The sequence below is a fragment of the Gossypium arboreum genome, chromosome 4, assembly GCF_025698485.1.
Source record: "Gossypium arboreum isolate Shixiya-1 chromosome 4, ASM2569848v2, whole genome shotgun sequence".
Lineage (NCBI taxonomy): Eukaryota > Viridiplantae > Streptophyta > Magnoliopsida > Malvales > Malvaceae > Gossypium > Gossypium arboreum.
This window is the reverse complement of record NC_069073.1, coordinates 111,526,811-111,598,899: the sequence shown is the minus strand read 5'-3', so window position 1 is coordinate 111,598,899 and position 72,089 is coordinate 111,526,811. Positions and strand designations below refer to the sequence as shown.

Here is a 72,089-nt window from a genome sequence, read left to right as displayed (position 1 = left end):
TTTTTGGTATTTTGCATGTATAGCAAAACTGTGACAAGCAAATATTAGCTCATTGATTGTCTAAAGCTCAAACTGAAGATAAGTGGCATTGTAAAAAATGTTTACATTGTGAGAAAAACAACTTTCTTCAGTAGATAATCTAAATGTGTCTGTAATCTCATAAAAGAATCAAAGTGAGTATTTGATTCAAATACTAAGAAGGATTATTATGTCGTCTATAATTCCAATTAGGGAGATGGCTAGTCTTGGCTATCGAAACAGTTGACTCCATGAGTACAAACATAGAAGTATTCATTGGTAGAATGATACTTTGGACTGGACCTAAGATTAATTAATCTCGAATCCATTTATGAATTAATTCACTTGTGACATTCATGGTGTGATTTACCTAAATCTTAAGTTAGTCACTGACTATGCCTATGCAACTCATGTATTTTGATATAAGTGGAGGCTTATGCTCTAAAAATGATTGAGCCCATAGCTAGTATGTTGGGTACTTGACTTGTGTATGGCATAGCTTTACTAGCAACTATGGAATTCATAGCTCAATTAAAGAGTTAATGATATCCTCTCATTGGCATTGTGTGGATTGATAAATATGGAACGTGGCCACGAGTTGCTTGTTCTCGAACGAGTAATTTATCACAGTTATTTCTTGACAATGATCATATTAATCATTAAGAAGACACAATGGTGGTAATGAGATAAAATAGGATTGTATTGAATGGGCGGATTTAACTCAAAGGAATCAAAGATATCATATGAGGGTAACACACACATGATGAGGTAATTGGACAAAATAGTTGGATGAATTGCTTTCTTAAAGAGTATACAATAAGGAGTTTTAAATTATGATACTTTTTGTAGACTAACTCCAGATTAAGTAATTGTGAATTATCGAAACGATGCTTTTGGACATAATTGCAATCACTAGAGTCTAATTATATATGTCCAATTGGTCCTTCCGCTAGCTCAACAAAAGCTCGATCGAACTGCATTTGAATCAGAAGAAAATCTACAACTTTGGGAATAATTTAATTGAGTCAATTTATTCGATGTGGAATTAAATTAGGTGGTTGTGAGAATTGTTCAACTAGAGAATTTGATTAAATAATTTTCTTGAAAAATTAATTTAGAAAATCTAAGTGATTTTTAGAAAAATTAATTTTGCTCGAGTAAAATTAAATTAATCAAATCAATTAAAATTAATATGATATTTTTGGAAGTTAATTTTCAAGTCAGACAATTAGCAGAATGGGTAATTGAACTTGAAAATTGGACTTGAGATCGTAAATTAGGCCAGGAGCCCAAAACCGAGGCCAATACCCAAAAGTTGGTCGAATAGGGCTCGGTATATGAAATCAGGCCAATAGTCCAACCAGTGGCTAGATCGGACTGGTCGGGTTGTCATTGACCTAGACTGAATCGATAGCAACCGAACTGGCTTAGGGTACCGTAACGGTGTCGCACCTGCATCACCGGATCGGGTGGTGCTGGTGGCTGCGACGACAGCATCCCAGTGGCCAATGGCTGTTGGTCATCGATGATTGAGCAGTGGAAGAGTTACACTTCTATTAGGACTCTACCAGAGAATTTGATTTCAGATTAATTATTCCAAAAATAATATTATTTTAATAGTTTAATATTTAATTTAATTTAATACTTATCTTAATAGTATTTTATTAATTTAATATTAAATTTATTATCTTGATATTAAATTAAATTTAATATTAAAGTAATTAAATTTAATTATAGTTAAACTTTCTAAACTCTCCTTATATAAAGAGAGCTTTGGATCATTATTTACACACACTTGAATTCAAGAGAAAGTTGTAGGGAGAAAATTCTCTAAAGAGATTATTCTAGAAAATTTCTAGAGATATTTTTCTGACTTACAAGCTGACCCAAAAGCTTAGAGAAATTATAAAATTACCCCACTGGTAATTTTGTGAAAAAATTTCTTATTCAAAATGAGCCCACACTTGGCAAACGTGAGCTTGAAGATAGCGGAGAAGATTCCTCAGTCGAAGCGCTCATCCTGGAATAATTGAAAAAGTATAATTTTGATTAAATGTTTATTACTTTAAATATCACAACCAAGATCTTGTTTTGGAAAAAATTTTAAAACTCTAATTTTTCCTTAAATTTATTCCAGATAGTATTCCAGTTCCCCGATCCGAGATGACGTATTTATCATGCTGGGGGTAGACATGCCTGCTCAACCTAGACAGAAAGAAATCTTAGTCGTCTACTTTCTCCCTCGGTTTTCTTGCAAATGCAATTGGAAGGATACTCCGATTACCATCTTGTGCCACAACCAACAACAGTCGATAGGTATATCTACTATGCATAAAGGTATCGTCTATTTGCACCAAATGGCTTGTAGTACTGGAATGCTTAAGAGCATTGCTTGAAGGTCCAAAATAGACGACGAAAGACTCAACAACCATGGAGCAAATGATCGTTGTGGTATGTGGGCTCTGTTTCAAGATCTTCTTATTCATCTTCACCCTATTTACTGTCTTCCAGTTCAGTTATAACAGGCTCTAGTTAAAAAAATAATGCAACTTCTGAATCGCAAGCACTGGGCTCCCAAGGTGGATCCACATCGAATTCATTGCCATCTTTATTCTCGAACTCACCAACATCTGCCATGTTGGAGGTCCCCTCGCCGGTGGACATTGTAGGGAGTACATCATCCCTTCTTGTGTACGTGTCGGAACATCCAAAATCACATGTCGATTGCCAACCACTAGAAATTGTTGCCATTCCCCAATAAGTATTCGCTGCTTTGAACATAGACCCACCGAGGTTCATGTCCCATCCACTAACTGAATGTTGTGTAAGGGTCATGTATTTTGTTCTACTACCAAACCCGATACTTCTGTGTTTTGCCTCCTACGATTGAAATTTAAAGCCAAGATGAATGAGTGTCTTCCCATTAATGATTCCGAGATATCATAATGGGAACTTTCTAACAAAATGGTTAGACTATCGACATTTTCAACTGTTCTCGCCTCCCAAATAGGAAGAGATGTTAAAGTTACAAGTCCTTCATCTGGCCATGAAAATTCTATATATAACTTAGGAAACAGTGATCCACTATTGATGTGCGTCTGCACCATTGCCTCCAAGCCCTAAGCACCTTTGATATCGAATGCATCATATCTCACGGGATTGACCGGAGCACAAAATTGATACTTAATAGATGATACTTTCATTGTTGTAGATCCAATAATTTTTCGCCTAATTCTTTTCCGAAATTCTGGCAACTTTATATTCTGGTTAAAAGTTAGTCGCACTGTGTTCTCCGATAAAAAACCCACGCCATTCTCTGTGTCTTGGACCTCACTGTTGTAATAAATAATAGCACTAATTCGTCCACTCATTTTTTACCAAATTATCTATTAAGAGAAGTTTGAAACAAAAACATTATGCAAAAAATATAATGTAACACCCCCTACCCGTATGTATATCTACTATGCATAAAGGTATCGTCTATTTGCACCAAATGGCTTGTAGTACTAGAATGCTTAAGAGCATTGCTTGAAGGTCCAAAATAGACGACGAAAGACTCAACAACCACGGAGCAAGTGATCGTTGTGGTATGTGGGCTCTGTTTCAAGATCTTCTTCTTCATCTTCACCCCATTTACTATCTTCCAGTTCAGTTATAACAGGCTCTAGTTAAAAAAATAATGCAACTTCTGAATCACAAGCACTGGGCTCCCAGGGTGGATCCACATCGAATTCATTGCCACCTTTATTCTCGAACTCACCAACATCTGCCATGTTGGATGTCCCCTCGTCGGTGGACATTGTAGGGAGTACATCATCCCTTCTTGTGTACGTGTCGGAACATCCAAAATCACATGTCGATTGCCAACCACTAGAAGTTGTTGCCATTCCCCAATAAGTATTCGCTGCTTTAAACATAGACCCACCGAGGTTCATGTCCCATCCACTAACTGAATGTTGTGTAAGGGTCATGTATTTTGTTCTACTACCAAACCCGATACTTCTGTGTTTTGCCTCCTACGATTGAAATTTAAAGCCAAGATGAATGAGTGTCTTCCTATTAATGATTCCGAGATATCATAATGGGAACTTTCTAACAAAATGGTTAGACTATCAACATTTTCAACTGTTCTCGCCTCCCAAATAGAAAGAGATGTTAAAGTCACAAGTCCTTCATCTGGCCATGAAAATTCTACATATAACTTAAGAAACAGTGATCCACTATTGATGTGCGTCTGCACCATCGCCTCCAAGCCCTGAGCACCTTTGATATCGAATGCATCATATCTTACGGGATTGACCGGAGCACAAAATTGATACTTAATAGATGATACTTTCATTGTTGTAGATCCAACAATTTTTCGCCTAATTCTTTTCCGAAATTCTGGCAACTTTATATTCTGGTTAAAAGTTAGTCGCACTGTGTTCTCCGATAAAAAAACCACGCCATTCTCTGTGTCTTGGACCTCACTGTTGTAATAAAAAATAGCACTAATTCGTCCACTCATTTTTTACCAAATTATCTATTAAGAGAAGTTTGAAACAAAAACATTATGCAAAAAATATAATGTAACACCCCCTACCCGTATCCATTGCCGGAATAGGGTACGAGGCATTACCGAGAGTTCTTGAACATTTTCAGATAATTACGAGTCATTTATTATTCATATTTTAAAATAATCATAACATCTCTCTATTGGGCCCTCAAGCCCCAAACATACATTAGAAACCAACCGAATTAAATCAGATTCTAAAAAATTTCGCAAAATCTTAAATTTTATTTTCATCTAAGTACTTACTATTTCAATGCTCCTTATAATTAAACATGTTACTGTTTGATCAATAGTTTGGCACTTGTCTAGCGTCAAACAACATCATTGTTAGTATACTTGCACACATTTCATCTAAATTCAACATTGATATACTTATTTTCTCTACATATCGCACTTGAGTTTAATAATAGTCTCAACTTACATAATTTCCTTGTATCAACATATCAAAGATAATCATATATGTACATGTCATGAAACATATCATGCTCTTACCGCTTTCTTCATAAGCATATATCATTCATTTCATTATATCAATATTTCATGCTCCATGATTTCCATATATTTTATGTATATTTATTAGGTAATAGTTTATATCAAACTTGACATAAATTATATTCCATGTACTTATACTTATTTCGTTTATTTATCTTCATAATTATTTCATACAACTATTTTGTACATATATTTCCATATGACCAGTTCTTGTAAACATTTCATACAACCATTTCATATAACCATTCATCATCGATAAGTATTACCGAATATCAATTGTTCAATAGATATCATAGCATCTCCCATCCACGGTCTTATTTATCTTTGACATGATGCCATAGTGTCTTTCAACTATGGTCTTACTCATTCATTTTCTGTCATGTTGCCATGGTATCTTTCAACCATGGTCTTATTCTTTTCATGTCATGTTGCCATGGTATCTTTCAACCATGGTCTTATTCATTTCATATCAGGTTGCCATGGTATCTTTCAACCATGGTCTTACACATTTCATATCAGAGAGCACACTCCCTTGAACCTCATCCTTACAGGTGGGATTACTGTCGGGCTAAATCCTCAGAATATAAACTCATAGAGTATTGTCGGGATTACCACCCGGCTAAATCCCGCAATGACAATTACTCTAATGAGCTTGGATCTCAATTACAGTCGAGCTAAATTCAGACCTAATTCGGATTACCCGTCCGGCTAAATTCATTTTACACGTATTCTTCTTGGAGGGCTATATCGAATAGGATCACTGTCCGGTTAGATCTTTTTACCGTCAATTCCTTTTCGAGATCCATCGAATTTTCCTTTCATTTAATCGAGCTTTATTTTCAATTTATATCGAGTATTAGCAATATTTCATCAATTATCATGAATTGAACATTCAAATCATATTTTCATCACATAACCACATATTTCAAGTATTTAAAATACAATTCAAGTTACACAAACTTACCTCATTGCTTGTTTGTGTTTATAATTTCATTAATCCGATATCTTTTATTTTCCACGATCAAGTCTCATTTTTGAGTCGTCCAGATCTTTATAAATAAATTTGATCATCATTTTCATTCATTTCATATTCTAATGCATTTAATTAATACTCTAGGAAAAATTACCATTTTGCCCTAAACTTTTAATTAATGACGATTTCATCCTTAGGGTTAGGAAAATAAAATTCTTGAAATTTAATCCTTATTTCTAGATATTATTCTCATACATATTGATAACAATCCATGAATTCTATAAATTATCACAATTTTCCATAATTTCAACACTTTTCAATTTAATCCCTAAAACATGTTTTCCCCGATCTTGAACTAAATTAATAATTTCATTTAATTTTGTAATTTAAATAATAAAATAATCCATTTCATGCAATTTGGTCATTTCGACATTTTACAAAATTACCCATAAAATTTTACTTTTATTCAATTTAGTCCCCGAGCCTAAAACATGCAAATTAGCCATGCTAGATGAATATTCATACATATTTTCCTCCTCCTCTCCATTTCACATCCTTAGTGTATATAACATACTTGTAAGTAACATTATCTATAATTTTTATTATTTACTTTTATGAATATTCAAGTCGTCTATCTGTGTCATAGTCACTAAATTATTTATAACTCGAGCTACGGAACTCCAAATTAAAATCCGTTAATTTTATCTGAAACTAGACTCATATATCTTCTTACCATAAAATTTTCAGAATATTTTAGTTTATCCATTAGGTATAGTTTATTCTTTAAATTCACCCCTATTCTGCTGTCTCGACAGTTCAGACCCTTCTTCACTAAAAATTAATTATCTCATAGAACAGAACTCGAATAATATTCCTATTGATTTCTCATGAAAATAGACTCATTATACTGTTCTCGCCTCCCAAATAGAAAGAGATGTTAAAGTCACAAGTCCTTCATCCGCCATGAAAATTCTACATATAACTTAAGAAACAAGATCCACTATTGATGTGCGTCGCACCATCGCCTCCAAGCCACGAGCACCTTTGATATCGAATGCATCATATCTTACGGGATTGACCGGAGCACAAAATTGATACTTAATAGATGATACTTTCATTGTTGTAGATCCAACAATTTTTCGCCTAATTCTTTTCCAAATTCGCAACTTTATATTCGGTTAAAAGTTAGTCGACCTGTGTTCTCCGATAAAAAACCACGCCATTCTCTCGTGTCTTGGACCTCACTGTTGTAATAAAAATAGCACTAATTAGTCCACTCATTTTTACCAAATTATCTATTAAGAGAAGTTTGAAACAAAAACATTATGCAAAAATATAATGTAACACCCCTACCCGTATCCATTGCCTAATAGGTACGAGGCATTCTACGGAGTTCTTGAACATTTTCAGATAATTACGAGTCATTTATTATTCATATTTTAAAATAATCATAACATCTCTCTATTGGGCCCTCGAAGCCCCAAACATACATTAGAAACCAACCGGAATTAAATCAGGATTCTAAAAAAAATTTCGCAAAATCTTAAATTTTATTTTCATCTAAGTACTTACTATTTCAATGCTCCTTATAATTAAACATGTTACCGTTTGATCAATAGTTTGGCACTTGTCTAAGCGTCAAACAACATCATTGTTAGTATACTTGCACACATTTCATCTAAATTCAACATTGATATACTTATTTTCTCTACATATCGCACTTGAGTTTAATAATAGTCTCAACTTACATAATTTCCTTGTATCAACATATCAAAGATAATCATATATGTACATGTCATGAAACATATCATGCTCTTACCGCTTTCTTCATAAGCATATATCATTCATTTCATTATATCAATATTTCATGCTCCATGATTTCCATATATTTTATGTATATTTATTCCGGTAATAGTTTATATCAAACTTGACATAAATTATATTCCATGTACTTATACTTATTTCGTTTATTTATCTTCATAATTATTTCATACAACTATTTTGTACATATATTTCCATATGACCGCTTCTTGTAAACATTTCATACAACCATTTCATATAACCATTCGTCATCGATAAGTATTACCGAATATCAATTGTTCAATAGATATCATAGCATCTCCCATCCACGGTCTTATTTATCTTTGACATGATGCCATAGTGTCTTTCAACTATGGTCTTACTCATTCATTTTCGTCATGTTGCCATGGTATCTTTCAACCATGGTCTTATTCTTTTCATGTCATGTTGCCATGGTATCTTTCAACCATGGTCTTATTCATTTCATATCGGTTGCCATGGTATCTTTCAACCATGGTCTTACACATTTCATATCGAGAGCACACTCCACGAACCTCATCCTTACAGTGGGATTACTGTCGGGCTAAATCCTCAGAATATAAACTCATAGAGTATTGTCGGGATTACCGGTCAGGCTAAATCCTGCAATGACAATTACTCTAATGAGCTTGGATCTGAATTACCAGTCAGAGCTAAATTCGAGACCTAATTCGGATTACCCGTCCGGCTAAATTCATTTTACACGTTCTTCTTGGAGGGCTATATCGAATAGGATCACTGTCCGGTTAGATCTTTTTACCGTCAATTCCTTTTCAGAGATCCATCGAATTTTCCTTTCATTTAATCGAGCTTTATTTTCAATTTATATCGAGTATTAGCAATATTTCATCAATTATCATGAATTGAACATTCAAATCATATTTTCATCACATAACCACATATTTCAAGTATTTAAAATACAATTCAAGTTACACAAACTTACCTCATTGCTTGTTTGTGTTTATAATTTCATTAATCCGATATCTTTTATTTTCCACGATCAAGTCTCATTTTTGAGTCGTCCAGATCTTTATAAATAAATTTGATCATCATTTTCATTCATTTCATATTCTAATGCATTTAATTAATACTCTAGGAAAAATTACCATTTTGCCCCTAAACTTTTAATTAATGACGATTTCATCCTTAGGGTTAGGAAAATAAAATTCTTGAAATTTAATCCTTATTTCTAGATATTATTCTCATACATATTGATAACAATCCATGAATTCTATAAATTATCACAATTTTCCATAATTTCAACACTTTTCAATTTAATCCCTAAAACATGTTTTCCCGATCTTGAACTAAATTAATAATTTCATTTAATTTTGTAATTTAAATAATAAAATAATCCATTTCATGCAATTTGGTCATTTCGACATTTTTACAAAATTACCCATAAAATTTTACTTTTATTCAATTTAGTCCCCGAGCCTAAAACATGCAAATTAGCCATGCTAGATGAATATTCATACATATTTTCCTCCTCCTCTCCATTTCACATCCTTAGTGTATATAACATACTTGTAAGTAACATTATCTATAATTTTATTATTTACTTTTATGAATATTCAAGTGTCTATCGTGTCATAGTCACTAAATTATTTATAACTCGAGCTACGGAACTCCAAATTAAAATCCGTTAATTTTATCTGAAACTAGACTCATATATCTTCTTACCATAAAATTTTCAGAATATTTTAGTTTATCCATTAGGTATAGTTTATTCTTTAAATTCACCCCTATTCTGCTGTCTGACAGTTCCGACCCTTCTTCACTAAAAATTAATTATCTCATAGAACAGAACTCGAATAATATTCCTATTGATTTCTCATGAAAATAGACTCATTATGAATTCTAAAAATATAACTTTAATCCTCTAATTATTTTTCTTAAATTTTTGGTGATTTTTCAAAGTGAGAACAGGGGAACTCGAATTCATTCTGACTTTGTCTCACAAAATTCATTATATCTTATATTTTACAATTCAATTGCTTACACCGTTCTTCTATAAGAAACTAGACTCAATAAGCTTTAAGTCAATTTTTTATTCACCCTCTAATTCAATTTCTAAAATTTTTAGTGATTTTTCAAACTTAGACTACTACTGCTGTCTAAAATAGTCTTAGTGCAAAATGTTGATTTTCTACTTTTAATTTCAATTTAATCCTAACTAAATTCACTTACTTTTCTATCCTAATTCATAATTTATTTCTACTCAATTTTAACTAAACTCATACTTAACTATTAAATTTTCAGCATATTTTCCTAATTTCGAAATTTCATCAATTTAGTCCCTACAACATAAAACTTATGAATTACTTTACAATTCAATCCTTATTTCATTTCTAACTTGAATTCCTATCAATCTAACCCCTAATTCATCTTTTTATTCAACATGAACAATATTTAAAAATCTAATAACTTTCAAAATATTCACTTAATTTCATCAAAACCTTATCCCAAAGCTTCCAAAACATCAAAATTAAGTAAAAAGGGCTAAATTGACTTACCTATTTAATTTTCAAACCTTGAAATCCCAATTTTTCCCTTTTTCCTTCTTTCTTTTTTTTCCTTCCTTCTTTCTTTCCCCTGCTCTCTGTTTCGTTTCATCCTTTCCTTCTTTTCTATTCTTTTTTTATTCTATATATATATATATATATATAATAACTTAATAATAGCTATAATAAAATATCTATTTAATATCCAATATCTATTTTATATTTGTATACACATATATTATTACATTTGTCTTTCTTTAATCTATTTATTATATAAATATCTTTTACTTAATAATAATATATAATTTAATAATATACTTATATAATAAGTAAATATACATGTATTTTACAAATGTATGTATATTAGTATCACACATGTCACTATACATACCATACATTTGTCAACTTTTTATTTATTTATCATATAACATTAATATTTACTTAAATAATAAGCAAATAAATATATGTATTACAAATGTACGTATTATATTTATTATATTTGTATTTTATTTTTGCCATACACTTGGCACTCTTTTTGGTTTATTTGCTTATTTAGTCCTTTTAATTTTCTTTATTCTATAATTAAACTTTCACACTTCATTCAATTTAATCCTTTCATCTAATTATCCTTTATTTAAGCTAATTTGCTTCATTAAACTTTAATTAATCACTCTCTTAACTTCGTAAATATTTTAATAAATATTTACAAATCTATTTTTAGAAACGGAGACCAAAATACACTTTTTTTATAACTGTAAAAATTTGGGTCATTACATATAATACTTTAAATAAATATTAACAAGAAAAAACAATTCTTATGCTTACTTCTTCTTTTTTACAAATAGTATCGTCGCTCTAACTTATACCTTCCCTACGAACTTCTAATCTTCTAATCTTATTATCTTTTTTAAATTCTATTGCTCCGACTTATGCCACCAGAGGCTGAAATATGGGTAATTTATAGCCCAAGAGATAACATCCCACTCGTTTCTGTAAAAATGTCTCGGATAGTGGGGATTGAAATTTGTAAAGAAAAAACGCTTCTAGCAAGACGCACGATCAACAGCAGTACAGAAAAGGGTGTCTAGCTAGAGGCACTTCTAGCACTTTTATTGACAGTGCATGCTATTTGGAGCGTTTTTTAGAAATGTTTCAAATATCCCAAGATTTTCAAAATATTTTCTCAGAACCTATCTCGTCAGTTTTTTTTTTAGAATCCATGAACATGCTAAACCCTAACAATAAAACCAAAAACTCTAAAACAAACCCAAAACCATAATTAGCATACACCCAAAACCTTAATAATAAAATTATTTTTCCTAAAACCCTAAAACACTAATTAATAAACAATAAAAATTAAATAAAACACTAAAACCTTAATTTAGTAAACCTTAAATACTAATTAAAAGAATAAAACCCTAATTTAATAAACTTTAATTAAACAATTAAAACACTAAAAAATACAAGGAGAAATGCGCTAATCTAGACGTATTTTTCCTCGTCGCGCTGAGTTGGATGCGTTTTTTTCCAACGCGCTGTGCTGGATGCATTTTACTAGTAAAGGGAAAAAGCACTGAACTAGAAACGTTTTATTGATTTTACCATGAAAACAACACCAGCGGTACGTGTTTTGGTAAAATTAGCCCATTCCCATCAATTTTGTAAAAAAATATCCATTTCTATTATTATTTTTAAAAATTGACCTTTTCTGTTATTAAACCCGAATAGTAGATATAGGTATCTAAATAGATGATATAATAAGCTATTGATTGAGAAATGGAAAAAGTAGAATCATAAAAGCACAAAGAGGAGAATCCAGGAAGAAGCAGACGAGTCAAAACTTTGGTATTCTGCCGTCGAATATTTCAATAAATTAGTGGAAGAAAACAAATTGCCACCAACTCCACTTCCTTACTTTTTATATGTATGTTTCAATATTCTTTCTCTTCATCTACTTTAGTCATCGCCTAACCGATCAGTATCTTCGGAATCTTCTTCACCACCGGTTATGACGTCCCTCGCTTGTGGCTCCACCCTCTCCCTCCTCCTCCGTGCTGCCAATCCCAACAACGCTGCTCGCTCTCTTCATCTCTCCTCAAACTTGCTTCCCGGTTTCAGCCACAAATTACTGACTGCTTCTTCGTCATCGTCGTCGTCAAAAACAGTGGGAGTTAGAGTCACACGTGCCGCTGCTCAAGTGGCGGAGGCTGTGCTGGTGGATAAAGAAGACAAAAGTCGGGTGTTGAGAGTTGGGGTTATATGTGGAGGCCCATCAGCTGAACGTGGGATTTCCTTAAACTCTGCTCGCTCAGTACTTGATCACATACAGGTCGGGTCACCTCACTTCAATACTGTATACGCTATACTTACAAACATACATACACAACATACGTGTACAATACATTAGTGCTTATTATCGTTTTATTCACTCCAGGGAGAGGACTTGCATGTGAGCTGCTACTACATTGACTCTCATCTCAATGCCTTTGCAATATCCTCTGCTCAGGTTTGTACTTTCTAATAATGATCATAAATGCATATAAACTTTGACCTCTTGTCTAAGCAAAACATTTGATCAAATACCAAACTTTATTCTCACTCTCTTCAGGTATACTCCAATACTCCTTCAGATTTTGACTTTAAGCTCGAAAGGTGAGCAAGTTCATGTCTCTTCTTCCCTAGTTGTGCACTAATGTTGAAATTGTCTTGAAAGGTTGTTGAATTTCTCCATGTTTTGCAGTCTTGCCCAAGGTTTCCAGTCTCTGTCTGAATTTGCCGAGCATCTAGCTGACTCCGTGGACATAGTTTTCCCTGTAATACATGGTCAGTTTGGTGAAGATGGTGGCATTCAGGTGCATTACTATGGTTCTTCATTATACAAATATTTGCATTACTTCTTCGGATGTTTTATGTAGTATACTTATTTTTTACGTTATGGACTATACAGGAGCTGTTGGAAAACTACAACGTTCCATTTGTCGGGACTGGATCCAAGGAGTGTCAACAAGCATTTAACAAGGTGAGGAAACTTTATTTCTCATATCACCATGATTAATCAGTTATGTATTTCTTATGTAAATCTAGAACTGGAGCCTGTTTTGTACTTCTTGTAACATTCGCATTTGTTAGCTAGTCATCTGCAATTTAGATAACCTATAATAAGTCCTAGACAAGTTATTGTATTGTCGCCATAGCTGAATGTGGTAAAAAGAACATGCAGGCGTTCTTTATGATCGTTAATAACGTGTCCTGTGTTTATATATTAACAAAGATTATTTCATTCTGAAGAACTCTTACGGATTAGTGTTAATTGGCTGTAATGGTAATTCTCATTTTCTTTAATTTTATTGCAGTACAATGCCTCCGTGGGCCTTAGCAAATACGGATTTGTAACAGTACCTAGTTTCTTAGTGCAGGTATCTTTCTTAAGTTTTCTTGATCATTTTTTATTGAGATCAATTATTTATTATATGTCACTATTCAGTCTCTCATGTTTATAGTACCTGCTGAACACACATGCAAATATTCAAATGTTTGACTTTTATCCTGGATGATAGAATCTTTATTGGCTTACATTTGGTTCCTGCTATAGTGATTTCCTGTTATTTTGACTTCAATCTTATTGTTCCTCAAGATGATTTTGGGAGGTTAAGTGCTAAAGTGCGTCCATATTCAAGTTTGACCATGCACAAATGCATGTGTGGGTTCTCTCCTAGACTATTTATTTTGTTCTAGGTCTAGACATATTCTGATTTTCAGTCTGCTGTGCTTTGTATTGAGTTGATTTTAGTCGTGTATGATTCATATTGTACTTGTAAACTCCAAAGAGAAAAAGCACCGAAGTGCTTCACCTGGTTCGCTTTTACTTACATGCTAAGATAATTCCTTGAACCCTGGATCGTAAACCTCTATAGTTGCCATCTTTTTCTTAGGTGGAAAATATTGATCGAGGGTATACCATGTATTTTAGTGTTGGAAATTCTAAAAGCAATCTCTTTACTTGTTTTAGAACTGATGCATATCTGTTGAATAATAGAACTTATAGGCACTTTGGAATTTATCTTTTTATACAGTGTGCTATTGAAATATTGATGGTATTTTAGGGAAGTGAAGTGAATCAAGATGAATTATCTGAATGGTTTGCAAGCAACCATTTGGACGTTAACTCCGGGAAAGTTGTGGTAAGTCATACTTTATACTCTACAAAGTTTGATACATATATCCATAATGAGTTAAATTTGACAGACCTTATGTATTGGAATCATAACAAATTTTTCTAGGTAAAACCAACAAGAGCAGGTTCAAGCATTGGCGTCACAGTTGCATATGGTGTTAGTGATTCACTTACAAAGGCTAATGAAATTATTTCACAGGTATATCAAGTTTTCATACACAATATTAATCCACTGTTATTATCTCAAATCTTGGACTGTGCTGGAGGAGAAACTGGCTATAATTTCTGACTAAGAAATGTTGTTTTGAAGCAGCCATCAGTGTAACTAACGAATTCTGTCTTTTTTTTTCTTGGAAAGGAAATCGATGATGGAGTCCTCGTTGAATTATTTCTCGAAGGAGGGAGTGAATTCACAGCCATTGTTCTTGATGTGGGCCAAGGTTTTGATTGCCAACCTGTTGTGCTACTGCCAACTGAGGTAACATATTAAACCTATATAAGATGGATTATATCCTACAGATATAAGTTTTCTATCAGCAATTTTATGTCTTTTTATCCACATTTTAGGAAAAAAATATTTCCCTTGAAATTTGATATGAGTAATTTTATCACTTTAGAGGCTGACATGGATGACATGGTATTTAACACATGGAATCTGTGGCTCAGGTGGAGCTTCAATTTCAAGGTAGTGGTGATGTAAGGGAGAAAGATGCAATTTTCAATTATAGAAGGAAGTATCTTCCCACACAACAGGTCTTTAATGCGTCCCTTTATGGTTTTGAGTTTCTCATTTGATGATTAAATAATATAATTGTCTTCCTAATTCGCAAATATTTCTGTAATTCAAGGTTGCATATCACACCCCTCCTCGTTTTCCTATTGAAGTAATCAAAAATATCCGAGAAGGTGCATCTTTGTTATTTCAAAGGCTTGGTTTGCGTGATTTTGCTAGAATTGATGGCTGGTTTTTGCCTTCTTCCACAAAATCATTATCGTCTTCTGAAGATAAATTTGGAATCACAGAATTTGGTACGGTTCTATTTACTGACATCAACATGGTAAGATCAAATCTCTGGTTTTTTATTTTACTGTCTGGTTTGGTGTTTCCTTATATCTCATAGCACGTTTTCCTTATTATCGGTCAGATTAGTGGGATGGAACAGACAAGTTTCTTGTTTCAGCAAGCTTCAAAGGTACTTCTGAACTGATATAGAAGTTTAACTATAGCTTGTAACTGGCATGGAAAAAAATCTACTTATGACTCCTTTATATGATTATGGAATGACTTATGGTATTTTAAGTATGGAAGCTTTTGTCCTTTCTCTCTAGTTTTACTGAATCAGACAGCACCTAAACCCCCAAACATGCAATTTTTTTTCCAGGTTGGATTTTCTCATTCGAACATTCTGCGAAGCATTATCAGTCGAGCTTGCTTGAGGTTTCCTGAGCTGGCAACATATAGTAGTAAATCAAGTCAGTTTCAGAAAAATTTAAACTCCTCTAAGCTTAATGGAACATCCAAAGGGCGTGAAGGCTTTCGTAAAGTCTTTGTACTTTTTGGAGGAGACACTTCAGAGCGGCAAGTATCCCTTATGAGTGGAACCAATGTTTGGCTCAATTTGCAAGGATTTGATGATGTAAGCTATTATTATTGCTTTGTATATAATACTTATATTTCAGATAGGTAATAGATTTGTTCACAACTTCACATCATCTCTGGCTATAAAATATTGGATCTAACACAAGAAATTAGCATTAGTAGATGGAGGTTATGGTAACTCTGAACATAAATTACCAATCTTTTCTCATATATTTGTGAATTGTTCTTGTATTTTTTGGCTTCTACTGATTCAGCTTAGAGATTATACTCTGTGATTTATAAGAAAAGAAGCAAAACCCTTTAATTTATAGCATGATCAAGTGTTTGATAGGTATGGTACCTTCTAAGATATGAGATATTGGTGTCTACAGCTTGATGTAACTCCCTGTTTGCTTGCTCGCTCGATTGACCATTCATCTAATACAGATTCAGATAAAAAGGACGCCGGTTTGAACTCCATTGAAGTTTGGTCATTACCGTAAGTATAGCTTTTATATATCTAGCCACATATCTTTTTTCTTTAAAAGCATAGTTTTCTAGGATAACTTTTCCTTCTTATGGTCTTTCCATTTTCCTTTTCTTATTACCCATTGGTCTATCATGGAAGCAGCTAATCTTGGAATTCCATATCTTGTTAATCTAATTTGACAAGTGAAATTATGTTTCTTTTTTTTTTTTTTTTATTACATGCAGGTACTCTCTTGTGTTGAGACATACAACAGAGGAAGTCCTTGATGCATGCATGGAGGCAATTGAGCCAGCTCGAGCTGCCTTGACGTCTCACTTAAGAAACCAAGTGATGAATGAACTCGCTGAAGGTTTGACGAAACATGGTTGGTTTACTGGATTTGATATAGCTGATGAGCTACCTGTGAGATATTCACTGAAGGAGTGGATCAAGTTTGCCAAGGAAGTCGAAGCAACAGTTTTTATTGCAGGTTCAGTTTCTTGGCTATTAACTTAGTAATGGTGAATGGCTCATTATGTATTCCATTTCTTGTTGAAATGATAGCCTAATAATTGTGTATTCGGCAAAATTCTTAAATTACACCGATATATTTTCATTTTTTTTTTCGATGACCAACTTAATAGTAATTGCAGTGCATGGAGGCATAGGTGAAGATGGCACACTTCAGTTTTTGATGGACACTGAAGGAATTCTGTATACAGGTTCATCCTCATTGCTTCTTTATATATCAAGATTTATCTGTTCTTTTTATGGTTAATCAATTTTAATCTTTCTGGTTCTCTTTTCCCGTGAAGGTCCTGGTGCAATGGCTTCAAAAACTTGCATGGATAAAGTTGCAACATCTCTGGCTCTTGAACATGTATGTTAGCAAATAGATATATGATACTTGAAATTCAAACAGATTTTCTTTGCCTCCTTTTGTTTGAGTAGATTGTTGTTTACTAAGCAACCAACTCTATGGAAATCAACAGCTAAAAGACAAGGGAGTTCTTACCATAAACAAAGTTGTGAAGAAAAAGGAAGATTTGTTGAAAATGCCCGTTCGTCAGACTTGGAATGACCTAATCTCTAAGCTTCAGTGTGAAACGTTATGCATTAAGCCAGCAAGGGATGGATGCTCTACTGGTGTTGCAAGATTGTGGTAGGTTTTTATCTTCCTTGTTCAATGCTGAGCACTGACTTACCTTTGCCATTTGACTTTGATATTTTCATAATTTTATATATCTGCTAGAGCTTTCAGCTATGTTATTCAATACAATGTTCTGTGTGGCCTTATTCACTATTATGGTTATGATTCTAATCATCTCCTACATGCAGCTGTGCCGAGGACCTTGCAGTGTATGCAAAAGCCTTGGATGATTGCCTTCTACGAATTCCACCTAATAGTTTTTCAAAGGTATAAAAAGGACTTTCTTAATTGATTAGCATATGCAGTAAGTGATAACTCTTCAAGCAACATGTTAATTTGAGTAAAACATTTTTTTCACTTGCATATTGCATGTCAAAATATTATATATTATTATTTTTATTTATTATAAACACTTGACTTCTTTTCAAAAAAATGTGTAGGCACATGGAATGATTGAGATGCCAAACCCTCCTCCAGAGCTCTTGATCTTTGAACCTTTTGTGGAAACGGATGAAATTGTTCTTTCATCTAAAACTGTTTCTGACAAAACACAACGCCTTCTGTGGAAAGAACACAGTCGATGGGTAGAAGTAACAGTTGGTGTTATTGGAAAACGGGGATCAATGCACTCATTGAGTCCTAGCATAACTGTCAAGGAAACTGGTGATATTCTGTCACTTGAGGAGAAATTCCAAGGTTTGTCCATTTTCATTAGTATGCCTCTTTTCCTTTAATTTAAACTGATTCCATCCTGATTGTAACATGGAACAGCTAATTAATGTTGTCTATGGCGTGCATTATCTGCAATAATGATATGCTTTTGCTTAACAGGTGGAACCGGCATCAATCTGACTCCTCCCCCGGTGTCAATTATTAGGTTTGTCAAGATTCTTTACTCTTATGGAAAATTTTGCTTTGCTTCTATAACTGTTGTAGCATTGTCTGCAACACTCTTCCTTCACATTGCTATTTATATTGCCACCCATAGATTAGCAAATATGGTTCTATGGATTCCTCTTAGTACTTTGGAAGCTGATAGGCACTTATGAGGTTAAGTGCCTGTTAAGTGGCAACTAAACCTGCCTTGCAGACAGTACAATACGATATCCATCTCACTTCATTATTGATATATTAGTTCCCAGTTCCCACTTACAGTAATGCTTAATTGCATATCTGATACTATTATAAGGCAAAGGCATGCACTTTCTTTTTTTTTTCATGGATTGATCTTTCAATTTAGTTAGTTTTCTTCTTCGATCAGCAATGAGGCACTGGGGCGATGTAAACAACGTATTGAGCTAATAGCCAACACCCTGCAACTGGAAGGATTTTCAAGAATTGATACATTTGTTAATGTTGATAGCGGAGAGGTAAGTTCCGTCTATGATGTTATATTGTGCACCTTACTAGCTTTCTTTTAAAACTAATTCAAGCCTGCCGATGCTATGCCGGTCTCTTTGAAGTCCCTTCTTTTTTTTCTTTTTTTTTTTCTCTCTCGATGTCTTAGAATCAAGCATCTTCCTGGTTATGAAATTTGCAGGTGTTGATCATAGAGGTCAATACGGTGCCTGGAATGACTCCTTCCACTGTGTTGATACATCAGGTAAAAGTAAAACCATCCTGCATATAATTCCCAATATGTTGGGAACAAGAGAATTGGTACATATAGCTTCAATATAAATATATATAAATATAACATATCTATGTTGTGGTGGCACTATATAATTTTTCAGGCACTGGCAGAGCAGCCTCCTGTATATCCTCACCGGTTCTTCCGTACACTACTTGATTTGGCCACAGAGAGAGTAGTGTGAAAGTGGTGTTTAACTACGCTTGGTAGATGAATCTTCCTAGTGCTACCGAAGAATGAGGAGTGAAATGCAATTGTGAAAAGTTGAATGGCCAAGTTATTTATGTAGCAGCGAGTAGATGAGGCTCAAATGAAAACTCAAATACAATAATGATTTTCTTTTCTTTTCTTTTCTCATTTGCCTATGTTTTGTTTTCTCTTTTTTTTTAATATCAATTTTTTATTCGATTGGTTCGGTTTTAATTAAATAATTTATTAAAATTTTATAAAAATTTAAAAATAAAGAAAATTGATTATATTAATTTTTTTTATTTTGATTCAATTTATTTTGAACGATTAACAATTATAATTTAAGCAAGATTGGACTATGCGATCAAACATCAAGCATTTTGCACTTGACATAACTAAAAATGATAATTAGAACGAGTAGTTTATGGATTAAGCTTTGGAGATGGCTGAGTAAGTTATAAAGGCAAAACCAAGCAACCCTTGAAGAATTTGTGTAATAACCATTGAACCTTTTCGTATAGGCAATACAAATTAGTACCTGTAGGGGTGTATAAAAAAATTTCTAAATTGAAAACACTAAACTAAACTGACTCAAACCAAAAAACCATTAAATTTTTCGGTTTATTCAGTTTTTTAATTTTTATATTCGATTTAATTGGTTTATTCAATTAATTTTCGATTTTGACATTTTAAAAGCCCATAACTCATTTACATACCGAAACCCAAATTTAATCATTAAATCCAAATACCTCTTAAAACTTAATAATCTTAAAAGTGTTATAGAAAAATTAATAAAACAATAAATAAAAGTAGATGAAAATACAAGATAATTTTTCTCATTTTTTATTTCACTCGGTAAAGATTCTATTTATAATTTATAAGTAATTAACATTCAATGCAATACCATAAATGAAGCTTACTTAAGTTCTTCATTAACGCATATATTAAACATTGCATAATGAATGGGAGGTTTTACCTCATAAATGAGGGGGGTTAGAATATGGACATTCACATTTATTTATAACACTCCCCATTGGATGTCCATTAGAGAAAACATTGTTTTATTAAAACCTTTATTAGGAAAAACCCTGTGGAATAAAAACCTAATGAAAGAAAAAGAGTACACATGTAATGAACCGAAAGTTACGGTATCGGAAATTGAGTCTTGAGTACTGTTTCCATGAAATTTATTCATGAATATTTAATAGAAATATTTATGAATTATAGTTGAATGGTTATCTAGTGTTTAATTAAGTGAAGTAGCTTGAATTTAGTTTAAAGGGCTAAATTGCATAAGGAATAAAAGTTTAATTATAGATTAAAGAAGTAAAAGGGACTAATCTAGTAATTAGACCCTAAGTGCCATGTGTGTGTTAATATTGAATAATGTGTGTAATAGTTGGTATATATGTGTAATAGCTATAAGATATTTTATGTTATAGCTATTACACATGTTAGTTTTATATTTATTATAGGTTAATAATAGTATAATAAGTAAAATTGATAAAATAGAAAAGAAGATAGAAAGACTAACAGAGAGCAAACGAAAGAAAGAAGAAAGAAAGAAAGAAATAAAAAAGGAAAATTTGAGGATTAAGGCCCTAAAGTTTGATTGGTAAGTTGTTTTAGCTCATTTTCTTATGATTTTTATGTTTATGGATGCCTAATTCAAAGTTCTACATGTATGAGGTTAAAATGAAGAAAAATAGAGAATTTTTACATATTGATTTAGTTGAATAAATTGAGGTTTTATGGGTTAAATTGATAGAAATTGAAGTTAGAAGTGATTAGTTAAAGGAATTTCTAAGTTAGGTTTAAATAAGGACTAAGTTGAATAGAGCTCAAAATTTATGTTTTATAATGAATTTTATGAGTTAGAAATTGTTAATGAGTTGATTAAAAGAGAATATGAAGCTTAAGTTAAAGAAAAAAAGATTAGTAATGGAAAAAGGACGAAATTGGAATTTTTGTAAAAGTTTGGTAGAAAGTGAAAATGTGTTTTATGAATTAATATATTGATGATTTTTAATTGTATGATTGTTAGTAGCAAAAGTAGCACCGGATACGTCATCAAAGAAGGGAAAAGAGAAAGTGAACGAAGATATCGATTAAATTCGATAAATAGTGGTTTGTATTTCTATAAACCGAGCTTAATCGTTATTGCTATATTTGATATTTATATTGTATGAAAATGTGAATGAGGTAAGTATTTTTACCATATTGAAATGAATGTGATTTTGAATACCCTATTAACGATTAATCGGGCTAGTCGGATATAGTTGACATGTCATAGGAATTAGAAGTATTGGGATATTCCGACATTGAGTCGATGAGACACTATGTGTCGACTACTGTTAAAGTTTCGGATTTGTTCCGATGAAGTACTTTGTGTACTATAATGTTAAAGTTCCAGATTTATTCCGATGAAGCACTATGTGCTTATCCTGGAGTGTGGGTTGGATCCGTGTATCCGTCAGTGTCCGAGTTATGTTAAAAAGGGTAAATAAAGTAAAGATTATTAAAGTACTGATTGATATTGAATAATAGTAATAATGTGTTTGAATTACCATGTTTTAAAGTTGATTAAGCTATTGTTTATAGAAATATCACTAAGAGTATTCTCAGCATACGGTTTGTTTCCATGCGCAGGCTAGGTACGAAAGTATAAGGACTCAGCATACAAGCCGATCCCCAAACTCAAATTGGTGAAGTTTCTATCTTTTTGGAAAATGGCATTGTACCTAGGATGTCTTTTGGTCATTTTGAAAGTATCTAAGTTGTTAAGTGATATTTTGGTATGTTTTGTAAATGTTACCAAAACCTTAAGTATGGTATGTTTTGATATGTTAGTGAAGAGTAATAAGAGGAAGTGTTGGTAAATATTGTAGAGAGAAGAAATGAAGATGTTATAAACTTAGTTATCAACATTTTATACTAAAACAGATTTGGACAGTAACAGTAGTCCAACTTTGAAAATATACCAAAATAGTATAAAGTGAATTAGATGATGAATAAAATATGTAATTGAAGCTTAATGAATTTATTTTTATATGGAAGAAACAAAATAAGTAAAAGAGTTGTATTTTATGAGATATTTACGTTTTGGTGAAACAGGGTTAGAGAAATTTCTGGATTCCCTATTTTTACTTTAGAAATTCACCATAAATTTTGTATTAAGAATTAGGACTCAAACTTTATATGTATGGATTCCTTATTGTGTCTATTTTTAATTGAAACAAATGGCATAGTTATTGTATTTCTGTACAGGAATAAATTTGATTCGTAGTGCACAAGGGTCAGAGTAGCCGAACCCTGAAACAGGGGAGACTTTTTCTAATAAACTATACTAATTGGCTTGACCAAAAATTCTAGAAAAAAATTAGTAAGTAGATATATGAGTCTAGTTTCAGGAAAAATTTACAGAATTGGATTTCAAGTTTCGTAACTCGAGATATGATTTTTTTAGCGACCGTGACACAGATGGATAGTTTACTACGAAAACTGTTTAAGTGCTAAGATAAGTTTTGTAATGTCTCCTGCTTGACTCCGGCAACGATCTCGGGTAGGGGGACGTTACAACACAATCTCCTATTACAAGTTGCCTCGTTAAAAACCTTTACCAGGAAAACCCAATGGGACAAAACATTGGTTAAAGGAAAAGAGTACAACGTGTTTTAGACTCCCCCTAATGAAGACATCACATTATATCTTTGAGTCGACGCATTCCAATCTTGTTTCGTAGTCTTTCAAATGTTGAAGTTGGTAATGCCTTGGTAAAAATAGCTGCTAAATTATCACTAGAATGAATTTGTTGAACTTCTATGTCACCTTTCTTCTCAAGATCATGGTGAAGAATAATTTTGGTGAAATATGTTTCGTTCTGTCACCTTTGATATAACTACCCTTTAATTGAGCTATACATGCTGCATTATCTTTGTATAAGATAGTTGGCATATTTTCCTATAAAGGCAAATTACATATCTTCTAGATATGTTGGATTAATAACCTTAACCAAACACACTCTCGGCTTGCCTCATGCATTTCAATTATTTCAGCATGATTTGAAGAGGCAGCAGCAATGTTTGCTTTGTCGAACGCTATGATATGGCAGTACCTCCTCATGTAAATAAATGTCCCATTTGAGATCGATGTTTATGTGGATCCGATAAATATCTAGCATCAGCATAACCAACTAATAGGGATTTTGCATCATTTGAATAAAATAACCCCATATCAATGGTCCCTCTAAGATATCCAAATACATGTTTAATTTCATTCCAATGTCTACGTGTTGGAGAAGAACTAAATCTTGCTAATAAGTTTACAGTAAAAGCTATATCAGGTCTTGTGTTGTTTGCAAGATACATCAATGCTCCTATGGCACTTAGATATTATACTTTAAGACCAAGAAACTCTTCATCATTCTCACAAGGACGAAATTGATCTTTTTTCACATCTAACGATCATACAACCATCGGGGTACTCAATGGATGTGCTTTATCCATATAAAATTTATTTAAGATCTTTTTCGTATAAGTTAACTGATGGACATGAATTCCATCTTTTAAATGCTCGATCTGCAGGCCAAGACAAATTTTTTTTTTTCCAAGATCTTTCATCCTAAATTCTTTCTTTAAATAATTTACTGCATTTTGAAGCTCTTCAGGAGTTCCAATAATATTTAGATTATCAACATAAATAGCAATTATTAAAAAGTTTGATTCAAACCTTTTTATAAAAACACATGGGCAGATTGGATCGTTTTTATAACCTTCTTTTAACAAATATTCACTAAGATGGTTGTACCACATACGTCCAGATTGTTTTAATCCATATAAACTTTTCTTTAATTTGATTGAGCAATTTTCCCGGGAAACTCTATATCCTTTAAGGATTTTAAATCCTTCTAAGATTTTCATATAAATTTCACTATCAAGTGTACCTAGACGTGTTCATGGGCCGGGCAGGGGCCGGGTTCGGGCCAGGCTCAACTAAAAAATATGCCCATTTATTGGGCTCAGGCCAAGCCGGGCTTAAAAAACGGGCCTAAAATTTTGTCCAAGCCGAACCTAGATAAAAATACTAAAACCCAGGCCTGGCCCGCCCGTATTAATTTTGATATTATTTTTAAATATATATAATACATCAAAATACTAAAAACATCAAAATAAATATTTCCCAACAAATTTAAAATAAATTTTAAAAATATGTAGACTTAAAACACTAAGATAGATGCAACTTAACAAGTAAATGCCTCTAAATTAATAATAAAAAATAACAAATGCCTTTAAAATAATAACAAAATTAACAATAAAATAAGTTTTATACAATATCTAAACAATAATAACAAAATAGTAGCAACATAATAGTAGAATGGTAGTAAAATAGAGAGAAAACAACAAGAAAATAGCATTCAAAAATAAAAAAAATATAAATCTTTTTTGTCCTTTAGTGATTCGGGCTGGACTGGGCCGGGCCGAGCCCAGGCTAAAAATACCTTACCCGAGGCCTGACCCATTTTTTAAACGGGCCTTATTTTTTTTTCCAAGTCCATTTTTCGAGCCTATATTTTTTCCCAAACCCTCCCACATTTCGGGAGGGCCTTCGAGTCGAGCCGGATAGCTCGGCCTATGAACACCTCTAAATGTACCATACAAATAGGTTGTAACAACATTCATTAGGTGCATGTCAAGTTTTTCACATATTGCCAGACTAATAAGGTATCTAAACGTGATTGCATCCACCACAGGAGAATATGTCTCTTCATAATCAATGTCGGGTCTTTGCGAAAATCCTTGTGCTACAAGTTGTGATTTATATGTTACGACTTCATTTTTCTTATTTCCTTTTAGTACAAATATCTATTTATATCCTACCCGGGTTAAAAATACCTTACCCGAGGCCTGACCCATTTTTTAAACGGGTCTTATTTTTTTGTCCAAGCCTATTTTTCGAGCCTATATTTTTGCCCAAACCCTCCCACATTTTGGGAAGGCTTTCAGGCCGGGCCGGGTAGCTCGACCCATGAACACCTCTAAGTGTACCATACAAATAGGTTGTAACAACATTCATTAGGTGCATGTCAAGTTCTTCACATATTGCTAGACTAATAAGGTATCTAAACATGATTGCATCCACCACAGGAGAATATGTCTCTTCATAATCAATGTCGGGTCTTTGCGAAAATATCTGTGCTACAAGTCGTGATTTATATGTTACGACTTCATTTTTCTTATTTCGTTTTCATACAAATAGCCATTTATATCCTACCGGCTTTACATATTTAAGGGTTTGAACTATAGGTCCAAAAACCTCACGTTTAGAAAATGAATTTAATTTTACTTGAATTACGTCTTTCTATTTTAGCCAATCTTTTCTATTTCTACATTCCTCAATAGATTTAGGCTCAAGATACTCATTTTTTTTTATTTCAATAGCAACATAATAAGGAAAATTGTTGTCGGCAACTATATTTTTTCAGTTCCATCTTTTTCCTGAAGTAACATAACTTATTGAGATCTTTTCGTTATCACCATTTTCAGGTACCTGAACCTCTTCTGGGGTTTTTTGATTAGTTATATCTTTGGCCTCTTCTGGGGCACTTGCCTCCACAATATTACCATCTTGAATAATTGCTCCTTTCCTTTTACGAGGATTTTTATCTTTGGAACCGATTGGCCTTCCACGCTTCAGGCGTGGATTACTTTCTTTTGCACTAACAATTTGCCTTATTGGGATATCAATTTGTATTAGAGCATTTTCAGCTGGTATGTGAGATTTTGTAATTCTCTTTAGGTTAGTAAATGAATCTGGCAGTTGGTTGGCAATATTTTGCAAATGTATAATCCTTTGAACTTCTTGTTCACATTGACTTGTACGAGGATCTAATTGAGATAATGATGATACATTCCATGTAATTTCTTTTACCAGTTGTATTTTCTCTTCCCCTAATGTTGGGAATGTTGTTTCGTCAAAATGACAATCAATAAATCGTGCAGTAAATAAATCTCCAGTTAATGGTTCAACATATTTAATTATAGAAGGAGATTTATAACCAACATATATTCCCAACCTCCTTTGAGAACCCATCTTTATGCGTTGTGATGGAGCAATTGGAACATATACTGCACATCCAAAAATTCTAAGATGGGAAATATCCTAACCAAAAGCCAATTGTTTTTGTTGCCCTTAAGCGCACAGGTTTTGTTGCATGCAAAATAGCATATCCCCAAGCTGTAACAGGGAGTTTTGTTCTCATGAGCAATGGCCGAGCTATTAGTTAGAGGCGTTTGATAAATGATTCAGCTAAACTATTTTGTTTATGAACATGAGCTACAGGATGTTCAACTTTTATCCCAATTGACATATAATAATCATTAAAAGCTTGGGATGTAAACTCACCAGCATTATCAAGACGAATAGTTTTGATTGCATAATCTAGAAATTGTGCTCTTAATCGAATTATTTGAACAAGTAGTCTCGCAAATGCCAGGTTGCGAGTCGATAATAAACACACATGTAACCACCTACTATATGCATCTATTAATACCATAAAATATCTGAATGGCCCAAATGGTGGATGAATGGGCCCACATATATCACCTTGAATACGTTCCAGAAATAAGGGAAATTCAATCCCAACTTTAGCTGGTGATGGTCTAATAATCAATTTTCCTTGAGAACAAGCGACACAAGATAAATCCTTGAATTCAAGAATCTTTTCGTTCTTTAATTGGTGTCCAATTGAATTCTCGATGATTCTTCGCATCATAATAAATCCGGGATGGCCTAATCGGTCATGCCAAATAGTAAAAGTATACGGTTCTACAAACTTTTGATTTGTAGTAACATGTGACTCAATTGCACTAATATGTGTATAATATAAACCTGATGAAAAAGCAGGTAGCCTCTCCAAAACATATTTCTTTCCACATTTAACATTTGTAATATATAGATATTCAACATTTTTCTCATTCATAGTCTCAATATAATATCTATTAAGACGAATATCTTTAAAACTCAATAAATTTCTTTGAGACATTAACGCATATGTTAAACATTGCATAATGAATCGGAGGTTTTATGTCATAAATAAGGTGTTAGAATATGGACATTCACATTTATTTATAACAAAAGCTTAAATTCATTAAATTTTAAAACCCAATGCCCTTTAATATTTAAAATTCAAATTGATAATTTAAATTTTTATGATATTTCTTTTAATTTTATTATTTAATATATAAACAAACCAAATTGATATATATTTATCAAGAACAGAAGAAGACATGGAAATTGTATGTTAATCATGTAAGAAAATAAATAATTTTGAGTTCACTACAATTGTTGATTTAATTTTTAATATTTTCTATAATGAATTTGAAATAAAAATAAAAAAATAAATGTAATAGATATACTAAATTAAATAAAGAAGATAATTATGTAAAAGAAATTATAAGTAACTTAATTAGAATTTTTTTCCAACTAAAAGAAAAGCTAAAAATGGAACAGAATTTTTTTTATTTGGTTTAGCTTCCTAAGATCGGTTCGATTTATTTGGTTTACATTGATAATTACCGGCCGAATGTAGACCCCCATCCATATGCATTTGAGAGTGAAGGGCAGGTGAACAGACATTTTTTCAATTGCATTTTGTAGAGGCTTTTGCCTACTCAACTTTACCAAGTGGTTTATATTATTCTTAATTTTATTTATTTATTTTGACCCTGATTTAAAAAATATTATTCATTTAAGCCTATTATGTTAATGAATGTAAAAAAAAAAAAGATAATGTAACTTTTTGCCCCTAAACTTGATAATTAGGTTCACTTTGATACCTATAATTTTTGTTTGGTTCACTTTGACACTTAAACTTAAAAAATTTAAAAGTTTGATGATGTAACACTCTAAAATTGTGTCACATTCAACTAGTTTGATTGATTCAACTGTCAAATCAACAATAATTAAATAAATAGTTAAGATTCATATATATTTTACTTTTTTTAGATATTTTAATTATTTATTTAATTATTATTGGTCTAACGATCGAATTAAATCGAATTGGTTGAATTGAGAACTAGTGGTCTAACATGTTCAACCATTGGTTTGGTTATTAAAATATTGAATATGGCACTTTAAGATTGTATCACATCATTATCTAAAAAAAATTATTTTTCAAACTCAGAGTGTCACGTCATCAAACTTTTAAATTTTTCAAGTTGAGTGATCTAAATAGATCTAATTGTCAAGTTCAAAGTAAATAAAAAATACAAATACTAAAATAAATTTAGTTGTCAAATTCAAAAACTATGTAAACTTACCTTTTAAGTTCAAAAGTCAAAAGTTACATTACCCTTTTTGATCATAATCATTAATAAAATAGACTTAAATAAATAATAATTTTCAAATTTAAAAATCAATATGAATCTATTTATTAAATTCATGGACCAAAAATTACATTATCCTTATTTTAGATTACTAAACTACATCTTTGGCAGTATTTAAAAGTGTCCTACTTGTAGTGTGTCTCTGAAGTCTGTACCCCCACTGTTGCAATAAAAATTTCACCTTTATTACTTCTGGTGGGCTGAAGCTGACTGTCTACTGTGAGGCTTACAGGTTGTTTGGTTTAAGTGTGTTCATCTGTCATGAACACTAAGTTAATAAATTTGAACTAGTGATGACCCTTTTTAGCTAACTACCTGCCCCACTCTTACTCATCATATTATCAAAACATATACTCCACCAGGGTGTAATGATCAAAATTTTCACATCCCCTCTACTTGTTAAAATTTCCGCCTATTTCATCATTAATTTTAATACCACTATTATAATATTTAATTTTATTGTTAAAATAATTAAATTATTATCATCATTGTTTTTAATTTCATTAAAAATAATATCACGAGTGACCTATAAAATCTTAAATCGTAGCTCAAATAAAATGTCTAATCATTCTTTATAATTGTAAAATGAAATATTTAATTGATCTACTAATTATCGAATCCAAACTCAAGTAAAATATTTAAGAAAAAATAATAAATATTCAAATTTGAAGAATAAAAGTTAAATGTAATATCATGTTAAAAACATAGTGAAATATTGTTGTCAGTGTAGTAGAATCTGGGTTCGAATGCGTTGAAACGCATTATCTTTCTATTTAAAGGTTGCAGAGTAAACTTTTGACCTGGCCCGAAAAGTAGGAGAGTTTGGGCAAAAATATAGGTCTTCGACACGAACTCAACCCAAATTTGCAAAAAGAAAAAAATATGTTGTTTTCTTATTGTTTTCTCACTGTTTTGTTGTCATTTCACTTTTTATTGATACTATTTTGTTGATATTGTTTGAATATTGTATAACTTTTATTTTAATGTTAATTTTGTTACAATTTTGAAGACATTTGCTTGTTAAGTTGTACTTATGTTAGTATTATTTAAGTATAAAGATTTTTTTAAATTTATTTCAATTGGTTGGAAAATATTTATTTTAATATTTTTAGTGTTTTGATGTATTATATATATATTTTAAAAATTATATAAAAATTTAATATGGACAAGTCAAGTCGGGTCGATTTTTAGTATTTTTATTCAAGTCGAATTTAAGTAAAATTTTAAGCTCATTTTCGGGCTAAACCTATCAAATGAGTCTAAAATTTTGTTAAGACTTGACTCAAACCCGACCCATGGATGTGTCTTGTAACACCCTAACCCGTATCCATTGCCGAGCAGGGGTTTGAGCATTACTACCATTTACGATCACTAAAAAATTTAAATACTTACCGATTCAATGCATCATATAAATAAATATATTACCATTCAATCAACAGTTTGACAGTTGTATAAGCATCAAACAGCAACACTGTTAGTATACTTGCACATATCTCATATAAATTCAACACTGATATATCTATTTTCATATATTTTATGTATATTTATTCCGGTAATAGCTTATATCAAACTTAACATAAATTATATTTCATGTACTTATACTTATTTCGTTTATCTATCTTCATAATTATTTCATATAACCATTCGTCATCTGATACATATTACCTAAATATCAATTGTTCAACAGATGCTAGAGCGTCTCCCGTCCACGGTCTTATTTATCTTTGACATGATGCCATAGTGTCTTTCAACTATGGTCTTACTCATTTTATGTCATGTTGTCATGGTATCTTTCAACCATGGTCTTGTTCATTTCATATCACATTGCCATGGTATCTTTCAACCATGGTCTTACACATTTCATATCGAGTTGCCATGGTATCTTTCAACCATGGTCTTACACATTTTATATCAGTTGCCATGGTATCTTTCAACCATGGTCTTACACATTTTATATCGAGTTGCCATGGTATCTTTCAACCATGGTCTTACACTCGAGTTGCCATGGTATTTTTCAACCATGGTCTTACACATTTCATATCGAGAGCACACTCCCATGAACCTCATCCTTGCAATGGGATTACCGGTCCGAGCTAAATCCCGCAATATAAACTCATAGAGTATTGTCGGGATTACCGGTCAGAGCTAAATCCCAGAACGATAATTACTCTAATGAGATTGGATCCAATTACCGTCGAGCTAAATTCAGACCTAATTCGGATTACCCGTCCGGCTAAATCCATTTTACACGTATTCTTCGGAAGGGCTATATCAGATAGGATCACCCGTCCGGGCTAGATCCTTTTACCGTCAATTCCTTTTCGAGATCCATCAATTTTCCTTTCATTCAACCGGATTTCTTCCCATTTTATCAAATATATCAATGTTTTATAAATTTTCATACAATGAACATTCAAATCATATTCACATCAATAACATACAATCTCAAGCATTTCGAATATAATTCAAGTTACGAACTTACCTCATTGATTGCTCGTGTTTATTATTTCATTATTCGATATATTTTCTTTCCATGATCAAGTCTCGTATTTGTGTCGTCCGGATCTTTATAAATAAATTTGATCATCATTTTCATTCATTTCATATTCTAATACATTTAATTAATGCTCTAGGCAAAATTACCATTTTGCCCCTAAACTTTAATTAATGACGATTTCATCCTTAGGGACGAGAAAGTAAAATTCTTGCAATTTAATCCTTATTTCCAACTATTTTTCTCATATATATTGATAACAGTCCATGAATTCTATAAAATATCAAAATTTTCCATAATTTCAACACTTTTCAATTTAATCCCTAAAACATGTTTTCCCGATCTTGAACTAAATTGATAATTTCGTTAAATTTTGTAATTTAAATAATAAAATAATCTATTTCATGCAATTTAGTCATTTCGACATTTTTACAAAATTGCCCATAAAATTTTACTTTTATTCAATTTAGTCCCCGAGCCTAAAACATGCAAATTAGCCATGCTAGATGAATATTCATACATATTTTCCTCGTCCTCCTCTCCATTCCACATCCTTAATTTATATAACATACAACAAGTAACATTATCAATAATTTCACTATTTACTTATATGTACATTCAAAACTGTCCATTTGCGTCATAGTCACTAAATTATTTATATATTAAGCTACAGAACTCGAAATTAAGATCCGTTAATTTTTCCTGAAACTAGACTCACATGTATTCTTATCATAAAATTTTCAGAATTTTTGGTTTAGCCAATTAGTACAGTTTATTCATTAAAGTCACCCCTGTTCTGCTGTCTGACAGTTCTGACCCTTCTTCACTAAAAATTAGTTATCTCCTTTTACAGAATTCAAATGATGTTCTAGTTTGTTTCTAATAAAACTAGACTCATTCAGGATTCTATAAATATAAATTTAAGCCTCTAATTATTTTTCTTCATTTTTTTATTATTTTTCAAAGTCTGAACAGGGGAACCCGAATTCATTCTGACCTTGTCTCACAAAATTCATTATATATAAAAATTTACAAATTCATTGCTTACACTGTTTCTTCTATGAGAAACTAGACTCATTTAGATTTAATTCCATATTTTTTTCATCTTCTAATTCAATTTATAAAATTTATGGTGATTTTTCAAAGTTAGACTACTGCTGCTGTCCATAACTGTTTTAGTGCAAGATATTAATTACCATGTTATAACACCCTTATATTCTTTTTCTACACCATTTCTCATCACTTTCTCTTATTTTCTCTTCACTAACATATCAAGAACATAGGACCTTATGTAATAAAACTCTACTATAACATTATTTCCATGATTTATCAACAATAACAAACTTAAAAGCGTATTGAAATCTTGATGTACTTACCTTATTCTCTTGATACCAATCTTTAACTTGATTTTCTCTCTCTCCAGCTTCTATTTCTTGAATCCAACTTGATATTCTAACTCCCCATGTTCTCCTTAACATTTCTCTCTTGGTAGCTATGGAAATTCATTTGATTTTTGGGTGAAAATGGTGAATTTTTGGTAAAGAACCAAATTGTAAAGAAAGTAAAACTTTCTTTCTTCCTCTCTTTCTCTCACGTTAGTTTGCATGGAAAGGAAAGATGATGAAAATTCTTCATCTTTCTTTCCTTATATACTAAATAAATAATAATAAAATAATATTAAATATCTCATAAAATATTAATAAAATAATATTTATCTAATTAATTAATTTAAAATATCATTAACATAATCATTACATTCTAGAATTCTCTCTCTTACTAATTGACCATTTTGCCCTTCATGATCTTTTAGAATTCCATCCTTGAGTCATCATTTAATTTGGTAAAATTGTAATTTAGTCCCTCATAGTTCTTTACTTATTCAATTTGGTCCCAATTCATCCATTTTCCTTAGTTTCTAGATCATTCTACCCTTAAAATATTTACACTATTGGTCCTTCAACTTTTCATATTTACACTTTAACCCTTTAAGTCTTGAGTATTTACTCTTAGGCAACAAAACTTTTCTAACTTTTACAATTTAGTCCTTTCCGAATCAAGATATCATAATTTACTTCCCAATGTTGCCATAACTCAAAACTTCCCTTTTATCACTTTATTTCCTTATTTTATTATATCGAGGATAATATATTCTTGTAAAGATTTTTAGGGTATTACAGTCTATTGAAGATGGGTTATGAATAGTAATAGACATTGTATTAAAAAATATATATAACAAGAAAGTTAAAAAATTAAAAAAATGAAAAGTTTTCTAAACAATTTGAGTTAATTTCTTATGACCAAAATAATTAATTAAAATATATAATTAGGGGAAAAAGTTTAACTGATTTCCCTTTCTTTAAAGGCGCACACATCTCATTCACATACTTTTTCTGTCTTTAGGTTTTCAATTTATTTTATGGGAAAATCGCTGCCCGGCGCAACCAAGCTTCAACATCTCGCAAAGGTTACCGGCGCCGCCCACCATCTTAACACAACTGGGAAAAACCCAAAACCCACTACTCTGAACCGGCGGATTATAAGTGAAGACAACAAACCCAATTCCAAGAAGAAGATGGAGAGCTCCAGTGCCAGTCAACGCCTCCCACTTTCCGAAGTCGTCTCCGATTGCGTTAAACGTTGGTTCAAAGATACTCTCAAGGAAGCCAAAGCCGGGGACGTTAACATGCAGGTTCTTGTGGGTCAAATGTATTATAGCGGTTATGGGGTTCCCCGGGATGCCCAAAAGGTTTCTCCTTTTTCTTTTCCCCCTTATTTGGCTCCTAAAGACTTCCCTTTTAATTTCACTTTTGTCTGGGTTTAGGGTTTATGCTTTGCTATTGTGAATTTATGGTTGCTTAGGAAAATGCAATACATATTTACTAATGAATTTTAAGAATTTGCCGTTTTGCTGTATAAAATTCATTACAAGATGAAGTTGGAGCTTTTGTTCTATTTTCTTAGGTTCCAAGATTAACTAGAAGCAGCAACAGGGTTTTTGGATTAGTTTATCTTATTTCTCATTTTGTTTCTTCCAACTAAGCTTGTCTTTGTTTCTAAGTTTAGCTTCGGTGTATTGGTATTATAGGGAAGAATTTGGATGACAAGGGCGTCGAGGCTGCGGTCTTCTGTTTGGAAAGTCAGCGATAAGCATCCAGGTTCACCTCTGTAAATATTAGTATCTTCATCACCTTGTAAGTGATAATTTCCTAATTGTTTGCTTTTTTCTGTTTGCTGTGGTCGGTCTTTTATCAGGTTATAATGCGAGTGATTCAGATTCTGATGAAATCAAGGGTGATTCTTGAGTTTAACATACTTGGTCTCTGCATTTCGAACATTTAGAATCGTGAGTTCCTTATTGCTCTGCTGTGGTCTTCATTTCATTAATTTGTGTTCTTCACTGCTGTGAATGATGTATAAGAATAATCCTATAAGATTTAGAGCTGTGAGTGCCTCATTGCTCAACGTTGGTCCATTTGTTTAGCTGGCATTTTTCACTGCGCTGAAGATTGTATAAATAATAGTCATAAGTTCTGTTGCTGCTAGTTTGGTCACACAATTAAGTCTCTATCCCTGACTTTTGGGTGTGTATTTCACCAGAGAGTGCTGAAGTTGCACATTTTATATTCTTAGGTTTAGGACTTGGTCCTGTTATGTAATCATTGAGCATGGATAATTTATAATCTATTTATTTCATATTATTTGCTACAATTTTCACCCAAATCTGCACATGTTCTGTGATGAAACTATTTATATAGTAGGTTTGGACTATGATCAGTCTAGACTATTTTTGTACCTAAATTCATATTCTTCTGTTAGATGATGTTTGTTTTATGTCATTCGGGGACATTGGTTATTGTGCTTGAGCCAGCCATGGATTACCTGTTATTTTTCCCCTTATCCCACTCATAGAACACTTTACTAGGCCTGATATGAATAGCACTTGTTTAATGGGATTTACTTGACTAAAGATGAATGGCAAGAGCCTCCATTACTTGACTTGTTTAATGTGCAGACATGCATACTCATTCTAATTCCTTTTGAGGAATGTAGGGGAAGGGGAATGATGGGTTTTAATTGTGATAAGTCAAGCTGAGCTCTTTCATATACTAGTGTTTTGCTCATTTACAAGCTAGATCAAGTAGGCTTACTATACTAACATATTTGACTTCATGCATTAGTGATCTCAAACATATTTGAGCTAAAGCATCGCAGAACCCTAATTTATCCAAGCTCAAAAGTGGCTTATGAGCTGCTCAGCTAAGGTGTAAGCCTCCTTTATGGGTTTGTCCTCGTAATTCCACCCTTGTTTAAGTGGTCTTGGTTCACGTGTAAATCTTCTGATAAACTAGATGGAAAGCTCATTAAAAAGAGGGACCCATTTATCTATGTGCGCTTAGAATCGTTTATAACTATTTACTTGTGACACCTTTGGCCATTCAAAAGACAGCACAACTCTTACTGAGAATGAGCATATGGTCCTATATACCATAATACATGCAGGAGTCAAAAGTGACTGCTGCTGCAGTGCCAATGGCGGATATTCTTGGGTTTCTTGACAAGCTTTATTTCAAATGCTTCATGGTTCAGGTGGATTGAATATCACGTGGATTATTAGATAATTGTGACCATCCTTCTTCCCGTTGTTGTTGTATAACATCTCTATTTGACAGCAACATGAATGAACAGAGTTTAATCCTCTCTTACAGGAAGTAATGTCTTTTCTACTTATTTGCAGGGTCCACATGGTGGTCATGCCTGTTTTGTCTCCTTGAAAGTTCCTTGTTCCTGTGTTGTAACTCTTTTTTTTTTTTTTTTCCCTTTCTTTTTTGTAATTTGGTTTTGGTTTTTATAAAGTGTTCCTTTTTTATATATATAAAAAAATACACAAGTCATCTGTTTATTATCATAATATAACTTGTTAATGTTGCCTTTAGACGCAGGAACACTGTTGAATTATGATTTTTCTGGAAAAAAAATCCGTTTGATCCAAATATTTATGTTATCATATGAAGAACAAGATGTATATTATCGTACTTATTAGCACTTTGATCTCATTAGCAGTTTATAAAAGAAAATGCATATTAACCAGAATGCATATACAGTTGCATATTTATCTGGTACAATAATTGACATGGTCAAGGATTATGGTTCTCTCCTACACAAGGAATGAGTCAAATGTGAACTAAATAAGGAAAAAAAGCAGAACATTAGTTTCTTGGAAGTTTTTTAAGTTATTATATTATTCAATAATAGAGCTTAATCTATTTGTTAGACAAAAATTAAGTATAAATAAATACAGTTGAGAGAGTCAATAAAATATATAATACAAGAAAAATAATAGAATATATACATGTACATGTATGGGGTTCAATTGAAATGGTCAAATGGAATAACCAAAAATAAAAAAAGCTAAATTTATTTATTTTCACTCACTTGAGTCACGCTATTATATATATACACGGAGGAGTATATTTAGTAAAATTTGATTTGAAAAAGAGTTAAAATAGGATTAATAAATTCATTTATCAAAATCTTGAAAGAAAGACAAAATTTGAAGTTTAATTATAAATACAGCTAGTGCCTGCACTGAGATGATTTCCCTTTCGCCAAATTAAGAAAGGTTTAATTCTATTCTAAGGCCCTATACTCTTTTCACAATTTTTGGGTACAAATTCGAGTTACAAAGGGCTTTTTACTCTCTCAAATCTTTTTGATGTTTGAAATTTAGTTCCTTTATTCTTTTGATTTAGCATTTGAATAACATTGTCGAGAATTTGATCAAATTTAAATATGTACTATTTTTAAAAAAAAAAATGCTCACACATCGATTTAAAGTTACATAAAATCTGAATTTCACTTTATTTCTATGAAACAATGCTAAAAAACCTTGCAAAGACGGAAAAACTTACAACTCTAAGTTTAACGTTTTTATTTGCTTGTCGTGTAATATTAGCAATACGAGCAAAGTTTTTTATTTTAAAAATACCATATAAGATTTAATTCAACTTCTTTGATATGGTTATCAATTGAACTTGAAATACTAAATCAAAACATAATCCACTTTAACTGAATTCATTAATAGTAACATTAAATCAAAAAAAAAAAAAAGAGAATAAATTCTTAAAACAAAAAGTATAAAGGTTAAAATTAAAACTTGTAAAACATACAAGGACTGAGATGACCCAAATATTTAAATATTTGATTTCTCTACTTTGTTTTATTATTAATTATAAGTAAATAGAAGTAGAAAATGATATTAAGATGAGCTAAGCAATCTTGAGCGTGGGTGGATATAACAAGACAACGTGGATATTGTTTAACAGCCAGGGCGGTATTGCAAAAGACATACAACGTGGAACAAAAAGAATCGACTTGGATTTGCCTTGATAACAAGGGAAAATAAAAAGGTTAAAATATTTCATAGGTCCCTATACTCTATAGATTTAAAATTTAATTCCTATATTTTTATTTTTGAGAATTTAATCCTTTTAATTTTCATATTTCTAAATTCAGACTCATTTCAGAGGCAAAGCCATAAAACTAGCTTTGGGGGCTAAAGATGAATCATAAATTCAGTGGAGGATGCAATTTTACTATTATACTAATTTATAATTTTAAAAAAATTAAAGAAACTAAAAGACATATTTACCATTTGGGAGCAAAGGCCCATCTTATCTGCACCTCTTATCCAATTGTTAATATTGTTAATTTTTTATTAAATTTATTGGTGTAATATTTTAAAATAAAAAATTATTCACTTGATAACAATATAACTAAAAAAATAACATCGCAATAAACCTTAAGTTAAGAAATAATAATAATAATATTAATAATTAGACTTTAATTTTAAAATATAAAAAGTAGAGGAGTAAAATTTTAATTTATAAAGAGTATATAGAGTTATGATGGATTTTAACAAAAAAAAGAAAAAAAAAAGGGCTCCCTCCCCTCTGCTTAGATCAGCCGCCATTGATCATTTATGTATCACAAAATAAATAATTATCAACAATGGCTATAGTCCAGTCAAACCCACATACTTTGACCGAGAATCCCTTTTTTTTCCACGGTCAAACTTGGTTTTAGCTTCTCAGAAGAATCATGGAGCAGTAGCAGAGAGAAAGGTGAGACCTTATTTCACCATGAAATACCCCCCATACTGCATAATACTTTGTATATATAAATTGTGTAGCGACCTCAAACCCCATATCCTCCTCCCATGGCTGCTTCATCATCATCTGCTTTTATCAACATGGACAACAACGTTAATCAATCCGCCTCCACCAACACCACTTGGCCTTCATTTTCTGACCATAATAAATTTAGCACTCAAGTTCCAAATTTCAAGTCATTTGCTCCTTCTTCTTTACCCATCTCCCCTACCCTTATCTCCCCTTCTTCTTTTAGCCCGACAGATTTCTTGGACTCACCTGTTCTTTTCTCCACTTCTGCTGTGAGTACTTTTTAAAACTTAATCACTGTGTTTTACATATGAATTTTATGTATATGCTAAATTCATCTGTGTTTTTCTTTTATAGCTTTTTTCTTCTCCAACTACCACCGGTGCTTTTGGCGGTGCTCAAACGGTAAACTGGAAGAACGATTCTAATGACCATCAACAAGGAATTAAGCCCAAGGGGTTTGATTTTTCTTTCCAAGTGCCTCAAACGCAGTCAACGCTGCCGTCTACGACCGCTACCACTGCCTTTCAGTCTTGTTCCAACATGGTTTCTATGGTACACAACGCTGGCTTCTAGCTATTTCATTTCTCTGATTCTATTTGCATGCAGGCATTTAGGCTAAACAAAAGAATTGGTTTTCCTCAGGAACAACCAGCATGGAGTTTAGAGAAAGCCGGCGGTGAAATGGTCCAATTCAAACCAAATATGCAGAGCAATACAGGTTCTCAACCAGCTGGTAATTACACTTCCCAATACCATCAAACGTCACAGTATATGAACAACAGGAAGGTTGAAGACGGGTATAATTGGAGAAAATATGGGCAAAAACAAGTGAAAGGGAGTGAAAACCCACGCAGTTATTACAAGTGCACGTATCCCAATTGTCCCACAAAGAAAAAAGTGGAGAGATCTTTGGATGGACAAATTACTGAAATAGTTTATAAAGGTAGCCATAACCATCCCAAGCCTCAATCTACAAGAGGTAATAGGTCCTCGTCGTCTCATTCTGCTGAGATATCAGATCAATCAGTTGGTACATTAGGGAACCAACTAGGAGACTCCTTTATAATGCAAGATGAGACTTCGGGTTCCATTGATGATGATGACTTTGACCAAGCTTCTTCAGCAATAAGTAATACTAATGGTTGTGATGATATCAATGAAAATGAACCAGATGCTAAAAGATGGTAAGCTTGGATCATAGCCAAAAATGAAAAACAGATTATCCCATTAATGGGATCTTGCTTTAGCTTACGCTTTTGTGATTATTTTTTTTAAAATTTTTGCAGGAAAAGTGAAAATGAGAATGAAGGTATGGTAGGTTGTGGTAGCAAAACTGTGAAAGAGCCTAGAATAGTGGTGCAAACAACAAGTGATATTGATATTCTTGATGATGGGTATAGATGGAGGAAATATGGACAGAAAGTAGTCAAGGGAAACCCCAATCCAAGGTTAGTCATTATTCTCCACCTAATTGTCTACTAATAGGAAGCCTGGATGTGCAGTTTATTCAACTAAAATTGTTGACTTCGTCAAAATCTTTTATACAGGAGCTACTACAAATGTACGGCAATAGGTTGTCCTGTTAGAAAACATGTAGAGCGAGCATCCCATGATTTGAGGGCTGTGATAACTACTTACGAAGGGAAACACAACCACGATGTTCCTGCTGCACGCGGGAGCGGCTACACGATGAACAGACCTTCGGCTGTAACTGCAAACATGCCGATAAGGCCTTCAGCTGTCCCCAGTCAGCCTAACAATACAATGTACCCCAACTCGGGAGTTAGCTTGGGGATGCTGCAGAACAACAACAACAACAACACAGGTAGTTTCGGATTCTCTAGATTGGGGAAGTCCATTGGCTCATCATACATGAGCCAACCACATTTCTCAGATGGGGCATTTGCTAAGAATGAACCTAGGGATGATTCATTTTTGGACGGATTCCTGTCTTGAAAAAGCAAAATAACATAACTTTTAGGAGTAAACCAATCAACAAAGTGGATGTTTATCAATTAGTTTTCCTTTAGTTGCTTGATTCTGTAGGTTCTGTGACTCAATACTCAATACCCAGAATTAGTGCATTTATTCATTTGTTTTATTTATTCAACTTTGTCGCAGATTGTAAGAGTAGAAAACAAGTACAAAAAATGAATTTGGGTGGTCAATAAAGAACTGCTTCAACATTAACACAGTTCGGATTTGACTTCGTGAATTTTTTTTTAAATCACGCAGCTGGTTTAGTGACAAAACTTGTGTGAGGTCAAGTCACCATAACAATCCATTAGAACATACAACTGCTCTGTACTGTGAAAATACATACATTTATGCATTATATTGCGATGCTTGCTCGGCTAATCATTATCACATAGAGCCAGCCAGGGCAAATGAATTGATAAAAATACGTAAAAAGAATCACCTAAAGTGAAAGAAAAATTAGATGTATGATTGAGTAGACAATTTATAGCCAGAAACAACAGCAGATATTGCCAGTGTTAGGAAGGCAAAGAAAGACATGCTAATAGCTGAAGCTGAGGAATCAGTGAAAGCGTTGTCTTGTCCTTCTCTCATCCTGTTTGTCAATGGAATTGCTGCAGATACCGATGATATCAACAAGTACGACATCACCTGTTATATATAATTTTTTTAATTTAAAGATGTCCCACAATTCTCTTATTTAATAATAATAATAATAATAAGGTGATGAAAAGTTATGGGAAAAGCAACCTGATCACCAACAAAGTCCACCATGGCAGAGATACGTTGATTCAATATCTGCTTTACGTTCCAAAGTGCATTCACGTGTATCAACGCTTGTATTCCCGTGTACAAAGTCGATAGAATTGCGATTGCTAACAAATACCTGTAAAAATAACAATCTCTAAATCAAATTTTAAACTTTTTTTTTGTTGGATCGAATTTGATATGAATGGAGTTTTGGTATGACCTGTATTCCTCGTAATTGTCGAAGTTTCTCCAGTCACCATGCTTGTTGCTAGCCGTAATTATGAGAGCAAAGAGAGCAAGAAAGCGAATCCTCTGGCGATTAAAGACCCTTTATTGAATAAATCCTCTCTCTTCCAACGCCTGGTAATGGAGTAGACGCCGAACCCAAGTGCCGGAGTGGGGTTCTCCACGTAAGCGGGGGGTGTAAACGCCGTTGCGGACGGTCCCGCGTCACCGTTGTGGGTTGCTGCTTCATCGGGGTTGGACATATGGGATAACCCAATTTAGAAATCCTGATATACTGAGATTTTGCTTTGAGGAAAAAAATTATGAAGTACTGAGATTTTGAATTACAGTTACAAAAAAGAAAGAATAGAAGAAATGGGAAAAGCGGAGAATTTTCGCGGAAAAGAAAGAAAAGTGTGGGAATGAGAAACGGAAGTTGGTTCCTTTAGCTGACAACTCAGCCTCCTTCTCCTCCTCTCCATTAATTTTATTTCTTTTTAACTTCAATCCACTCTCTTTATACTTTAAACTAAAATTTCCGTTCAAAATAATAATAATAATAATTTAATGATAATTAAAAGTTCAGTAATTAAAATATTATAACACGATAAGTTCAGTGATTAAAATATATCATTTTAAATATAAATAATTAAAATATAATTTAAGACAAACAAAAATAACTATTTTAATAGTTTACCTTAATATTAATTAACTACAAAACTTGTAGGATAAGTAGTAAAAATTTACCATCTCTTTTAAGTAATGTTTTAAATTCAAATTTTGTAAATAAAAAATAGTTTTAAGATAATTTTGTATTCATGATTCGATTTGATTTCTAATTTAAACATGATGTAATACAAATTTTTTTGTATTTTTATGTTCATTTTATAGTTTGTATTTGATGTTTATAGCTACTGTTCCTAACAATACCGTCTTCAAAATTTGAATTTGTATAAACTTTGTCGAACATAACATTTTTCTTAATTTCATTCAACATTTTTAAATAATCATCTAGATTTAGATTTTAATCGAAATTTTAAACTATCAATATCAATATTGTATCAATTAAATCTTTCAATTGATTTTGTGATGATTTAGATATTAAATATTAATTTAAATATAATTTTAGAGTATTTAAAATATATAAATTAAATTGTAAACAAATGAATATTTATGGCCTAAATGTTAGATCTAATCAGTTTAAAAACAAAAAAATGTTAATAAAAATTTATGAATGCCATTTTTTAACAAGTCATATTTAAATTGTTTGTACATAAAGTACATATACAATTTTATCTGTATTATTTAAAAATATTTACATAAAATTTAAAATTTGAGTTGATATTTAATGCAAATGATTAAGTTCATAGAAAAACCTTATTAATACAATATTAATCTTTTAAAAACTTAATTAAAACATTTTAAAATATGAGACAAATTTATAATATGAGCTATAGTTTGGGGATGTGAAGTGAAATTAATTTCTTTTTATTTTGCATAGATGAATATAAATACAATGACGTTTTTGGTGGAGAAATCAATGGAACGTTGCATTGGATAAGTCCCTCGACCTCAACAAGACCCCCTTTCTTTTTTTTCTTTTTTTTTTTGTTTCTTTTTCTTATAATTTATTCTTTAATGATTTTAGTATAGATTCTAATTATATCTATTCTTTTTGATATAATATTCAAAACTACTTATAGCTCCTCTCTAACCCATAAATAGGAGAATAATGCACTTCAGCTCACTCGAATTTACGTTCTTTTGTATTGATAATAATACTCATACAAATCAATTAAGATTCAATTAATCTTTTCTTATCATTCTTAAAATTAACTTCCCATGCATTGATCATTTGATCTTAGTAAATTATATAGGGTTAATATGCAAATTTATCACTATAATTAAAGTAAAAACTGAAACTTACATTATAAATTTTTAATTGATATTTGTTATTATTCTTAAGAATTAAAGATACCGTTATATTTTAATTTTATATTAAAATATGTTGCTTAACCTTTATTTGATTGAATTTTGTTACTAAAGTTAAAATTGTTATTGAATTTTATTATTCAATTTTAATTTAAAATATTTTTCAATAAATTTCTTTTATATTTTACTTTAAAATTTTAAAACAATTGGTTAATTAATAAAACACCCCAAACTCGGCCTAAACGTTATGGCGGATCCGAGAATATCACATGAGAGTGTTTTTGGAAAACCGTTTCAATACATAAAAACCGTTCCAATTATTATCTTTTACTTAGTTCGGAAAACCTTTAATTTATTGATTGGCTCGTAAATATTTCTTAGTACGCAGAAGTTTTAAAATCCAAACAACTCTTAGTACCGTCTTACTTCGAAAACCTTAGTTAATTTTAGAAAAACATGCTTAGCTGTTACAGTTTATATTTCAAAATCACAGTTCAAAAACCTAAATTAAAACCAAAAGTCCAAGTCCAAAATTACATCAAAATTCCCTCAAAAATAATGAAAATAATAGATAAAACAAAAGCAATAAGTTCATAAACTAAAATGTATGTGGTCGTGGTCACCGTCGAGTCTTCCACTGCACCGATCCACCTACAGCTGGGGATTACCTAAATAAATAAAATAAATAAAGGGTGAGTTTTTGCAACTTAGTGTGTACATCCCCACAGTTCAGCATGCATACAGTCAGATAATAGAATACAGTCATAATTCGGGCCTGAACCCTTTTACAGAATCAGGGTGGGCTTTGGCCCACTCAGAAACAGAATCAGATACAACTTAGGGCCTTAGCCCATCTTAGATATACAACTTAGGGCCTTAGCCCATCTTAGATATAGCATGCATAACAGATCAGAATAACAGAAACATGCCCACCAACCCTGCACACCAACTCTGTCCAACCCAACACACCATATGGGGATAAAATCGACCCACCCATCCTTCCATACGAAATATGAGGATAAAATCAACCCATCCAACCCTACACACCATAGAGCACCGTAAAGCGGCATATGTCATAAATATGCAACTTAGCTGCCAGATAACAGGCTTTAAAGGCCTTTCAAATACTTCATTCAACTTTATCAAACCCACACTAATGCAATGCATCAAACAAGGATGGTATGCTATAATGCAGATTAACAGACATATTTTCATATCCAGAATAGACAGATATACATGCTAAGTGTAACATAGCAGTACATATATCGTAATATCAGATCATAGAATTAAGGGTCCAAGTAAGGCTTACCGACCCTACGACAAGTCACAATCGACTTGGGCGACCCGTGCAACCTTATAGAACATTTCAGAAAAATGGGCTCACACGCCCATGTGGCCTGCCCGTCTGGGCCCACACGTCTGTGTCCTTTATGTGGCCCACACGGCCCAGTTGGCCGAGCCCGTGTCTTGCACATGACCTCGTCAGCCATCACACGGCCGTGTCCGCCGCGCCTGTGTTGCGCACGTACGGCCTGGTTCGTCAATCACACACCCGTGTACTACCACACGGCCTCGCCCGTATGTCGTCGACAGAATACTTTTCGGCTTTTATCGAATATCATTTTTTGTGCAATCAGAGTACACACCTAGTTCGATATCGACACGTAATCACTCTCGAGCATTCCAGAACCTATACTTGACAATTGAACCCCAATTTCAGTCACTTAATCCAAAACTTAAACGAAGTTATAACGGAGCGCTCATCACTCAAATGATGAAACCCTTGCCTTTGATCGAAACGCGAAGTTCACGCTCTCAACCAGTCAATGGTAATGATTTGCAGACTCTAGATCAATTTCTAAACCAGAAAGAACTCCTCTTAGTGAAAATATATTCAGAAACACATATATAAACAAAAGCCGAAACTTACCAACTAATGCCAAAAGGAAAGCAGAGATGACGAAGGCTAACGAGCGATGGAAAACAGAGAAAGAAATATGGGATTGAAGCAAAACAGAGGTCGACGTGGGGAAGAGGAGAGAAACGATTGAAATTTTTGGGAAGAAAAAGAAATTTTCGGTTATGGGAGAAAATAATAAAAACTATCCTGATGGCCACTCCTCTAAAATCTCCTCAAATCTCTCTGTACAATCTCCCCACTAACTCCACTCACTTAGAATTCCATCCTACTCCAAACTCTCACACGGCTCAAGCAGCAAAATAAATCCCTCGTTCGTACAGGGATTCGAACTCCAAACCTCTAGTGACTTCACACCCCACTTAACCACCAGACCAGCAGACCCATTCTTATAAGCTTTTACAAATAAACACATATAAGCCTAATAACCAAAGATAAGACTTTATTCAAATAAAAACCATGCGTGGGATTAGAGCGATAGCGTCTCAACATTGAGACATGGAACACATCATGTATGCGATCTAACTCTGGAGATAGCTCCAACTGATAGGCGACTGGCCCCACTCGTTTCAAAATCTGGTACAGCCCAATAAACTGAGGGCTCAGCTTACCTTTGCAATCAAACCTCAGAACCTTCTTCCAAGGTGAGACCTTAAGGAAAACTATATCCCCCACAGAATACTCGATGTCCTCCCTCTTTAAATCAGCATAGGACTTATGTCTGTCAAAAGCCGCTTTCAGTCGATCTTGAATCAAGCGGACTTTATCCTCAGTCTCCGATACCATTTCCAGACCCAATACACGTCGCTCACCCAACTTAGTCCAGTATAAGGGAGTGCGACACTTACGACCATACAGTGCCTCGTAAGGTGCCATCTGTATACTAGACTGATAGCTGTTGTTGTAAACGAACTCTGCTAATAGCAAGTACTTCTCCCAACTGCCTTAGAAAGCTATAATGCAACCCCTCAACATGCCCTTCAGTATCTGAATCACTCTCTCCAACTGACTATCTGTCTAAGGATTGAAAGCAGTACTAAAGTCTAATCTCGAACCCAAATCCCTATGAAGCTTCTGCCAGAATCGAGACATAAAACAAGGATCCCTATCAGAAATAATTGAGATAGGTACCCCATGTAGCCTCACTATCTCAGAAATGTAAAGTTTGGCTAACTTCTGTAGGGAGAAGTCTGTCCTAACAGGAATGAAATGTGCAGTCTTGGTCAATTGATCCATGATGACTCAAACAGAATCCTTCTTAGTGGGTGTTAGGGGCAACCCACTAACGAAGTCCATCGTTACTTGTTCTCAATTCCACATCAGTATCCTAACCAGCTGCAGCAACCCCGAAGGTAACTGATGCTCAATCTTAATGTAACACCTCCGTACTCGAGACCATTGCCAGAGTCGAGCACGAGGTGTTAACAGGCTTAATTCATTAATTAAACAGCTCAAACAATTTATTTTTAAAATTTCTAGACAAGCTGGCTAACTGCGTCACAGTCACTTAAAAATTCATATTTCGAGTTCCGAAACTCGAAATTAAGATCCATAAATTTTTCCTAAAACTATACTCATATATCTATCTACTAATTTTTTTTCTAGAATTTTTGGTCAGGCCAATTAGTAAAAGTCTCCCCTGTTTCAGGGTTTAGCTACTCTGACCCCTGTGCACTACGAATCAAATTTCTTTCTGTACAGAAATCCAATGATTATGCCGTTTGTTTCACTTAAAAATAGACTCAATAAGTAATCTATAAATATAAATTTTAAGTCCTAATTATTTTTACACAAATTATGGCAAATTTCTAAATTCAGAATAGGGAATCCATAAATTGCTCTGACCCTATTTCACCAAGACGTAAATATCTCATAAAATACAACTCTTTTACATATTTTTTTTCTTCCATATGAAAATAGATTCATTAAACTTCAATTTTATATTTTATTCATCATCTAATTATATCTATACTATTTTTAGTGATTTTTCAAACTCATGTCACTGCTACTATGTGATTCTGTTTTATAGCCAATTTCACCATTTTATGGATTTCCATAGATTAGTTAGCACATAAAGCATACGTGTTATCAAATATAATCTCGATTAGCCACTTCAATAGCTAATCATTCTAAAACATTTCCATGCCATCCATGAGCTATATCATAAGATTATATACACAAAAGGATTATAATGCTATACATGCCATATTCCCAAAATATGCAAGCCACCATACCGAGATGGTCCGTTGATAATGTGAGCGTGCCTCTGATAGTCCTAATCTCCAAACCAACTTGTCAAAACTACAAGGAATGGAAGGGAAGGAGTAAGCATAAATTCTTAGTAAGTTCACATGCAAATAACAAATAGCTTAATAAAGCAATTATACCAACCAACATTAGTATAATATCACCAAAACATATATCACATTTCTATTCATCATTCATCATCTTACTACATTATTGTTGTCGTATCAAGTCTCAATCTGAGGGTTAAGTACATACCTATCCAAAATGCCCATTCCAAAACACTTACCAATACGTCACTTGCATCTTGAGTATTCTTCCATTTCACTAGAATTTTACCTGTTGAACACATCGGAATATAACTCGGATACATGGAAAGTTTGCACATAAGTGCCACATATGTAGCCAAGCTACCATGTAACCCGCCCATAAGCGAACTCGGACTCAACTCAACGAGCTCGGGAGTTCGCATCCATAAGTGAACTCAGACTCAACTCAACGAGCTCGGATGCCTAGTTACATCTCACAAACTCAGACTCAACTCAACGAGTTAGGACGTTCGTATCCATAAGTGAACTCGGACTCAACTCAATGAGTTCGGATGCCTAAATATCCGAATCTATTCCTAAGGTTCAACGAGACTTTCCTCGTTCGTACTCCTTTACCATTCTCCTTGGAATACCCATGATGATACTTCGGTAGTCTTTCACATTTTTCACATAATTCATAAAATTTTTGCATGTTGTCCAACAATGACCACAAAGCATAAAGTTGCATGATAATAATCATTATATCATATAAATTGCTTTAAATGATTTAAAATAATAGTTATATTACAATTATTACATTTGAACTTACCTCGTATGCGAAAATGGTCATTTTTACCATTTTGTCCACAACTTGGTATTTTGCCGATTTTAGCTCGAATTTCGATTTTTCTTGCTAATTAAGGCTTAAAAGTGTTAAAACCCTAGCTATGGTGGAGAGAAAAATTTGGCAGCAACTTATGGAGAAGATGATCATTTTTATGTTATTTTTCCCGTTTTATTTCATTTAATATCAAAATGACCAAAATGCCATTCCTTATTAAACTTTCAAAAATTTTATCCATGTCTAATTTTTGTTTATAAACTTAGAAATTGGTCAAATTGCTATTTAAGACCTCCTAATTAATATTTCAAAGCAATTTCATACTAGAAACTTCTAGAATGCAAATTTTGTAACTTATTCAATTTAGTCCCTAACTTCAAATTAAGCACTTTATGCATAGAATTTCTTCACGAAATTTTCACACAATCATGCAATCATATCATAGACCTCAAAATAATCATAAAATAATTATTTCTATCTCGAATTTGTGGTCCCAAAACCACTATTCCGATTAGGCTCTAATTCGGAATATCACACTTAACTTACTGACAAGTCAGGCAGCAAGCAATAAAGTCGGTAACTTTACGTTTTAACCCTGACCACCAGTACAACTCTCGGAGATCTCGGTACATCTTGTTCCCACTGGGATGCATAGCATAAGGGCTACTATGCACCTCCCGCAGAATCGACTGTTTTAAGTCATCATCATCCGATACACAGATCCGTCCTTGGAAACACAGTACCCCATCCTTATTAACCCCAAAATAACGTAGTAACTCAACTCTCAATCTGATAGAACCTCAACTCAAGTGACTTATCTCCCATCTGTTTATCCCTAATCTAATCAATCCATGTTGGTCTTACTTGCAGCTTAGCCAATAGACTCCCATCGTCGAATAAACTAAGTCGAGTAAACATCACTCTCAAATCGGTCATAGCTTTACGGCTTAACGTATCGGCCACCACATTGGCCTTACTAGGATGACACTCAATACTGCAGTCATAATCCTTTAGCAGTTCAACCCACCGATGCTGCCTAAGGTTTAACTCTTTCTGAGTAAGGAGATATTTGAGACTTTTGTGATCAGTGTAGATGGTACACTTCTCACTGTACAGATAGTGCCTCCAGATCTTAAGAACAAAGACTACTGCTGCCAACTCCAAGTCTTACGTCAGATAATTAGCTTCATGGGTCTTGAGCTTACGAGATGCGTAAGCAACAAGTTTACCATCTTGCATCAGAACACAACCTAGACTTACATGTGATGCATCACTGTATACCACGAAGCCTTTACCGAGTTCAGGCTGAATCAGAACAGGTGCCTGAGTTAACACAGTTTTGAACTTCTCAAAGCTCTCCTGCTGTGCATCAGTCCACACTAAAGGAACTCCTTTACGTAGAAACTTAGTCATCGGAGCTGCGATTAAAGAGAACCCCTCTACGAAACATCGATGATATCCTACCAGCCCCAAAAAACTGCGAATTTTCGATACATTCCTCGGCTGTTTCCAATCCAACATAGCCTCAATCTTATGAAGATCCACATGAATCCCCTCAGCAGAAACCACATACCCCAAAAAGGTTACCTATCGGAGCTAGAACTCACATTTCGTGAACTTCGCAAACAACTGTTTCTCTCACAGAGTCTGCAGAACTACCTTGAGATGCTCATCGTGCTCTTCCTTTAACTTAAAATACACTAAGATGTCTTCGATGAACACCACCACAAACTGATATAAGTAGGGCTGAAATACTCAGTTCATCAAGTCCATAAATACCGCTGGTACATTCATCAACCCAAAGGGCATAACTAGGAACTCGTAATGTCCATAACGAGTCCTAAATGCCGTCTTATGTATATCGGCCTCCTTTACTCTCAACTAATGGTAACCCGATTACAGATCAATCTTAGAGAATACTGACGCCCCTCTGAACTGATCAAATAAGTCGTCTATTCTTGAAAGTGGGCATTTATTCATGATCGTCAACTTGTTCAACTGACGATAGTCGATACGCATCCTCAAAGTATCATCCTTTTTCTTTAGAAACAGTACAGGTGCTCCCCACAGAAACACACTAGGACAAATAAACCCATGATCTAACAGTTTTTTAATTTGAGCCTTAAGTTCTGTTAGCTGTTTCGTTGCCATTCGATAAGGGGCGACAGACACCGAAACTGTACCAAGAATCAACTTGATACCAAATTCTACCTCACGACTCGGAGGCAATCTCGGTAATTCTTCTGGAAAAATATCTGAAAAGTCCCTTACAGTTTGGATGTCGTTAATCGAAGAATCCGTAGAATCATCAACACTGATGTAAGCCAAGAATGCTTCACACCCTTTCCTCACTAACTTCTCTGCCCTCAATGTAAATATCATATTAGTCAAATAGTCTCGGTGTTCCCCAATCACGACCACTTCATTATCCCCATCGGTCCTCAGAACAACCCTTTTCGTAGCACAGTCCAGACTCACTCGATGTTTGACTAACTAGTCCATACCCAGAATTAAATCAAACTCCCCAAATGAAAGCTCCTTTAAATCCGCCAAAAACACTGTCCCCTAGACCTCTAGCGGAACATCTCTATACAACTTATCCACTTGAACAGACTGCCCCAAAAGACTTATCACAGTCAACTCACTATTAGTATTCTCGACTAAAATCCCTAAAATCTTAGACACAGTACTAGCTACATATGAGTGGGTAGAGCCTATGTCTATCAATACCAAATAAGGTACATTAAAAATTAAGAACGTACCCGGAGCATCTCAATCTTTATGACGACGTGCAGCATAAATCAAATAGGCTATCTTACCTCAGTCGATCCAGCACCTCTGCCCGGTGCTTTCTGTCCTCGAGCCATACTGTTACCATCCCTAGCCTGACCACGGCCCCTAGGTGGCTGCTAAACTACTCTTGGCGGTTACGCAGTCTTATTAACCGGAGTTTGCATCTGATTAGCTTTCAATGGGTAATCCTTAACGCGATGCTCAGTAGACCCACATCTAAGACAAGCTCCAGTAGCTCTCCAACCCTCGCCCAGATGGCGTTTATTACAGTGCTGACAGATCGTCAACTCAGTAGGTGCAACAGTAGGCCAACTCTTACGGGCCTATCAGACCTGAGCTTTTTCCTATGCCTCATCCCAGAATTCAAAGGCTCTGTATCCCTCTTAGCCTTCCCTCTGTCTCGGTTTTGATGCTCAGTGCACTTTACTTCCTCGACAATTTTCACTTTTTCAACCAGTGCAAAGAAATCTCGCTTCCTCTGAGGAGTTATCAAAACCCGTAAACTGTCTCAGAAACCATCCTCTAAACAGACACAGCACTCATACTCTGTCACCATTATGCCCCTCACATAACAGCTCAGTCTTAGAAACTCGGCCTCATACTCAGCCACTGAATAATCTCTCTGAGTAAGATTAAGGAACTCCCACCTCCGAGCGTTGATATAACTTGCCCCCACATATTTACTCTGGAAAGAAATCTGAAACAGATCGGCCTGAGTGCCCTCCTTAACCGTCAAACACCACTGATACACTTCATCGCGAAGTAGTGAAATAGCCACCTTGAGCTTTTACTTTGCAGAAAAATCCAGATCGTCCATAATACGTTTCGTGGCCTCCATCCAATACTCAGCCACATTAGGAGCAACTCCAGCGATCCCCCTGGATAACTCTGCCCCATTGGAACGAAGTTGTTCCGTAACCGACCCACGGCCCCCAGAACTAGTGTTGTGCCCAATGACCCTATCCAAAATCTGTAGCATGGCTTGGGATAGTGCATCGTCCCTAGCCGCACGATCATGATACCCAATCCTAGATCCAGTCTCAGTAACAGGGGACACTAGTGTCTTGCTAATGTCCAGATTTGGAATCGTATCAGATGCGAAGGACTCAGCTTGAGCCCCTTTACGGCCCCTACCTCGGCCTCTAATAGCCCGTCCACGAGTACCACGTGTGCTCATCATAATTTTGGACTCATCTGTATTAATAGTTTTATACAGATCAGTTTACAGTTTTAATATTTATTAACAAATATTTTATGCAGTAAAGTTATCAGAGTATTCATAATCTATTATCGCAAGTCGCAGTTTACTATGGTTTTCAGTTTGCACTACTTAGTGTGTTTCAATAGAGCTCACTACCTATAGTATTTTCATAGTATACAACAGTATTTTCAAACAGATCCAAACAGCATTTCAATATATTCTAAGCATGCTTTCAGACAATTTAAATAGAGTTTTAGAAACTTACAAGATCGGCGCCGGAGACTCAGTGTATCACTTATTCATCAAAATATTACAAATCATTTTACAAATCATTTCTCAAAAACCATTCTTTTTACAACCCAAATCCACAGTCGAGTTTTACAATCTGGCTCTGATATCACTAAATGTAACACCCCAAAGTCGGCCTAGACGTTATGGCCGGATCCGACAATGTCACATAAGAGTATTTTTAGAAAACTGTTTCAGTACATAAAAACTGTTCAAATTATTATCTTTTACTTAATTCAGAAAACCCTTAATTTATTTATTGGTTCGGAAACATTTCTTAGTACGCGGAAGCTTTAAAATCCAAACAACTTTTGGTACCGTCTTACTTACAAAAACCTTAGTTAATTTTAGAAAAACATGCTTAGCCGTTATAGTTTATATTCCAAAATCACAGTTCAAAAACCTAAATTAAAACCAAAAGTCCAAGTCCAAAATTACATCAAAATTCCCCCCAAAATAATGAAAATAATGGATAAAACAAAAGCAATAAGTTCATAAACCAAAATGTATGTGGTCGTGGTCACCGTCGAGTCTTCCACTGTACAGATCTGCCTATAGCTGGGGATTATCTGAACAAATAAAACAAATAAAGGGTGAGTTTTCACAACTCAGTGTGTACATCCCACGCTTCAAAGATGCATACGATCGATAATGTACGATCGGTCATAATTCGGGCTTGAACCCTTTTACAGAATCAGTGTGGGCCTTGGCCCACTCAGAAACAGAATCAGATACAACTTAGGGCCTTAACCCATCTCAGATATAGCATGCATAATAGATCGGAATAATAGAGACATGCCCACCAACCCTGCACACCAACTCCGTCCAACCCAACACACCATGTGGGGATAAAATCGACCCACCTATCCCTCCACACCAAATATGGGGATAAAATCAACTCATCCAACCCTACACACTATAGAGCACCATAAAATGGCACGTCATAAATATGTAGCTTAGCTGCCAGATAACAGGCTTTAAAGGCCTTTCAGATACTTCCTTCAACTTCATCAAGCCCACCCCAATGCAATGCATCATACAAGGATGCCATGGTATAATGTAGATTAACAGACATATTTTTATATCTAGAACAGACAGATATACATGCTAAGTGTAACATGGCAGTACATACATCGTAATATCAGATCACTGAATTAATGGTCCAAGTAAGGCTTACCAACCCTCCGACAGGTCACAATCGACTTGATCGACCCGTGGAACCTTACAGAATATTTCAGAAAAATGAGCTCATACGCCCATGTGGCTTGCCCGTGTGGGCCTACACGCCCGTATGGCCCACACGGCCCAAATTATCCTTGGCCGTGTGGATCACACGATATGGCCCAGTATTCCATACGTCCGTGTGGTTCACTTGTGTAGCCCACACGGCTCAGTTGGCCGAGCCCGTGTCTCACACACGGCCTTGCCAACCATCACACGGTCGTGTCTGTCGCACCCGTGTCGTGTGTGCAGGGTCTAGTTCGTCGATCACACGCCCGTGTGGCGTCGACAGAATAATTTTTGACTTTCGTCGAATATCATTTTCTGTGTAATCAGAGTACACACTTGGTTTGATTTTGACAAGTAATCACTCCAGAGCACTCCAGAACCTATACTTGACAATTGAACCCCAATTTTAGTCACTTAATCTAAAACTTAAATGAAGTTATAATGGAACGCCCATCACTCAAATGAAAAAACCCTTACCTTTGATCGAAACGCGAAGTTCACGCTTTCAACCCGTCAATGGGAATGATTTACAGACTCTGGATCGATCCCTAAACCAGAAAGAACTCCTCTTAGTGAAAATATATTCAGAAACACATAGATAGACAAAAGATGAAACTTACCAACTAATGTCGAAAGGAAAGCAGAGATGACGAAGGCTAACGAGCGATGACAAACAAAGAAAGAAATATGGGACTGAAGAAAAACAGAGGTCAGCATGGGGAAGAGGAGAGAAATGGTTGAAATTTTTGGAAAGAAAAAGAATTTTTTCTGTTATGGGGGAAAAACAATAAAAACTAATCCTGATAGCCACTCCTCTAAAATCTCCTCAAATCTCTCTGTACAAGCTCCCCCAGTAACTCCACCACTTAGAATCCCATCCTACTCCAAACTCTTACACGGCTCAAGCAGCAAAACAAATCTCTCGTTCACACAAGGATACGAACTCCAAACCTTCAACGACTTCACACCCCACTTAACCACCAAACCAACAGACCCATTCTTATAAGCTTTGACAAATAAACACATATAAGCCTAATAACCAAAGACAATGCTTTATTCAAATAAAAACCAAAATCTTTCTCAAGCTAAGGCTTAAACTTGGGACCTCACACACACACACACCTAGAATACTTAACCATTGAAGCAAATACACAATTGTGTTAATTAATTACATATTTATAAAATTTGGGGCATTACAATTAATATTTAATATTAAATAATATTTCCTTCTAAAAACATTTATTTTTCTTTTATAAAATAAGTATCTTTATTTTCAAATTTTCATTTCATTAAATAAAAATTCTAATTTGATTTATTAATTTTAATATTTATAATTTAAATTATTGTTAACTATTAAAATAAAATATTTGAAAGGATTTTTAACTAAATTATGTTTTCAAAACATTAAAATTAATATTAAGAGATAAATTTAATTAAAAATATTTAAAGTTAATGAAAAATTTTAATAAATTCAAAGCTTAATAGTAAAATTCAGATCACATAAATAGTGATAGATTTCAATATTCCCAATGGCAAATTTGAATTTAACTCATTTATGCTTTTATTATGTTTTTCAAAATTGTAACCCGAAAATAAAAGATTTATGAGAATAAATAAATTCATAGGTTTTCTATATGCAATTAGATTTTTGTTTATTCTTTGTAGCTTAAGAGATGTTAGTAAGTAGACTTGATTATGGGCCGGGCCAAGTCGGGTGGCCCGTCCGAAAAGTGGGAGGGTTTGAGCAAAAATGTAGACTTGAAAAATGGGCTTGAAAAAAAAAAGGTAAGGCTCATTTTCTAAACAGGCGAGGCCTCGAGTAAGCTTTTTTTGGCTTGAGCTCGGCCCGAGTTTTAAAAAAAAAGTTGCTTTTTTACTTTTTTTTATTCTTTTGCTATTATTTCACTATTATATTGCTACTATTTTATTGCTATTATTTGGATTTTATATAACTCTTATTTTATTATTAATTTTGCTACTATTTTGGAGGTATTTGCTTGTTAAGTTGCACCTATCTTAGTTTTATTTAAGTATATATATTTTTAATTTTTCCCATTTGTTGGGAAACATTTATTTTAATGTTTTAGTTTATTTGATGTATTATATTTTTAAAATTTATTTTATATAAACAATTTTAATATGAACTAGCCAAGTCAGGTTTGAATTTTAGCATTTTTATCTAGCTTGGGCTTAGGCAAAATTTTAGGCCCATGATTTGATCGAGCCGAGCCCAAGCCTAGAAAACGGGCCTAAAATTTTAACTTAGCCTGACCCAGTCTATGATCAGCTCTATTAGCAAGGATAAGGCTTTTAAATAATTCAAAAAAATTAAATGAGTTCTCTATTTTAATTTTCTATTATATTATTTTTTATATTTTCTCTTTTTTTTTTCATTTAATTATTACATAATACATTATCAACATGAGTTTTTCAAAATTAGTGAGTTATAAAATTTATTATTGATTTCGTTATTAAAGAATTCAAACTAGAGTTTTGTTAAGGGAGTCAACAGAGTTGGGAGTCCCTTATGTCGACTCCCTCGATTAGTGGATTTGCAAAACTCAAGCGAGAGGTGTCAGTCTAATGTGTGTTATGATAATAGAGCTTACTTAGGTGTGCAAGAAATAAACCACCAACCTAAGGCTTATAGGCCAATAGGCTACTTACATGTAACAATGATACCACTCAAGTACCTTAAATTCCCATGTGAGCTCCTCTCTTTATCTTTGCAAGTCTACCAATTAAGATGTTCTATTCTCTGTGAACCAAACCCATCGGGTAGCCGCTCACAACATGCAAGCTCTTGGCAGAGCAAGAGAGACAACCCCCTCGATTGGGGGACAATACCTTCGATTTTTTAGGGGCCAATCATCTGCTAAATAGACAACATTTCGAAAACTTCTCCCTCAAAAAATTTGACCCCTCAACAAGTAATTTCATTAGATTAAAATCCCTAGATATAATGTGTAAGAATTATTTATGATGAGCAACTGTGGGGTGGAAAACAATGCTTGACACATTATTAAAATAAAATTTTGCTACAATTAAAACATTTGGATGAAAATATTGTGTAAAAATAGGTTTTTTACAAGTTCAAAAGAAATTAAATGATTCTTAAAGGACTTAATTGGCAATTGTTGGGAGGAAATAATGGTAAGGTTGAAAATGGTTTATTGATGAAAATTTGGGTAAAGTAGAGAAGGTGGTAGATATGTGTGGTTCACCTTGTTTAATACAAGACAGAGAGCCATCTGACGGAGTGACTAGATATGGTAGATAGAAGAGAGAAGAAGAGGGTGAGAAGAAAGAGTTATGGATGGATCATTCGTTGTCCGATTGTTCTAAGCCTTATATACCCTTATTCCTTTATCCCTAAGTGTCACGTGTTGAGCTATCATTGGTAGGTTAGATTGAAATGGTCAAGTGGTTTGATGGTATAAGTCTAGGAAGGGTGGAGCTAAGCATCTATAACGGTTAACAAATGGGACCCATTTGGCTGTTGGCCTAAAAGATCTCAACGAAGGGTTCTTCTGAAGGATCGATTCATTCCATTCGTGGGCTTACTACTCAATCCAAACACTAAAGTTGTAACCTGGTTTAATACTTGTTAGAACGAACCCATTTAGTAGGAATAACTTTGTAATCATCGATAATCTATGGAGATATGATCTGTCTAGTGTCTCTATCTTGGAAAATCACCATGTTTTAATGGAAAATATGGTCCAATTCATTTGCCTACCATGGTTGAGATTAAGAAAAACTTAATGAGATTGAGGATACTTATGTATCGTGTAGAAAAAGCAGTATATAATCATCTATTTGTTCAGCGTGACTTTGCACATGCAACTGGGCTTGGGATTAAGAATATATCGATTTCAAGACAATGATATGTTGAAAGTCAATGCAACTTCTAGATAAATTCAAAAATTATCCTTTAAGAGATATTTCTTTAGGAAGATTCTAGAATATAAAATAAAGAAATAAGATATTCTCCAAAATACTAGATATTCTAGATGAACATTCTAACTATTAGATATTTGTAAAATTAATGGAAATGATGTTTACATGTGTAAAACCTTTTACCCGATCCGATCGCCAAGTTCGAATATTTGATGCAACAAGAATATGAATAACTTAACACATATCTATTCTAATTTGAATACATCTATAGACAACTTAGGTATTCAAATTACTCCATAAAATCTATACACGCATTGTATTAGTTCCAATTTCTTACAACCTAACACTTTTAGTGACCTAATAATTATTTACAATTTACAATTCAACCCCGTTTAGACTTAGTCAACTTCAACCCTAAGGCGTGGCCTTTATGGGTGCTCCTCTATATATATGAACAACTATCGCGCATCACATAACTCCGATGGAGTTTGGTTTGGTCCCTCTTGATTTTTTTGAGCCTTTTTCTAACCTACATTAAAGCAACAATTTTATAAGTTTGGGAGAACTTAGTGAAATCTATATATAAAATGCGTGAAAGACTACACAGATCTTAAGAAATTGATATTTCTGGCTCAGAATTAAGCTCTTTGAATTTAATAGGAGAATTTACGAACTTAGTTGACAAGGCTCATACATTATGCATTATGCATTCTAAGTCGTTTATTGGCGGACTTAGACCTTGGTTTGATCCTGACCATGTTTTCTCTTGGGTCTAACCACCTCTCCATCTTTCATTATTCCACCTCCCTGGTATTCGTTCATCACTTCTGGCTGGCAACGCTTGGTGTCTACCTAATTAAATGTTGTAACTATGGTCTTTACCAAAATACAATACCTTCATTTCTTTGAAGAACTAGTGTTGATAATGCAGTACCATAGTACCCACTCTTTCAGCCCGTACTTTCAAGATGCTCCATTAGACATGTGGTTCCTTACATACTATCTCTTGCTCAAGTATTTCTTGAAGGTTTCTACATTTGGTAGATCAACAAGATTTTTAATATGTTTCACGGTCTTGACAGACTTTCATTCTTCACGATTATCTGGCGGACTCTATTTATCATTTAGCCTTGGGCTGACATTTTCTCCCATGAAGACTCTGGTCAATCTACCCGAACCTTCGGCTACCTCTTTTCGACTTACAAATTAAGTATGTGTACTATTTTAACCCATTCTGTATCTACTGAAACAATGTGGATTTGTGCCTACCTTAGCGGACTCGCTTTGATGTACATGACTTTTACCTCATTATTTAAGGATTCTCTTCCTTCTATCACCTTAACTGGTTTGGGACACTTCCTTGGATCCACTCATCATCGTCTTTGGTGAATTCTCTCATTATCCTGTTAGTCCGTTTTTCCCTTAAGCACCAAGTTTAATCGGTCTTGTGACTTATTGCACCAGTCACACTATGAACTCTACTTTATACCTTGGCATGTCTCCTAGTATACTAATCTGTGGACTTTACACATATAACCCAATGTTTTACGTATTGACAGACTTTCCTGTGTTTATTGTCTCAGTGGACTACCCTGGGTTTAGTGTCCTGATGGACTCTCTATGTTGCCATGGGGAAGCCATAGTTTTACACCTTAATGTCTTGGCAAATTCCATTAGTTGCCATAGTGAGCTATGGTCTTACACCTTAAACCTCTTTAAGGTGTCACCCCAAAAGACCTTACCACCGTTGTAATATAGCCTCATAGAGCCTATTGACCGTCGTTGCGACGCTACTCTATGGAACCTAAAAATCATTGTAATGGTGTTGCTCTAATGAACCATTCAATATCATTCCATATCATATCTAACCTTGATGCTCGAACACCACAATATCCCCTCCACAAGGCCTAGAGCTTCGCACATCACGATTTTCACCCGGCGACACCAGATTGTGAAATCTAATGGAATTCTATTTCTCTATCTAGCCCCCCTGTAACACTTCTTAATCGATCTGGTCATTGGACTTAAGCTACAGAGTGCTACAGTTAAAGCCAAAATAGAACACATTCAATTCACATCAGTTATTTCAAATAAACATAAAATTTCTTCATAAATACACAATTAACATTCAAATTATACATGAATCATACAATCATAATCAAATCAATACATAATCACTCAATATAAATCTTTTTCAGGGCTTATAAAACTAAAAATTATACGTATTCACTAGTATCAACCTAAAAATTAACTAGGATTAATTTGCAACATTTTCAAAATTACAAATAAAATATATCATAAATAAAACCTTCCAATAACCAATCATGTCATAAACATTCAAATATTATGAAATATAATTAAATTCGAGTGTAAATCGAGCTTACGAAAGCTCTAAAATTAACTTGGAAACACATAGGGATCAAATCGTAACATTTTTGAAAGATAACGATAATTATACAAAACAGGGGTCACACGGCCGTGCGTCCATGCTGTGTAACTCATTGAACCCATACGGACCAATTTTCAAATTTCATCAAAATCACATGGTCGTGTGGCTGGGTCGTGTGACAAACTAAAACTGTGTGATACATATACTTCCTAATTTCTAAAGAGCACATGGTCGTGTCATTAGCCTATGTATGACACACGACCATGTGTCAAATCGTGTGGTGCAAAAATAAGCCACTACATGTATAGCTCAATTTAACCATTCAAAATGACCTAAAATGCACATTTAGCCAACACAAATATGTAACAGCCAAATTTTTTAGTGATGTCGGAAACAGTGATTCGAGATCACTAAATCTGACGAGTAAGTTTAGAAATGTTAACAAATAATAATTATAGGCCAAGCGCGAACTTAAAAGAATCATTTTTAATTAGTGAATTTTGCGATTTTAAAAGAATTCATCAGGTAAATTTGGTTGAAAATGAGGTATCGAGACCTTGGATTTATAAACCGAGCCATAAATATTTTTATAAATATTTATGGAGTGTTATTAAGTTAGTATTAAAGTTTCGTTAGAAAATTTTAACGTTTGGTTAGTCAATTAATTAAAAAGGACTAAATTGAAAATAGTGCGAAATTTGTTAAATTGTGATTAAATAGTTTAAGTGATTAAAAAGGAGGGATTTAAAAGGCAATTGGACCCAAATTGTATGGGCTGGACGGTTGGGCAAGAAAATCAGCAAAAAAGACAAGGAGAAACAAGGGCAAAATGGGAAATTTTGCAAATTAAACATATAAAACAAGACAAATTTGAAAAATCTAGAGATATCATCATTTTTCTTCAGCAAAAACGCCATGGGAGGTCTGAAAGATGCTGGTTTTTCATACTTTGACATATGTGAGTTCAATTCTTACCCTTTTCTTTGAGATTTTTATGTTTTTGTGACTTTTACAATTAGGTCCAAGTGTTTAATTCATTAGTTTTTGATTTTATGAACAAAATTAAAAGCTATCATTGATAAGTGTTAGCTGTTTATGATGAAATAAAATGAATTTGAAGCTTTGATTTTGTTGTTTGATGATTTTATCAAGTAATTTCAATAGATATTGATTTTAGGACCTAATTGTGAAAAAGTTGTGAATTAAGGTTTAGTGTTAAAATTCTGAATAGTTTAGAATTATGGAATAAAATGTTAATTGAGAAAAATTAGCTTAATAGATGGGCTAATTGAGCAAGGACTGAATTGTATGACCTTTGAAATTTAGAGGAAAAATGGTAGTAAACATCTTGAACTAAAAAATATTGGACAGCAGAAGTAGACTAACTTTGAAAAATCACCATAAATTGTATAAATCGAATTAGAAGATGCATAAAATGTGAAATTAAATCATATTGAGTCTAGTTTTTCATAGAAAAAACAGTGTAAGCAATGGATTTGTAAATTATGAGATATAATTAATTTTGTGAGACAATGTTAGAATGAATTCGGGTTCCCCTATTTTGACTTTGGAAAATCACCAAAAATTGGAGAAAATTAATTAGAGTCTCAAATTTATATGATTAGAATCCTTAATGAGTCTATTTTCAATATAAATCAATGGGAACATTATCCGAGTTTTTTACTGTGATATAATTAATTTTTAGTGAAGAGATGTCAGAACTGTTGGATAGTGAAACAGGGGAAACTTAAATGAATAAACTGTACTAATTGGCTAAACAAAAAATTCTTCAAATTTTATGGTGGAATGATATGTGAGTCTAGTTTTAGGGAAAATTTACGGATCTTAATTTTGAGCTCTGTAGCTCGAATTATAAATAATTGAGTGACTATAACTCGTATGAACAGATTGATGTGAGCATTAATAAGTAAATTGTGAAATCGTACTTACAAGAATGTTATATACATTAAGGATGTGGAATGGAGAGGAGGAGGAGAAAAAAATATATATGAATATTCAGTTAGCATGGCTAATTTGCATGTTTTAAGCTCATGAACTAAATTGAATAAAAGTAAAACTTTAGGGGGCAATTTTATAAAAATGTCAAAAATGACTAAATTGAAGGGAATAAATTGTTTTATTATCTAAATTAATAAATTGAATGAAATTTTCAATTTAAGATTGGGTAAAATTTGGGAAAATGGTAAATTACCAATATGCCCCTAAATTTTGGTATTTCTGCAATTTAGTCAGGTAGGTTCGGATACCCTGAATGAGCATGTAAATATGAAAATTTAAGTATTGTATCGTATTTTATATGATATTTTGAATTGAATATATGAAAAGCATGTTACATGAAACATGAAAATGAATACTAAATAATATAAATTAATTGAAATTATTCTGAAAATTTCGATAATGCCTCGTATCTTATCCCGGTCTCAGGTACGGGTATGGGGTATTACATTTAATGGTATCAGAGCTAAGGTTTAACCGGTTCTCGAACCAAACGTAGCATATGTGAAGTCTAGAAATACATGCCATTATATAACTTGTGATAAGATAATGTAATATCTTCCAACTCTGATGAGATTTATTTTACTTAAAGATAGAGATACTTTCCCAACCGAGCTAATTACGATAATGATAAAAGCGATACTCAAATATATGAGCAAAAGTAGATTATGATGAGTCGGAACTCATAAAGGTATGAATAAATGTTATATTTAAATTTATGTGTATAGTAAGTAAAATTTTAAGGTAAGTATTAATATTGAATTGAATTTTTATGGATATATGTGATTGATGTGGAAATAGAATTTTGGATATATGTTATATTTGAAAATTTTATTAATTGGGAATGTGATGAAATTGATATGAATATGTGATTAATTGAAATGTGTATTGATTGGAAACTGGAAAGTGAATTGAATACCTTATTAACTGTACCGGACTGAGTCGGATATAGTTGGCATGCCATAGGATTTTGAGAAGGGATTTGGAGATGAGATTTGGATATGCTGATGTTTATATCCTTCGGATTTATCCGAAGAGGCACTTTGTGCTATTCTTGTAACACCCTCACGCCCGAAACCGTCACCGGAGTCAAACTTGAAGTGTTACTAAACTTATCTTACCTTTTAAAAAACTCTAAACCACTTATTTTAATTTTTGGAATAAACTATTTTTCTGCATCATGGTTGCTTAAAAATTCATTTCTCGAGTTTCAGAACTCAAAATTAAGATCAGTAAATTTTTCCTGAAACTAGACTCATATATCTATCTACTAATTTTTTTCTAGAATTTTTTACTTGGCCAATTAGTACAGTTTATTAGTTAAAGTTTACCCTGTTTCAAAACTCGACTGCACTGACCTCTTCTTACTACGAACCATTTTTCTTCCTGTAAAAAATTCATATGACTAAACTGTTTGTTTCTCTTAAAACTAGATTCAACAAGATTCTAATCATATAAATTAAACCTTATAATTATTTTTTTACAATTTATGGTGAATTTCCAAAGTTGAAACAGGGGATCCAGAAATCGCTCTGACCCTGTTTCACTAAAACTCAAATATCTCATAAAATATAATACCTTTACCTGTTTTGCTTATTCATAAGAAAATATACATAATAAGGTTTAATTTCATATATTATTCATCTTAAAACTATGTTTCTACAATTTTTAGTGATTTTTCAAAGTTACGTTATTTCTGTTACTTGAATCTGTTTTTAGGTTACTTTCACATTTTTCATAATTTTCATGTCATAATCATCATTCAATCATACATATTAATAAACATGTATATCATCGGCTATTTTATTAGCTAATCACTAGCAAGTATTTACACATCATTCATTGTTCATATTATACCAAAAGTAGCTAAGTTTCTATACATGCCATACCCAAAACAAAACATCTAGTTATACCGAGTTATTTCTTTGATAGTGTGATCGGCCTCCGACGTTTCCTTCGATCCCCGAGTGACTAGATAAGTACTATAAGAAGAAGAAAATAAAGAGATTAAGCACTAGGCTTAGTAAGCTTACAAGCAAATAAATCACAACATTCAACATAATGGATAATTATGCATAATATCATCTAACATCATAAATTTCTTTACCTCTCAATTTCTACTTCTTCTTTATTCCCTTACCTTCTTTCTTACCTGACCTTTCCTTTTTCATAAGTATAATCTAATTTTCCTTAGCTGTTAATTCACTGTAATTTAACTCGTATCCTGACCCGTTGAACCACTCGGAATACTAAGGATACTAGGTCGTTCTGTCATCAATATCTCGCCAATGCCATGTCTTTGACATGGACTTACATGAATTATTCCTGTCTCCAATGCCATATATAATATGGACTTACATGGCTCAATCCTGTCTCCAAAGCCATATTTCTAATATGGACTTACATGGCTCATTTCTGTTACATCATCTGTCAACCCTAATATCCCGACATTCCTAGGGTTCAACTGGGCTTTCTAACACTTTTCCTCTGTCACTTCACCTTAAATTCAACTTTAAATATTTTCATAACATAAATATATAAATGCTGGAAATTGAAAATAATAATGTAAAATAAAAGAATATTGCATTTATTTACTGTAACTTACCTTGATACAAAATGTGACTAAACTTTACAATTTAGTCCTTTACTTTTTCTTTTCCCCGATCTACTCCCGAATTTTGTTCTTCTTGATCTATAATAGAAAATTTAACTTATTTAATATTCACATTTATTAAAACAGTCCTTGACTCAAACTTTTTCAAAATTATATTTTTACCCCTAAACTTTCACATATTTGCACTTTTTCCCCAAGGCTCGTAAATTAAACTTCATCCTATTTTCTTATGTTTTATGACATGCTGATCATTTTTCCATTCTATAGAAATATCAAAATCACACTCTAACATATACTTATGACTATTGGTATTTTTTTTCCAATTTAAGCCCTTTTACTCGTTTTCACTTAAAACCGAGTAGCATAAGCTGTTTAACATAATTTAAAACCTCACATTCTATCATAAAACACCAAAATACACAAATTTCAGCCATGGGTATTTTTCCAAATATGAACCCTAGGTTGAATTATTGCTAGAATAAGCTTAATCAAGTTACCGGGACTCCAAAAACGTAAAGATCATTAAAAACAAGGTTGAAATCACTTACTATGAAGCTTGAAAGTTGAAGAAACCCAGCTATGGAGGAGAGAAAAAATCGGCAGAAACTAATTGAGAAGATGACCATTTTTGTGTTATTTTTCCCTTTTTAATTCATTTAATATCCAAATGACCAAATTACCCCTCCTTACTAAACTTTCAAAAATTCCTTCCATGTCCTAATTTTTTTCCATGAACTTAAAATTGGTCAAATTGTTATTTAAACCCTCCAAATTAATATTCCAAAGTAATTTCATACTAAAAACTTCTAGAATGCAAGTTTTGTAAATTTTTCGATTTAGTCCCTAACCTCAACTTAAGCACTTTATGCATAAAAGTTCATCACGAAATTTTCACACAATCATGCAATCATACCATGAACCTCAAAATAATAATAAAATAAATTTTTCTACCTCAGATTTGTGGTTTCGCAACCACTATTCCATTTAGGCCCTATTTCGGGATGTTACAATTCTGGTGTGTTTTGGATGGATTATATTATTCTGGTGTGTTTGGGAGGATTACATGATACTGGTGTGTTTTGGAGGATTATACTGGTGTGTTTTGGTTGGACATTTTGGTGTGTTTGGATGGAATCCGTGTATCCGCCAAAGTCCGAGTCTTGTTAATATGGGTAAATATGAATATTAAGTGAAATTGAAATGAGAATTGAATTCCCTATTAACTTGTCGGACTAGTCGGATATAATTGGCATGCCATAGGAACTGGAAGTGTACGGGATTTGTCGGCTATACTGATCAGGCACTTTATGTGTCGTATTTCAGGCACCTTGTGTGTCGTATCAGGCACCTCGTATGTCGTTTCAGGCACTTATGTGTCGATATCGATCAGTACTACGTGCTCGCTTTAGGCACAATGTGCCGTCTCGGTGTGTTTGGTTGGATCCGTGTATCCGTCGAGTCGGAGTTATGTTAATAGGGTTGAGTAAATGAAATGAGAAAATCGAATGAATTTGATCGAATAAACTATTGAAAGTGTGAAAAGTGGAATTCGAAAAGAAATGTGAATTGTGAATTGAAATAGAGATATGAGATTGAAAGCTTGAACCAAAGGTTCATGAATTGATTAAAGATAATATAGATGATATATGATGCCATTTGATGAAAGACTATTGCGAGATATGAAATTAAAGCATAATTAACACATATGACTTATATTGTTACATGTTTGATGTCTATTATTTATTATAGTATTTATAATTTGAATTATGGTAATACCACTGAGTACAAACATGCTCAACATACGATTATATTATTATAATTCAAATTATTTATTGTTATTAAGTGTTAAATCCCTATCACTCCATATGGGATTCAATTCTATTATGTTTGGAAAAAGAAGTCGATGGTGAAACTTACATGAGACTATTCTTCTGTCTCTTCCGGTTTTCTCTGAGAAATCATTTGGATATTTATTATTATTTTTGTATGATCGTATTTTGGAGTTCTTTATCTCGGTTTTCCTATCACTCTTATTTCGTAAATTATCGATCATGATTTATCCTTAAAGTATGTTCTTTGGTTTATGATGACTATGTCTATTATGATAAGACTATCCGTGTCTGTTTGGCATGTCTACGATGTTATGTGCCCAACATGTTTGATTAAGTAAATTTTATTCAAAACTGAATAAGTGTGTGTTTATGTACACTTGGTTGAATAAGTATGATTAGTAAGTTCATATGGCTAAATTTAATGTTGTGATATGAAAATTTCATGAATGATATAGTATATTATTGCATATGAATGTCATTAAACTGTGATAGTTATAAAATGATATTTGAATAAAAGTACAAATTAAGTGGAACAACAGATTTGAGTACTTCCGTTCAGTGGCTAAGACGAATTGACGGAAAAGACCATGGTTGGACCATGGCATCAATGTGATATGTGATCTGTGTAAGACCATAGCTGGGCTATGGCATCAGAGATATGTGATTACGTGTTTCCGTATAAGACCATATCTAGGATATGGCATCAGTGTGATATGTGATTCGTGTAAGACCATGGCTGGGCTATTGTAACACCCCTAACCCGTATCCGCGCCGAATGTGGGGTTTGGAGAATTACTACCATTTACGATCACTAAAAAATTTAAATACTTACCGATTCAATGCATCATATAAATAAATATATTACCATTCAATCAACAGTTTGACAGTTGTATAAGCATCAAACAACAACATTGTTAGTATACTTGCACATATCTCATATAAATTCAACATCGATATATCTATTTTCTCGACATATCGTACTTGAGTTTAATAATAGTCTCAATTACATAATTTCCTTGTATCAACATATCAAAGATAATCATATATGTACATGTCATGAAACATATCATGCTCTTACCGCTTTCTTCATAAGCATATATCATTCATTTCATTATATCAATATTTCATGCTCCATCATTTCCATATATTTTATGTATATTTATTCCTAATAGCTTATATCAAACTTAACATAAATTATATTTCATGTACTTGTACTTATTTCGTTTATCTATCTTCATAATTATTTCATATAACCATTCGTCATCGATACATATTACACGAATATCAATTGTTCAACAGATGCTAGAGCGTCTCCCATCCACGGTCTTATTTATCTTTGACATGATGCCATAGTGTCTTTCAACTATGGTCTTACTCATTTTCGTCATGTTGCCATGGTATCTTTCAACCATGGTCTTGTTCATTTCATATCACGTTGCCATGGTATCTTTCAACCATGGTCTTACACATTTCATATCGAGTTGCCATGGTATCTTTCAACCATGGTCTTACACATTTCATATCGAGTTGCCATGGTATCTTTCAACCATGGTCTTACACATTTCATATCGAGAGCACACTCATGAACCTCATCCTTGCGGCGGATTACCGGTCGAGCTAAATCCTGCAATATGAACTCATAGAGTATTGTCGGGATTACCGGTCGAGCTAAATCCCCAACGACAATTACTCTAATGAGCTTGGATCCAATTACCAGTCCAAAGCTAAATTCAGACCCTAATTGGATTACCCGTCCGGCTAAATCCATTTTACACATATTCTTCGGAGGGCTATATCAGATAGGATCACCCGTCCGGCTAGATCCTTTTACCGTCAATTCCTTTTCGTAAATCCATCGAATTTTCCTTTCATTCAACCGGATTTCTTCCCATTTTATCAAATATATCAATGTTTTATAAATTTTCATACAATGAACATTCAAATCATATTCACATCAATAACATACAATCTCAAGCATTTCGAATATAATTCAAGTTACACGAACTTACCTCATTGATTGCTCGTGTTTATTATTTCATTATTCGATATATTTTCTTTCCATGATCAAGTCTCGTATTTGTGTCGTCCGGATCTTTATAAATAAATTTGATCATCATTTTCATTCATTTCATATTCTAATACATTTAATTAATGCTCTAGGCAAAATTACCATTTTGCCCCTAAACTTTAATTAATGATGATTTCATCCTTAGGGACGGAAAGTAAAATTCTTGCAATTTAATCCTTATTTCCAACTATTATTCTCATATATAATGATAACAGTCCATGAATTCTATAAAATATCAAAATTTTTCATAATTTCAACACTTTTCAATTTAATCCCTAAAACATGTTTTCCCGATCTTGAACTAAATTGATAATTTCGTTAAATTTTGTAATTTAAATAATAAAATAATCTATTTCATGCAATTTAGTCATTTCGACATTTTACAAAATTACCCATAAAATTTTACTTTTATTCAATTTAGTCCCCGAGCCTAAAACATGCAAATTAGCCATGCTAGATGAATATTCATACATATTTTCCTCCTCCTCCTCTCCATTCCACATCCTTAATTTATATAACATACAACAAGTAACATTATCAATAATTTCACTATTTACTTATATGTACATTCAAAACTATCCATTTGCGTCATAGTCACTAAATTATTTATATATTAAGCTACAAAACTCGAAATTAAGATCCGTTAATTTTTCATAAAACTAGACTCACATGTATTCTTATCATAAAATTTTCAGAATTTTTGGTTTAGCCAATTAGTACAGTTTATTCATTAAAGTCACCCCTGTTCTGCTGTCTGACAGTTCTGACCCTTCTTCACTAAAAATTAGTTATCTCCTTTTACAGAATTCAAATGATGTTCTAGTTTGTTCCTAATAAAACTAGACTCATTCAGGATTCTATAAATATAAATTTAAGCCTCTAATTATTTTTATTCATTTTTTTATTATTTTTCAAAGTCTGAACAAGGGAACCCGAATTCATTCTGACCTTGTCTCACAAAATTCATTATATATCAAAATTTACAAATTCATTGCTTACACTGTTTCTTCTATGAGAAACTAGACTCATTAAGATTTAATTCCATATTTTTTTCATCTTCTAATTCAATTTATAAAATTTATGGTGATTTTTCAAATTTAGAGTACTGCTGCTGTCTATAACTGTTTTAGTGCAAGATATTAATTACCATGTTATAACACCCTTATTTTCTTTTTCTACACCATTTCTCATCACTTTCTCTTATTTTCTCTTCACTAACATATCAAGAACATAGGACCTTATGTAATAAAACTCTACTATAACATCATTTCCATGATTTATCAACAATAACAAACTTAAAAACATATTGAAATCTTGATGTACTTACCTTATTCTCTTGATACCAATCTTTAACTTGATTTTCTCTCCTCCAGCTTCTATTTCTTGAATCCAACTTGATGTTCTAACTCCCCATGTTCTCCTTAACATTTTCTCTCTTGGTAGCTATGGAAATTCATTTGATTTTTGGGTGAAAATGGTGAATTTTTGGTAAAGGACCAAATTGTGAAGAAAGTAAAACTTTCTTTCTTCCTCTCTTTCTCTCACGTTAGTTTGCATGGAAAGGAAAGATGATGAAAATTCTTCATCTTTCTTTCCTTATATACTAAATAAATAATAATAAAATAATATTAAATATCTCATAAAATATTAATAAAATAATATTTATCTAATTAATTAATTTAAAATATTATTAACATAATCATTACATTCTAGAATTCTCTCTCTTACTAATTGACCATTTTGCCCTTCATGATCTTTTAGAATTCCATCCTTGAGTCATCATTTAATTTGGTAAAATTGCAATTTAGTCCCTCATAGTTCTTCACTTATTCAATTTGGTCCTAATTCATCCATTTTCCTTAGTTTCTAGATCATTCTATCCTTAAAATATTTACACTATTGGTCCTTCAACTTTTTCATATTTACACTTTAACCCTTTAAGTCTTGAGTATTTACTCTTAGGCAACAAAACTTTTCTAACTTTTACAATTTAGTCCTTTCCTGAATCAAGATATCATAATTTACTTCCCAATGTTGCCATAACTCAAAACTTCCCTTTTTATCACTTTATTTCCTTATTTTATTATATCAAGGATAATATATTACTGTAAAGATTTTCAGGGTATTACAGCTATGGCTACGGTGTGTGATATGTGACTATGTGAAAGACCATAGTTTTACTATGGCATGATGAAAACGAAGTACTCAATTCCGAAATGGTTCCCTAAATTGATTAAGAAAAGTAAGTGATAAATGGACTTAAAAGATTGAAATTGATTAATTGTTGATATTGAGCTAAACTAAGTGAATTCATTGTTTGAAATTGTAGATGGCAGAAAATATTGATATACTATATAAGTGTATAAATTTTCTTGAAGTGAATTATGTGAAAACGATGATGTTATGTATGAATGTCAAGTCATATGTGTGTAGTTATGAGAGTTAAGTTAGAGGCTTTACGACCCCACCCCTTACCGAGTTGTAATTATGAGGAATAAGTGAGATTTTGATGATATGTCAAACCTTTGTATGCTGATCTAAAGGTTATTGGGAAGAGATGTTTGAGATTAATTCGGTTGTGATTCTGAGAAATTTTGTGGAAGTTTTTCATTAGAGTTGAAAGCAACTTTTTCTGGTAAGATTTTCGGGGACGAAAATCCCTAAAGGGAGGGAGAGTTGTAACAGCCAAATTTTTTAGTGGTGTCGGAAACAGTGATTCGAGATCACTAAATCCGACGAGTAAGTTTAGAAATTTTAACAAATAATAATTATAGGCCAAGCGCGAACTTAAAAGAATCATTTTTAATTAGTGAATTTTGCGATTTTAAAAGAATTAATCAGGTAAATTTGGTTGAAAATGAGGTATCGAGACCTTGGATTTATAAAACGAGCCATAAATATTTTTATAAATATTTATGGAGTGTTATTAAGTTAGTATTAAAGTTTCGTTAGAAAATTTTAACGTTTGGTTAGTCAATTAATTAAAAAGGACTAAATTGAAAATAGTGCAAAATTTGTTAAATTGTGATTAAATAGTTTAAGTGATTAAAGAGGAGGGATTTAAAAGGCAATTGGACCCAAATTGTATGGGCTGGACGGTTGGGCAAGAAAATCAGCAAAAAAGACAAGGAGAAACAAGGGCAAAATGGGAAATTTTGCAAATTAAACATATAAAACAAGACAAATTTGAAAAATCTAGAGATATCATCATTTTT

At 33.1% G+C, this 72,089-nt stretch overlaps 4 protein-coding genes, 2 long non-coding RNA genes and 1 pseudogene across 7 annotated transcripts; 4 read left to right on the top strand and 3 right to left on the bottom strand.

The window, feature by feature from the left end:
• The first annotated feature begins 12,118 nt into the window (after nt 1-12,118).
• On the top strand, nt 12,119-19,811 carry LOC108459420 (uncharacterized). The gene is made up of 24 exons (XM_017758786.2): nt 12,119-12,707; nt 12,813-12,884; nt 12,987-13,030; nt 13,119-13,230; nt 13,326-13,397; nt 13,732-13,794; nt 14,482-14,559; nt 14,659-14,751; nt 14,911-15,030; nt 15,219-15,305; nt 15,401-15,610; nt 15,698-15,745; nt 15,935-16,189; nt 16,524-16,630; nt 16,846-17,090; nt 17,254-17,322; nt 17,416-17,480; nt 17,593-17,762; nt 17,939-18,017; nt 18,191-18,446; nt 18,582-18,627; nt 19,012-19,120; nt 19,291-19,353; nt 19,484-19,811. The coding sequence occupies exons 1-24, from the start codon at nt 12,387-12,389 to the stop codon at nt 19,562-19,564; spliced, it is 2,865 nt and encodes a 954-aa protein (XP_017614275.1). The 5' UTR covers nt 12,119-12,386; the 3' UTR covers nt 19,565-19,811.
• A 1,745-nt stretch (nt 19,812-21,556) lies between these two features.
• LOC128291632 (uncharacterized) lies at nt 21,557-22,494 on the top strand. The gene is made up of 2 exons (XR_008281436.1): nt 21,557-21,696; nt 22,219-22,494. It is a non-coding gene; the product is annotated as an uncharacterized LOC128291632 (long non-coding RNA).
• Nucleotides 22,495-26,046: 3,552 nt separating this feature from the next.
• On the bottom strand, nt 26,047-26,658 carry LOC128291608 (uncharacterized). Its single transcript, XM_053026802.1, has one exon. It carries the CDS (start codon nt 26,656-26,658, stop codon nt 26,047-26,049), a length of 612 nt encoding a protein of 203 aa, XP_052882762.1.
• A 7,121-nt stretch (nt 26,659-33,779) lies between these two features.
• On the top strand, nt 33,780-36,437 carry LOC108460667 (uncharacterized). The gene is made up of 4 exons (XM_017760252.2): nt 33,780-34,192; nt 34,532-34,601; nt 34,699-34,789; nt 36,182-36,437. The coding sequence occupies exons 1-3, from the start codon at nt 33,863-33,865 to the stop codon at nt 34,746-34,748; spliced, it is 450 nt and encodes a 149-aa protein (XP_017615741.1). The 5' UTR covers nt 33,780-33,862; the 3' UTR covers nt 34,749-34,789; nt 36,182-36,437.
• Nucleotides 36,438-38,400: 1,963 nt separating this feature from the next.
• On the top strand, nt 38,401-40,854 carry LOC108460665 (probable WRKY transcription factor 33). Of its 2 annotated transcripts, XM_053026492.1 has the most exons (6): nt 38,401-38,896; nt 38,982-39,179; nt 39,270-39,811; nt 39,914-40,075; nt 40,175-40,452; nt 40,749-40,854. In XM_053026492.1, exons 1-6 carry the CDS (start codon nt 38,663-38,665, stop codon nt 40,796-40,798), a joined length of 1,464 nt encoding a protein of 487 aa, XP_052882452.1. In that variant the 5' UTR covers nt 38,401-38,662; the 3' UTR covers nt 40,799-40,854. The 2 variants fall into 2 exon arrangements, with proteins under 2 accessions (XP_052882452.1, XP_017615740.1); XM_017760251.2 differs by having other exon boundaries at nt 38,509-38,896; nt 40,175-40,854.
• Nucleotides 40,855-40,930: 76 nt separating this feature from the next.
• Nucleotides 40,931-42,068, bottom strand: LOC108460666 (CASP-like protein 4B1; annotated as a pseudogene).
• Nucleotides 42,069-64,135: 22,067 nt separating this feature from the next.
• Nucleotides 64,136-65,049, bottom strand: LOC128291523 (uncharacterized). Its single transcript, XR_008281359.1, has 2 exons — nt 64,966-65,049; nt 64,136-64,342 (listed from the first exon to the last, which is right to left on the bottom strand). It is a non-coding gene; the product is annotated as an uncharacterized LOC128291523 (long non-coding RNA).
• Between the last annotated feature and the right edge of the window lie 7,040 nt (nt 65,050-72,089).

Excerpts from the sequence above, each read along its gene's own strand:
- LOC108459420 (XM_017758786.2), top strand. The coding sequence starts at position 12,387 with ATGACGTCCCTCGCTTGTGGCTCCACCCTCTCCCTCCTCCTCCGTGCT. Across the intron at positions 14,752-14,910 it reads CTAATGAAATTATTTCACAG|GAAATCGATGATGGAGTCCT; the intron begins GTATATCAAGTT and ends TTTCTTGGAAAG. Across the intron at positions 17,763-17,938 it reads ACTGGTGTTGCAAGATTGTG|CTGTGCCGAGGACCTTGCAG; the intron begins GTAGGTTTTTAT and ends TCCTACATGCAG.
- LOC128291608 (XM_053026802.1), bottom strand. The coding sequence starts at position 26,658 with ATGGGTTCTCAAAGGAGGTTGGGAATATATGTTGGTTATAAATCTCCT.
- LOC108460667 (XM_017760252.2), top strand. The coding sequence starts at position 33,863 with ATGGGAAAATCGCTGCCCGGCGCAACCAAGCTTCAACATCTCGCAAAG. Across the intron at positions 34,193-34,531 it reads TTCCCCGGGATGCCCAAAAG|GGAAGAATTTGGATGACAAG; the intron begins GTTTCTCCTTTT and ends TTGGTATTATAG. Across the intron at positions 34,602-34,698 it reads AGTCAGCGATAAGCATCCAG|GTTATAATGCGAGTGATTCA; the intron begins GTTCACCTCTGT and ends GTCTTTTATCAG.
- LOC108460665 (XM_017760251.2), top strand. The coding sequence starts at position 38,663 with ATGGCTGCTTCATCATCATCTGCTTTTATCAACATGGACAACAACGTT. Across the intron at positions 38,897-38,981 it reads TTCTTTTCTCCACTTCTGCT|CTTTTTTCTTCTCCAACTAC; the intron begins GTGAGTACTTTT and ends TTTCTTTTATAG. Across the intron at positions 39,180-39,269 it reads GTTCCAACATGGTTTCTATG|GAACAACCAGCATGGAGTTT; the intron begins GTACACAACGCT and ends GGTTTTCCTCAG.